This window comes from Amphiprion ocellaris, chromosome 8 (genome assembly GCF_022539595.1).
Source record: "Amphiprion ocellaris isolate individual 3 ecotype Okinawa chromosome 8, ASM2253959v1, whole genome shotgun sequence".
Lineage (NCBI taxonomy): Eukaryota > Metazoa > Chordata > Actinopteri > Pomacentridae > Amphiprion > Amphiprion ocellaris.
Window position 1 is genome coordinate 21164280 of NC_072773.1, and position 71204 is coordinate 21235483.

Consider the following 71204-nt stretch of genomic DNA (forward strand, 5'->3'; position numbering starts at 1 on the left):
AGCCCTTCATAAAGAACAATATTAGTTTGTAGGTAAATATTTTTCTTGTACGGCAGTGTTTCAACGACTGTTTAACTAAAATTCTCATTAAAAAGGACATTTTTTTCTCCTCCTCTTCAATCGTCACACTTGTGTCGATTTAGTCGCATAATAAATTTTAAAGTGCTGCTGATAGATTTTTAACAGCCATTGGCAACAACATATTGCTTATGTCCTTGAATATAACTCTAGCAGGTATTTTAGCTGTTTAGGAAGTGGCCAGCCAGTAAGTTGCATCTCTTATCAAAACAAGACGGAACCAACAACCAGGTAATAATAACTACTCAAATTCCCCTGACTGGGGCAAATTTAAATTCATAGAACTCCACTATACCTGAGTTTTCAGTCCATTATTTTAGATGTATTTGTGCTGGATTTGATTGAATCCCATTTCATTTTAATTAATGTGATTCTACTTTTTATGTTTTTTTAATCTAAATTGTGTCTGGGTTTGAACTTGCCTACCTACTATACAATATTAAAAAGCAATAATTGCAAACATTATTCATGCAGTTTGTGGCTATAAAGCAACTTCATTAACTGTCATCATTAAATGTGACATATTCTTTATAATATGTATTCTGATTACGACACACTTTACTCACTGTTGTTGTTTTTAAAGCACCCACTCAGTGCAAAATGTTCAGATGTTATGATCCTCTCATTCAGGTCACAGACAAGTGAACTCAGACATATGGAAATACTGAGCCAATTTCATGTTTGGCAAAATTATGAGAACTATGTCTGTGACACATCAAAGAAAGACACATCAGCCCTTTCTACACAAATTACTCATCAAAGGATACGATAAAAAATATGATATTTGACCTTTTTTATCCTAATTCAGAACTGAAAGCGAGTATAGGCGTAACTCTATTGAAAAAAACAGAACAGACCCACAGTAGATGTTTTTTTCTTTATTTAAAAAGTAAAACAACAAATGTAAATAAAAAAATACATGTTTTTGAGCTCAGCATAAGTATAGAAAAACAGGAAAACCTGGTGCAATGGCTGCACAGGTGCTGAGATTGAATCCCTCGCTAAAGCAGAACAAAATAATAATAACTCAGCACACTGAAACCTGATTTGAAATATATATATGTCTAATAAGGTTGTGTCCTTGGAGAGGACATTAATACATTCTAAAGAAAAGTACAGCTGTCAAACAAAGTACTGAACTTTGTCGAGTCCCAAAGGTAAACGAATGCTAGCAGCTTAACTAATCTCTTCTCAGGACAAACCTGTTGATTCACAAATGCAGCATGCTAAAAAAAAACATAATCATATAAAACAATATTGCCAGCTCAGGGCCACACCATGATACAATGGATAATTACTACAGTGTATTGTTTTCATCCCTGTGCTGGTGTTTGATTTTTGGTTTGTTCAAAATCCCTGGTTCCCTGTTCAAACTCAGAGTTTGATGAAGTAAAGGGTGACACATTATTGAGTATTTGTATTGCTGGCGAAAAAAAGTTGGGTGTTCGCTACTTCGTGTCTCCATTCATGTGCGAGACGTCACTAACCGAACACACATTCGCTTGCGCATTTTTATCCACTCTGACTGAAAACAGTAACTACAACCTTATAAGAGACCTCGAGATCTTCAACTTGATTTATATTTCCTGCACTGATTCTACACCGTAGCCTGATGTGTACCTCCAGAAATGTAACTACACTTTGCAGTGACACAGACGGATTTATGGTAGACTGGAGCTGGGAGTTTAAAAAGATAATGCTTCTGTGAAACAAAACATAATATGTAATATGCTATATGTAATACTCAGGGTTGTGCCAGTGTTTCATAGCTCTACCAGTCTGTGTATGCTTCCAACAGCAGTAATTTTGGTAAAGGTAACTGTTCTTAAACATTTATTAGCTCCAACTCTAACATATTCTGATTTAGCCACTACTGTTGGACATACACAGAAACACCACAACTTGTCCGACTCAACAGATGTAAATTTGCCTGCCATTTCTGCACACAGTACACACAGCTTTCTCATTCCCTTTAACTGAGTTTTCAAAATCCCTTCCGACTGCACGCTGCAAATGGCACGTTTTGCTGAGGATCTGGATGCTTGGTTCTTTCATGACGGTGCTCACCACCCCGTCACTACTGTACTGGAGCACGGTCGCTTCATCCTGGGCTTAGCAAAACTCAAGACGATTGTGATTGGTTCATACAAACACAAACAATCCAAAGTTTTTTGTTTTTTTTTTAACCTTTCTCCACAGCCTTGTGTCAGCACTACCCCAATGCTAAATAGTTTTGGCGGTGTAATGGCAGAGAAGTACAAACACAAGAGCGCAGCATAAAGTCAACACAGGAGTATTAATCAAGCCTTACAATTTTCTCAGTGTTAATTTGAGTGTGCCAGGTGAATGGAGAGTGTGACATGTCAGTCTTTCCCCACCCTATTTATTTATTTATTTTTTTATTTTTTTCCTGTGTCACTGTTGAGCTACCAGGGAGAGAAAACGCAGAGAGAATCAAATACCAGGAGACAACCCAGTCTACGTCTCACATTTGACGTTACAATAATATATCTCACTGAGCAGATTTAACTCACACATGAGTAGAAAGCTCTGATAACTACCACGCGCGCAAATGTACATACACAGACACACAAAAAACACACATACCTTATGTATTCAACCAGCACACCTCCTGCAGCCCAACACAAGCCACTAGTGAGGTCAGATAACAATTCAATGCCCACTCCAGCATGCATCTCTTATCAGCGGGCACAGGGTTGCTTCCCCATTACTTTCACCTTACTGTTGGGTCTAATGTTGACCCATAACAAAAAATAAAGTTTCTCCCTTACTGGCATGTTTTTCAGACAGGCTGGTCAGAAATCTGGCTCTATTATATCTGATCCGTTTGTAGAAGAAGAAGAAAATGTGAAATCCTAATGGACACATGAGTTAAGGATGAAATGGAAGAACACATTCAAGTGTCATTTGGTAAATAAGAAAACAAACGTGTAAAATGGGCTGACAGGCCATTCATCCTGGCTCACAGAACAGTGGTGCTAAAATTATTTTCCTCTGCAGACCACAATACGTGTTTTATGTTGAGTCTGTTTAAATCAATACACGTATTTTGTTGTGACACCTGAAAAACTGAAGCCCTGAGCACCCAAGATGACATACGGAAAGAACGTTTGGGTGGATAATAAGAAGCGGCAGCCAGCCGAGCCCTCGCACTGCATTCGTAAAAATTAGAACAAGTGAACCTCAATTTGCTGAAGACCAAACAATCCACTCACTCGCACAGTCAAAGCAGGCTGGTTGGCCAGATGCATCCACTCTGAAACATCAGTGGAGACGGGGAGGAACAAAAGAAGGAGGAGGCGCAGTGGACATCAGTGGAAATAGGCTCGGTAACAGGCGTAAGCACTGAGAGCCAGCACTGTGCACAGGCACACGTTGGTTAGTAGAGGGGACCAAACCCCCGGCACAGGAGAGCTTTCCTTTGGCTGCTCCGCTGCCTCAGGCAACTCCGGCTCCTCCACTTCATGCTGCTGCTGGGATTTGTTCGGAGCTTTGGAGGTAATATCTCCAACTCCCATGTGGTCGTCGAGCTGATCAGCACTGTGGGGAGGAAGCTGGGAGGCAGCGATGTTCCTCTTTCGCAGCTCTGACTCTTGTGTGGACCTGAATGAGAAAAACAATGTAAGAAAAAGAGCAGAGTAAAGCTTTAACGTCTCCTCAGGGCAGTTTGCTTTTACTTGATGGATACAGCAGTTAGAAGATAAAAGGATTTTTTTTCTTGGCATGTAGTGAGTAGCTGGATGGATCAGCTCTTCGAAGGTCTAACTTAGATTGTTGGGAATACGTTAGTAAAGATTTATTTATATATCATTTTTCAGGGTAAAACTTACAAAGTGCTTCACATTAAAATGATTTTTAAAAAAGCAACAGAAATAAACATGAGCAACAAAATCAATTTCACTGAAACACATCAGTTTAAAAAAGTGAGGGAAAATCTGCATATTTTCAGAAGCTATACTGTGTTTATTCAATTAAAATAAGTTGCACCACACAAACGTATTCTTCAACATAAATTAGGGCTGCACCTATGGAACCATCTGACTGTTATTTTCTCTTTTCATTTGGTTGGTGATTGTTTAAACCAGGCTGTTAAACAACCATTTACATTTATAAGATTATACAACTCTAGTTAGGTTGCTGTATTTAGATATTTCCCACTCACTCAAACCTGCATGAATATTATTACACTAAAACACATAGTTCTCTGTGCAGATATATACAAGTTAAATAAAATAATAACTACTTGACAAAAGTCACTTTTTGTCAGTAAGTTGAAGTTACCCGCCAAAATGATTGTTTTTGAGTGAGCAGCACTACAAATGTTCAATTTACACACAAAAACTAAAGTTTACACTAAAGTATTTTCTAGCAGAGACCTTTGAGTTTAAAAGGTCAAACCTCATTTGTCAAATCACTTGTTTGGTGGCAGTTTCCACTCCACCTCAATTCAGCACACTTTTGCCAGCTGGAGTCGAAAGCTCTGCATAGCGTGCAAACAAAACACCAGCAGGGCTCCAGACAAACGTTTTCACTGGTAGCACTGGTGCACCTCCCACCTCATTTGCTGAACATCTGCTTATCAATAGACGCTACATTTACAGATGTTCCCTTTATTGCCTCGCAGGGCAGGCTGCAGTAGATGCTATGTGGCCGCAGTGCTCTCAGACAGGTGTGTGACCAAAAATTACTTTGAAAAGAGGGAAATAGGGCATTCTAATGTCAGATCTGTCCAAGATGAACCGCATGATTTTTTTCTACAAGCACTGTTTTTTTATGAGCAGGAATAAACAGTGGATGTAGGTGCGCTCCACTTTTTACAAGCAGAGCACATTTTTTAAGTGTAAGCACCACATTCAATTATGTTCATATAATGGTGGGAAGCTAAAATCATTATTATGATAACTGTTCATTTAGTTTTGCAGCCCGACTCCTGTGTTTGCCATTGTAATTGAATGTATTGCATTTTTTCCGTCACCGGTTCAGTCAGTGTCTCCCTGCCTTCACCTGCACTCTGATCATCAGGTGTCTGAGTCGGACCTCCCACTCACTGCCTCCTCTTGCCTCGTTTTGTTTTTTACGGAATCACCTACAGCTTTATAGAAAAACTATGGTCTGTCCATTAAAATCCATTTGCTATACACACATATGCATAATGGTCACAGAAGGCCGAAGCCGATCCCAGCTGAGACTGAGGAAGAGGCAGTGTATGTTCTGGACCGGTCACTAGTCAGTCACAGGAATCATATATAGACATATGCAAACATCCACACCCCATTTAAAGTCTAGTCGAGAGGAAACCAAAGTAGCTAAAAAAAAACCTTTGTGGAAAACTTCCTAACTGGTTCTGAATCTAGACCCTTTTTACTAACGCCTGCACCACCATGTCCCCAGACAAAAACATTTTTACATGGCCAAATCCTCACAGAGACGGTTCTGTAGTGTCTTTGCTAAGAACTTGATTTTCCCCAGAGATAGTGTTTTTTAGATGCTGAAAGACACATCATGACACAGCATGGCTGAGGATTTCCACCTTGACCCTGCAGTGTCCTTTTCAAAAACCAGCATTTAAACTTCACGGGTTTCAGAACTAATAAACCTAGGGAACCAATTCTGTTAACTTGCAGGGTGGAGCTTCCTGTATCATTACTCTTCTCAGAATTGTGTTCTGATTCCAGCACCGCTGAAGGTGACCTCATATGTCTCCTGCACTCTATTTAATTGTGTGTTTCTGCCCTTTCTGCTACATAACAAGATGCTCACCACAAACACCCCCACAAGAACTTAGCTAGGCATGCTAGAACAAAAAGCTAACAAAGGCTTTACAAATAACTGGCGCAACTTACTCCTGTTCTTTTTACAGTTTGAACTTAGATGAACTTAAAAATAAATATGACTTGGACGATTACCCAAGAATGCACGTTTCAATCTCTTGGATAAGTTCGTCATTTTCAGGGAAAAAGGACAGCTCAAGTTTGCCGTTCTGAGGGTCTCTGGGAGGAGGAAGAGGAGGAGGAGGGGTGAACTCTGGAGGATCATCTTCCTCGTTTGAGAGCTCTTTCCATGACTCCTTGAGAAAAAAAAACAAAATCCCTTTGAGTTTAGGCAAAAATACTTGATATTAGCTTTGCAGCACATTTCCTTTTATTTCTGATTGCACATATAGCTCACTTGTGCTCGTGTAGTTTTTTTTATCTGAAAAGACAAATCATGAAGTGAGATTTTTACTTTAAGAACAAAGAGCCAAAAAGAAAGGAGTTACCTGCAGAGATGTATCTCCCTTGATGTACTTGGCACCTTCAATGACAGCAAGGTAGGAGAAGCGAAGCTGATCTGCAGTCTGAATCAAGCCCATACGATAGCGTCGCATCTCCAGCAGCACATTTCGAATACGCACTGAAGATGGGTCCTTGCGGAGGGACATCTACATAAAACATTAAAAATATTCAGTACAGAAATCTTAAGTTTTAAGATTTTGCTTCAGCGAGATGTGCAAGACAAATGTCAACCAGTCAGACCACTTACACTCCTCACTACTGGCTACACTGATGGAGAATTGTGTTTTTCTACTCTTGCACTTTGTTGTGAAAAGTGTGCACAGTGTGAATGTTATAAGAGATGAACTAATGGTTCCTTAATGCAGAGATCAGTACAAACCAACAAGAGGCAGGTGTCCACAAGACAAAATGTCCCAGAGCGTCCAATTCCAGCGCTGCAGTGCACCACCACTGGTCCCTGATCAGAATTCAGACAACCCGACTCTCGCACCTTGAACAGAAAGTTAAGGAAGGAGGCAGGAGACTCTGGTACCCCAAAGTCAGGCCAGGTGGTGTAGTGAAAATGTAAAATCTCTCGAGTCTCTTGAGTCTGCAGAGGGAGATCGGAGAGAGCACAAATGCCAACATGCAACAGGAAATTAAAGACCAGAACTCAAAAGCGCTCAGTATTCTGTGGTGTTTGAAACCATGCCTCTTTTTATAAACAAACTCAAGAGGGACACAACTTACAGACAGATTTTCCAACTCCAGCTGACGGACTGTGTAGTAAGATTTGATGTCCTCTGAGACAAAGGTAAGCTTGAAATTGGTATCTTCAAAGGTGGCATCTTTCTCCTCTCTGTGTGGCCAATATTGGGCACATTTAACCTAAAACAAAATATAGGTGCACATTGCACGCAGTGTAAACAAAGAGAACAGTAGTGTTATTCCCTGACATAATCACACAATAACGAACGACTGCTTACGGATCCTTTCTCAATGACTCTGTTCAGCATCACGACGCCGCGGGTCCTCTGCTCCCACACCATCTCCCAGAAATGGCCACATGTATTTGGAAGGGGTCCCTGAAACAGAATGACAGTGAAGTTGTTTTAGAAGCAGTGGATTTCATTCTTAGTATTACAGAACATAAGTGCATTTATTTTAATATGAAAAAAGGTGCTTCAGAAGACACAGGCGTATTGAATCTCAAGTTTGCCATTGTAATATTCAAGCCCAGATGCTGCCCTGAAAGGAAAACTGAAGCAGTTTTATTTTTTTTGTGTGTTTTTGTGATTAGAAATAAATGGAATCTATATTTTAACTTATACTATAGTGTATTTGTATAGTACTCTCTCTGTATATATACATTACCAGTTAAAAGTTTGGACACACCTTCTCATTCCATGGTTTTTATTTAATTATTTTGTACATTGTAGATTAATACTGTAGACATCACAACTATAAAAAAATACAAAAGGAATTATGTTGTAAACAAAAAAGTGGTAATCTTCAGTATTAATCTACAATATAGAAAATAATACAAATAAATAAAAAGCACTGAATGAGAAGATGTGTCCAAACTTTTGACTGGTAGTGTGTATATTTACCATATTTCTCCTGAAAAGAGGCTGAAAAAGCACATCAGCCCCAGAGGAGACATAGCATGGTGCTGTTTGTTGTAAATATGTAAATACAACGTTATTTATAAGCAGTAAACAGTAACACATTGTCAATTAGTTGTACACAGACCAGGCAAAACACCATGACCACTTGCTAAGGAATGAACTCTACAAGACCTATGGAGGTGCCCTGTGGTGCTGGCTGCAGAATCTTTAAGTCCCATGGCTCAAGACTTGTTTGACAGCTCAAACCCCCTCCACCCTGTTACCACTTCATTAGTCTGAGCCACCAGATGTATACTGCAGGTGTACGTCTGCCGTCTCCACTGCATACTTTACATGGCTTTCTCTGCCCCTTTTGTTGTTGTTATCAAAATTCCCATCACTCTGAGAAATAACAACAGCCTTCGAGCAGCAACCTACATGCTGAAAATGGGAAGTGTTGAAGAAGAATTGGATCGTGTCATAAGGCAGGCCTGCCTGGCTCTTCGGGTGAATTAAACATTTTGATAAAAACAACCTCCACCCAATGTTTTCTCTGCAGGAACACTTGTTGAATCCAATCATGGTTCTGTTTGGTTTAGAGAAATACAAACAAACCTGAGTGTTTTTCCCTTATAGCAAAATAGTGCACTGACACAGCTGTAGAGATCGGTCTGGCAATGCGAGACTAACAGTTTATAGTTTGACTCCCTCCATGTTGTTAGGTGCTCATTCCTGCAGGCCCGGAGCTCTGCACAGGCCTTGTAATCTTGAAGATGCTCAGTCCCAGTCCCTCCGACAATGACAGGTTTTCCCATTTCACCCACATCAAGCATTTGGACTACAAGAACCGGCTATTTCTTACCACGTACTTAAGCTATTATATGCGCCGATTTAACAAGGTAATCACTGTTATTCGCTCCAAGTAGTCATAATATTTTGGCTCATCAGTGCAAGCAAATATTTTAGGTGCTTATTAACGCACTCCATCTGTTAACACCTTTAGCTTCTCCTGGGAAAACAGATTTTACATTTTTACAACTACGTTTTAAAATACTGCCATTCTTTATCCATTTATACACCAGCCTACACTTATTGGTGCACACAGGAAGAGTTACTGTTATTGGCAGATACTTCATAAAACACCTGGCTGTAAGTGCATTATTTATACCAAATTTATGAGGGTGGGACAGGGAAAAGAAACGCCTCTCAAAATGATGAAATCAGTTCAACAGCATCACAAACTACATCATCCACAGAATCATCAAGTCCAAACAACACTTCTGTTAACAGTCTAATTCAGAAATGAGCATTATACATAACTGCAAATATAATCCATGATACAAATTAGTTTTTGTGTGACAGTATTCTTTCTGTCCATGTCCAGAGGATTGTACTAAATCTTCTCCAAGCTTACCTGAGTAAGGATATAGTTCCTCTGTGCCTCTTCTACTGTTATTAGGCTGGCATTAATGTAGTCATTCGTACCCAGCTGTAGACATATTCTGCTGTGGTCAACTGAGGAGATTGGAAAAAAGAATCAAGAAAAGTTTTGTTGTTATTTAAATATCCCACAACCCCAAAGGACCAACATAGCTGCTGAGAAGATATGACAAGTGTCTTCTGACAAAATAAAGCTTCTAGTGTTTGACTTTATACTTGATATCCAGCGAAATAACCTTTTAGCTACAAACTAAACAGTATGAACAAGTTTCAGGTTCCTGATTTTCACATCTTGTTAAAAGTGAATAAGCAACAGACTTTGTGGTACATATGGTAACTATCTGCAACCCGGTATGCACAATTTGCATTGCTTATTCAGTGTGAAAAAGAGGAAACCACGTAGTTCAGCTGTTCGACTGTGACATTTTGTCAAAAACATTCTATTAAATAATAGCTCATCACATACATCTAGATGTACACTATAGATAACATAAAGTAGGCATTTAATGTGGGATGACTATGAGAAAATAAGATTAGATGTCTTTAGAAACCAACACTAACTTGTTTATAGTCCTTAATACCCATCTGATTTTAATTTTCAGTGAAGACTTTTTTAAAAAATTCGTTTCTCTCTATTATTATTACAATGTTACTAAACTTGTTATTTTTGGATGGTGTCCAGTTGCGTCAGGACTACAGGTAACATTCAGCTGTCCAGGTAACCCCATTGATGGTTGATGTCCCCTTTCAATAAAATACATCTTCACCAAAAAACTCTAAATTAATTTTGATAATATAAAATATACAAATATGCACAAAATTGTTCTAAATTATGATTATTACAGGATAATGCCTGCCTGATCTTCTGCACGCCTTATGCAGCTTTACCTACATTAACATGGCTAACACGGCATTACATTTTTGTGTTAGTCCATTCACAGTGGTCCAATGTTATGCTTATTCTGCAATACTACATTTGTTATTTCAAATGATGACTACAGTGCTTGTACCTGAAGTCAAACAAGCAGTCAACTGACTTGTTTCTACAATATTCAGCTGTCAAAGACTTGACTGAGGTGATGCTGTTGTTACTTTACAGAACTCAGCTGATGTTTGAACATAAATAAGAGATTACACACCCAACAGCACTGTGGGTGGACGAGTATGCAAAGAGTCCCATGCTGTCATGACATTTAAGAAGTATTCTCAGTGGTAAAGACTGTTGTTGGGTCCAGTGCACTGAGGCGGGCAAAAAGCAACTTACATGGGCTGACATCTCTGTATCGATTCCGGGTCTTGTTTTCGGGTAATTTGGCAAGCCTGCATGGGAGTTCACATGACTGCTGACGAATCTCCTGTGACAGAATAAAGAAAGAAGCATTAGTATAGTAGTATTGCATTCACATCGCATTTCTGTGGCTAATGTATTTACAACTTTAAAAAGGAATTTCAGCAATATAATCCTGAAAAGGAGGGCTGTTCCTCCCTATGACTACAACTGTTAAACCATTAAAAAACTACATTTATAGATAGATAGATATATAGATAAATCTCTATAAATAGATAGATACTTTATTCATCATCTTGGGTAAATTTGGGCATCCAATAGGTCACAGAAATTACAGGATACAGAGTAAATAAAGTATAAAGAGATGGTCCTTGGTTCCTGGTGGCCCCAAGTCTTCTACAGTTCACTGGGGGCCCTCGAGGGACTATTGCACATAAACAACCAAAGATAATCAGCTGATTAACAGTGAAAGGAGGTAAATGGGCCTTTGGTGCAATAAGCTGAGGAAAAAACGTTAAAAAGACAAGTTATACGAGATATACTTGTGCAAAAAAAACAGGGACATAAATGAGGAATTACTGTCAGACACATAACATGTAGCTACACTGTTATAGGCCGAGCTGCTGGCTTGAGACTGAGGCAGGAAGAACACGGACTGGACTAAACACGCACCAGCCTGATAGCTACGACTCGTTGTGCTGTAGCTCCAATTTGGCCTACAGCTTCACCCACAGTCCACTTCCACCTTGATCTGCCGAGAGGTCCTACCTGATAAATGGCGCTCCAACTCCCGTTTTCATCGATTTCCCGAAATTCGGCTTCCATTGCTGACAGTCCAGCTGCCACTCCTTCTTCTTCTTCCCCCAGACGTGGACGACCGTAGCTTTCCGGTGATTAAACTAATTCTGGTGAAACAGTTCCCGGTAATAGCTGCCAACTGCTCCGCCGCTGTTCTGTAATTCTCAGTACGGCTGCATAGATTACGGTCTCGGCCTGCTCTTAGCGGAAACACGCCGCTAGCTCCTCCTACACGGTGTAGCTGCCGTCCTTGGCCGCCTAAAAAAAGAGCAGAATGTGTTTTTTTAAAGAGACAACATTCCTCTGCGAGTTTTCTAAGAGAAAACCTGGGTTTTTCCAAGTCCTCGGCAGCTCCGGATAACTTTGTTGGTGTCCAGCAGTCACTTTACCATTCCAACAGCGGCAGTGGAGAGCGACCAGCGAGGACGCGCGGAAGGCATCTTGTTTCTAGAACGTAACGGCTTGGCGGGAGCGCGCACGCACAATCACGTAATGGTCTGTTTACGTCCAATCTATGGAGTCGCTGGTGTGACCTGCTGCAGTTTAGTCAACGAAATATTGTAGCTGGATAAAAACCGAATCGGGGATAATATGACGCTAGTTTGACATTTCGGACTCATACGTCCTCAAGGTGGCCGCGCATAGTGTGACCTAGCAGAGGTCATCATGGATTAGCGCTAGTTGAATGGCTTTCTTCAGACAGTGTGACTGACAGCAAGAACTGGGACAAGGGACTTTGGTGCTACTAACGTTAGCTAGCAAGGCAACTTAGCTAGACGTTTTGAATCAGCTTTACCGCTGCGACAGGTATTATGCAAATTCTTGACAAGTTCTTCTGTTTGTGTCGCTTCATGTGTTGTCTTCCTCTGGCCATCAGCTCACTTTATATAGCTGTGTTTTCCTAGTTGTTGTCTGGCGTTGGCGTTAGCCGTCAGCTGTCGTTGGCTGCTGCTGCTGCTAGCTAATGTGTAGCTATAGTTATTGCCTCCCAGTGGTGGAAAAAGTATTCAGATCTTTTAACGGTAAGTTGCATTAGCAATACCACAGTGCAAAAATACTCCATGAGAAGTACAAACTATTTTGCACATTTCTACACAGTTTTTCATTTGAATCTACCTGCAAGAAGTATCTCTCCTCACCACAGTTGTATAAATGAAATGAGCGAATATAATGTATATCACTTTCTTTCTAAAATGCAGTCAAATATTACAAATTGGACATACTCTAGTTAAGAATCAACACCTCTAAGCTGAACTGAAGCGCAGTGTTTGCATGTACTTTCTATGTTTGTTTCTCTAATGTATTTGTAGGTATTGTCAAGTATGCATTGTATCATATTTCTCACTATGCAACACAATACTGCTATTGGAACCGCACACACGTCACTAACACTGCAAAAAAAGTGATTTTCATTGTCAGTTAATCGATTAGCGATTTACTCAATTAACCACTTAGCTGTTTGGTTTATTAACAATGTAAGAAAACGGGGAAATGTACGTCAGTATTTCCCAGAGCGTGAGGATGTCCTCAGATGTCTTATTTTTGTCCGCAATTCAAACATATTCCTTGTAAGGTCGTAGAGGACTAATGAAACTAAGGAGTATTTCAGTTTACGAACCTGGAACGAATTACTCAAACCTATTAATGGATTTTTTTTTGTTGCAGTGCTATACGTTACACACCAATGCTATACACCTACATAGTATTATTAGTTCTTGTTTTTTCACTATGAAAACAATTCACTGGGCTGTCATAATTTCCCACAGACCAGTGTGACATCAGATGTCTTCTTTTTATTGAACAACGGTCCAGAAGCCACAGTTTATTATCATATGTTATAAATAAATGGTAAAATCTGACATTTGACACCCTAGAAATAACTAGTATTTGTAATTTTGTGTTAAAATAACAGTGTGCTCACTAAATCATCAAAATTTTTGCTGATGAATTTTCAGTTGACTTACTAATCAATCAGTTGACTAATTGTTGCTGCTGTAATACAGTGTTTGCACACACATTACTGCTTCATATTTCTGTATGACTTGTTTGCCTGGTGTGTATTAATAACAATGGTGTGATGAGTTAGGATTTTCTTAACAGAGGTTGTCTGTTTATTCTAGATTCCTTGAGTAGTTTGAGGTCCTTGAGCGACTCTCAAGGCAGCATGGCTCCCAAAGACATCATGACCAATTCCCATGCCAAATCCATCCTCAATGCAATGAACTCGCTTCGCAAGAGCAACACACTCTGCGACATCACTCTGAGGGTGGAGAACACAGACTTCCCAGCTCACCGGATTGTCTTGGCTGCATGCAGTGACTACTTCTGTGCCATGTTCACCAGTGAGGTACACATTTTTATTTAAAGTTTGCACAAAATCTATTGAATGTGTTACCATAACAAAACATGTTGCATGCAGTACATATGGCTTGGAAGATTTAGTAGAATAAGGATGTTTATTGTCCAGAGAAACAGATGCCTCAGTTAAATAATACATGTATTGTCTGTTTTTTCATTCTTGTGCTTTCTGTGAGTCTTCAATCAGTGTTAGACTTCACTAAACTACAGAATAACAATTCATGCTCACAAGTAATCCCTCAATTATATGTTTCTCTTGTGGTCCTGCAGCTTGCAGAAAAGGGGAAATCTTTTGTTGACATTCAGGGGCTCACTGCATCAACTATGGAGATCTTGTTGGACTTTGTCTATACAGAGACTGTGCTTGTCACAGTGGAGAATGTACAAGAGCTGCTTCCTGCAGCCTGTTTGCTGCAGCTCAAAGGTAAGCTTATGGATGTCTGCTGTACCTTCACTTGCTAAGTGTGCACTTAGTGTAGGCACAGGGGGTCTGCAGGTCTTGAAAAGTCTTGAAAAGCAATTTAGGTACCTCAAAGAAAGTGTTTAGGGAGTATTAAAAGCCTTTAAATGTAATTTAAAAAACACTTAATGGTTTTCCTTGCCTGTTGCAGACGGTAACAGTATTATGAAATATTTTTTGTGTCCAGTTACAGACAATTGGGAGATCTTATACACGTTTCAAACACGTTTCAGTCACTACTAGTAGTTTCAGTAGCTAGAAAGCTCATCCTTCTATAGTGGCAAATACTAATTTCAGCAACAACTAAAATGTATTCTTATTTTATTCTGTGCTTTTTATGCAAGCCTAGGTCATGCTAATTCTGCTAACTGTACAGTCAGGAAAGTAATGTGAGAATAGTTTTAAGAGCTACCTTTGTGTTTCTTTTGCAGTGTGCTTTACATTTGCTCTGATGCAAATGAACAGATAGCGTGTTGGTCTGGTCCACTTACAATACGCTTCTAGTTTAGGGAAACACTCTGCAGATAAGAAAGGAGAAATGATGTGACACTTGATGCATTAATTGCTGATCATTTATTTGAAAAGGATCTGAGCACAGCTGCAGATGTTCTACCTTACTGTGACTGTGAAGCTGTGGCTGGACGTGGTTAATGTTTGGACTTGTTCCTGCTGTGGTTCAATCTATGGTGTAATGGATATATCTAACTGTTATTACTGCAGTGCTTCTAAGACAGATGTGTTACCAACACATAGCAGAAGTTCAGGACTACAGTAACTTCTAGACAACGCTGAGCCAGCACAACTATCTCTACACCCACACTGCAGCTGCATTTATAGTCCTTAAAGACAAACATGTCACAGGCATAAATGTTAGAAGCAGAGCCACAGTGACTGTCACAGTGACAGCTGTGTCATCTGAAGGCTGCAGTGATACTCACACATACAGTCTGTCTTGGCAGTGGTCAGCAATAGAGCTGATGAACAAGCTTCTGCAATTTTTCTTGGAAATGCAGTGATGCATACTTGTATCTGAGCAGCACAGCTGATGGTGTGTTGACTCGCTCTACAGTCACTACCAGCAGGTCTACTGCATTATACATGATGCTGTATCATTCTACAGTTCAGTCTGTCTTTGTGGGTCAGAGGAGATACAGACATTATTGGGAGGTAACGAAATGTAGTTCTTAAAAGTTCTTAACGTGAAAATGCAGGAGTTCTGTATTTTTAGGGATGGCTTTTGAAATTTCCAAATTAAGCATTCATTAATGACTTTGATTTTGTGTTGATCAGGATTTGTCTGAATTCAAATTGTAGATGTGTGTACATACAAATGTATGTTTTTTTTTTCCCTCAGGGGTGAAAAGGGCATGTTGTGATTTTTTGGAGAGTCAGCTTGATCCCTCCAACTGTCTGGGTATTCGCGACTTTGCCGAAACTCACAATTGCCTTGACCTGATGCAGGCCGCTGAGCTCTTTTCCCAGAAGCATTTCTCTGAGGTGGTTCAGCATGAGGAGTTCATGCTGCTGAGCCAGACAGAAGTTGAAAAACTTATAAAATGTGATGAAATCCAGGTAGGAAAAGTATTTCTAGAGGTTTTCTACATATGTACTGTACACTCAGCAAAAAAATGTCAAGCAGCATGATGTTTTGTTGCTGAATCTTATGGATACATAATTTAGCTGTTTGAAGCACCTGAAAGTTGTGTGTTATAATGAGAATGTTGGCTCTATAATACACCTATGAATGAACACCTGCACTAACCAAAACAAGTAAAAATGTATGTTTAGATGATTGAAAACTGGTTTTGATTAAAAAGTGTGAACTGAGCTTGACTTTCACAGCTCACATGTTGTCAAACATCTGAGCGCGAAAAGAGAAATGCAAGTACCGACCTGTTGTTTTCTCAGTTGGTGCCCCCCACCCCTCAGTTTTGCGGATTGGCCTGACAATGAAATTGCAGAGAAGTAAAACTGATTTAAGTTGGTCTTTGTTCTCAGGAAATTCCTGTTTCCCAACCACATGCCTTGCTTTGTGAAAACACAGTTATTATCACTTGATGATTTATAGATGAGCAATTCTGTCAAATTCTTCTTCCTGTCACTTTTGTTGTTTTTAAAATATAACTAGACCGTGCACGAACGTCGCAGTCATGCTTAATTTCCCTTCAGTTAAAGTATTCTCTGTCATCTCTGTGGATTTTTGGGTGAGAGTTTGTGACTTGTTTTACCTTGAGGAGACTTCACTGTTTTATTGTTGCACATTGTGTCTGTACAAATACAGAAACAGCAGAAATTGTTGTGCTTTTAACAATAATATCTACAGGGCAGCTATTAGCTAAATTTTTAATTAATATGTTTAGATTTACTGTGAATGCTGGAATTCTTCTTCTTACTAAATATGTTGCCTGCATGTAGGTGGACTCGGAGGAGCCTGTATTTGAAGCTGTGTTAAACTGGGTCAAACACAACCGAAAAGAGCGAGAGCCGTATCTGCCAGACATGCTCGAGTTTGTTCGGATGCCACTTCTTACTCCTCGCTACATTACAGATGTCATTGATGCCGAGGTGAGCCAGACGACACACAACAGTTTGTTGTGTAATCATATGCCAAGCATGCAGTGAAGGATTGTCTGTTGAAGTTTTTATCACACTATAATTAAGCAAGTTTTCACATGTTTTAGCCTCTCATTCGGTGTAGCCTGCCATGTCGAGACCTCGTTGATGAGGCCAAGAAATTCCACTTAAGACCTGAGCTGAGAAGTGAGATGCAGGGCCCACGCACACAAGCCAGATTAGGTAGGAATCCGGTTTTCATATGCAATTTAGCTAAATGCATGTCTTTTAAAGCAGCTTTGTAATCCACTTGATTTTCTTCTCAGGTGCCAAAGAAGTCCTGCTGGTTATTGGTGGGTTTGGCAGCCAGCAGTCACCAATAGACATCGTTGAGAAATACGATCCCAAAACACAAGAATGGAGCTTTCTACCTGTGAGTATTGAATGTCTTAAAGAGAGCCTTGTGGTGTTTTTTATCTCAGTGGTTTGGCTGATACAGACGTGTGTGTCTGCAACAGAATATTGCACGGAAAAGGCGCTATGTGGCCACCGTTTCTCTCCACGATCGAGTTTACGTGATCGGAGGCTACGACGGCCGTTCAAGGCTCAGCTCTGTGGAGTGCCTCGATTACACCGCAGACGAGGACGGCGTTTGGTACACCGTCGCCACCATGAATGTGCGTCGTGGCCTTGCTGGAGCCACAACACTTGGAGGTGAGTGAGCATTTGTGCCAAATGACTCACACTTTCACCGCTGTTTCCTTTCTGTGAAATCCTCTATGACGACTTTTCTTTCTCATAAGAGCAGATAATAATTTGTGGTGTTATTTGGCTCTCGACAGACATGATCTATGTTGCCGGCGGCTTTGATGGCAGCAGACGTCATACCAGCATGGAGCGATATGATCCCAACATCGACCAGTGGAGCATGCTGGGAGATATGCAGACAGCAAGAGAAGGAGCTGGTCTGGTAGTGGCCAGTGGGCTTATATACTGTCTAGGTATGTAGAACAATATTTGATGACACAAGCGAACGTATTATGGCTACAACTGATCTGCATTTAATTGCCAATCAATTTTCCAACTCATTAATTTCAGTTTTGGCCCAAATATACCCTGATTTTTTAAAAAAAGACCCATCCCCCTTTATGTTCACATATTTGTCTATCTCTTTAAATGTTTTTCTGCTTCACTGAGCATGCTTTAGAGTTTGTCTTTCAAAGCTTTTCCTCACCTGTGTCAGTGGTAATTCTTGGCTGCCTGACACATGAGACAGTCCACAGTCCATTTTTGCAGTAAAAACGTCTGCACACTTTGGACACTTTTTCAGTCGTCATAAATTTGCACACGTTGCCCTCAAATACTCCTGCAGTTTGAACTGGACCAACGAAATACTTTGACAGTTGACTGATTCTGAAAGATGCATATTCTCCAAGACAAGGCAGCCACAATGCTACACACATTTTATATGAAGAATTTTTTCTATATTTTTGACAATGAGGAACAGTTTCAGCTCTGCTTAATACTGGGGAAATATAGAACCATGAAGACTCCTCACCATTTGTTCAACTCTGATACACACTCTGCTACATGTGCTTCACTGTGCTTATGTGCTTTAATGATACTAAAACATAGGGAGTTGTAGCTGTTCGGGTGAAAAAAACTACATGATGACACCATACGCATCTTTTTTTGTATTATGTTCGCTAAAAGAAAGTTTTTATATCAGCGTATAAGACAAAATATACACTGATACTGATATATTTGTCTTAGGTGACCAGTGTCCAGCAACATGTCCTACGTTTGCTAAGTTCAGATGAGATTGTTTATTTTTCACCAAACTGTCCAGATCATATTCAACTCACTCACACATGAGACAAACCAAAGCAAAAAATCCCAAGAAATGAGAAGTTAGAAGTAGGAAAAGTTTGAAATCTTTGTTTATAAAATTGCCTGAAATCATAATTTTCTGCCTGTAGACAAGTTGATAAGGCATTGAGCTCCTCCGGCTCTAAACTTTCCCTGATCTTCCCTCATAGGTGGCTATGATGGACTGAATATCTTGAATTCAGTGGAGCGGTATGACCCACACACAGGTCACTGGACCAGTGTCACGCCCATGGCCACCAAGCGGTCAGGTAGGTAAGAGCACAGATGCAGGAAAGCATTACCATCAACTGTGTGAGTGTTTGTGTGAAGCTTTCATACTGTTGTCAGGGGCTGGCGTGGCTCTACTCAACGACCACATTTACGTCGTGGGAGGTTTTGATGGTGTTTCGCACCTCGACTCTGTTGAGGTCTACAACATCAGAACAGACTATTGGACCACTGTAGCCAGTATGACGACTCCTCGATGTTACGTAGGAGCAACGGTTCTCCGAGGACGACTCTACGCCATCGCTGGGTGAGAAAGCGTGTTCCTTTGTGTGGTAGTGGGCTTAAACAGTCTTATGCTGCATGTATGTTGAACGTGCTGCAGTGGGTTCAACCTAGGGATGGGTGATGAAGCTTAAAAATTCATCCTAATAAAATGTTTTATTTCAGTAAACATCAGCAGTTACTGATGATTTTTAGTGATCTACTTTTAATAAAGGCCAGGAAATAAAAGGCTTAGTTTGAATTTAACCATTCTTACTTTAAACACAACAAATTTTAAAGTAGGCACAATAAAAAACACACATGAATACAAAGGCAATACAAATGACAAAGGGATGACCTGACCTTGATATGCTTTAAATAAATAAAGTAAATAAAACCCAGAGGTGCACACAGTGTGAAACCATCACACTGCACTGAGGTTAATGTTCTAAGTACCTGATCTGAATAAACTGTCACTGGACAGAGACTCTACAGAGCAGGTCACCACGACTGCATCGCTTAGGTGGAGAGTCACAAGGTCACGGATGCTTTTTGACCACAAAGCTCATCTCACAAGAGCAATCACCATTCCCTGCCAGCCTCAGCCACCAGTGGCGGTGTCAGGTGTGGACAGGGTTGATGGGAGGCTCAGCCAGCTGTGGTCTAGCAGGCCTCACATTGGAGGGAGAAGAGGCTTCATTATCAAAGCATGATAGACTGTTATGAGCCAGGGAGCGAACACACTTTGTGTTCTTGCAACCAGACTTTGATTTTGTGCTTTCATGACAAACTGTATCGTGGAGGGGAAACTTTGAAACATTCTATCGAACAATTTTCTTACTGCTGTTGATGAAGTGTCTATCAGTGGTACATACTGCTGTTGTTATATCACCCAGGTCTCCTTCCTCTCTATAGTAACCATGAAGTGACACCTCTATGTAAATACTACCCTCTTAGAAATGGGGGGCAAAAACACAGACTCAAACTCTGATAACATAAGTCTGAGATAGCCATGTTATGTGAAGGGTTACTGCCCATGTTTTGTTCCTATGATAACTAGACACACTCTCTGGGGAAACACAAGTAGAGAAGTTCCAAAGAAACTGTGGCTTTGGTTGCTGAAGCTTGATATGAGCTTTTGGCTGAACTTCCTCAGAATGTGGTGGATTTTAGTCCTGATTTGACAGTGCAGTGAAGTTGGTGGGGGGTCCCCTTACAGCCGATATTTAGAGAATACTCTCACTGAACAAGGAATGTAAGTATAGTATTACAGTAAACATTGAAAAGAGCCAGACCTGCTTTTAAATGAAGGCTAGATTGAATGTAGATTAGAAGTTATTCAGCACACAAACATAAGAACTAGCAATTAAATGTTTTAGTTTAGACATGTACAGTAAGTTACAGTGTAAAACCAGCATATCCCATCTAGTAGCCAGCGTACAGACCGACCTTAGCCCTGCATGAAAACAAGTCCAGTCATTAGTTTGAATGACAGCTGTGGGGGTACAAACCCAGGGGACCCCAGCCAAAACACACACACACATTGTTCAGCATTTGTTCAGCTTTTCATGCAGTGCAATGTGGAATCGTATTACAAAGTATTTTAAAATGCGGTGCAGTAGGATGATATCTGATCAGCCTTTAAACTCACAGATCTGTTACTTAAACAAGACTTCTTAGATTGTGTTTCTCACCAGTACATGAAGCAACACGCCTCCACCAACGCAGACCCAGGGTTTTTCCTGCATAGAGAATTTTTTGGCGTTCTCCCTAAAGAGACTTTCGCCAGCACCGAGGGAAAATCGCCAGCGCCAAAGTGATAGGAATGTAGAATAAAAATAGCAATTCCATTTTTAACCAATTTTGTCTACTGGGGTTTCATTTACTCAAGCAAAATAGTTAATTTTGTTTAGCGAATGTTCAAAAATAACAGAAAAATATATAGACTGTTGTCAAATGATGAATAGTCATCGCAGCATATGGACCGATCATGCATTGTGCCCATTTGAGTCAGAAAAACTCCTGAGACCTTTGCACTGGGGTAACACTGGGCTTTTTTGTCATATTGGCCCTTTCCTTTTTGTTTAGTCTCCCATTTTTCAGTCTAATCACAAATTTCTCCTTAAATCACGATTTAAAGAACAGTATTCATCAAAGTGCGATTCAGTTTTACCCACAGGATAATTGACAAAGATTATCCTGATTATCAGCACTAACGTAACATCCAGTTTCCAGACACAGGCCTTGTGTCTTTAAATAGTATAAATTCAGTGGTCAATGAGCTACAGAGAAAACTCAGAGCTATTTCAAATACTCTAATTCAAACACTCTGAATCAGGTAATGCATCAGTTTAATTATGTTAAATGAGCAAATTATATCTCTTTTTTTCATTTTGTTATAAGACAAGTTATTGTGGTCATTGCCAACCGAACGGGAGTCGCTAGTGTTTCTGCTAATGATTCTTTTCACACTCTACTTGTTAAGATGTAGCTTATGTCTTTCTAGTAGAAATACACAAAGACAGCTGTAGTGTGAGACACAACTAGTTTCATCATAATATTTGAATTCAGTTCAATTATTAGACCCTTTGAAAGAAACTCTAGTTTGCTACCTTGTTAACAAGTGTCTTTTAAATGCTGGAAGACAACACATCATTAACGAAGACATCATTCAACACTTGTTCTGTGGCTCTTGTCCAGGTTGTTTTCTCCTGACTAGATCCTTGCTTGTGTTGTATCGACTCTCAGATGTGCGTTGCTTTGGATAGAAGCGTCTTCTAAATGAAATTGTAGAATTATAGAACACCATGGCCAAACAGTTCCACCTAAAAACTGCAGCATAATGATGGCAAACACACTCACGTATGGTTAACTTGCAGGCTGGACTTTCTGTGTCATCTTGTAGCACAGAGCAGCCTCAGAGTGTTTCAGTAGAGTTGTAGGTGAGCTGTTTTCCTGATGCAGCGAGCGATGCGGAGGTGGGTGGAGAGAGGTAGGGACTGTTAGATCTGCATATTCTAGACGAGGCAACAGCGTAGAGCTAAATCTCTTCAAAGGTGCATGCAATGTAAATATAGTCTACCAGCAGAGTCTGTGACGGTCTGTGTAGACTCATGTGGATGTCTGTGTGTAACCTAAAATGAACGCACACTGACTGGACAGGTGTCAGTAAATAAAACGGTGCTCTACACAAATGCTTTTTGCTTGTGCGAGGGTGTTCTCCATCATCCACACTTTCATTAAATTCATCATTAAAATAGTTGTATTGAGGTGGTCGCAGGGGCTGCATAGTGGCTTGGTGGTGAGCACTTTTGCCTTGCAGCTAGACGATCCCCAGTTCATGTCCCGGCCTTCCTGGGATCTTTCTGCATGGAGTTTGCATGTTCTCCTTGTGCAGCTTGGGTTTTCTCTGGGTACTCCAGGGTCCTTCCACAGTCCAAAAACATGCTGAGGTTAATTGATGAGTCCAAATTTTCCATAGATGTGCATGTGAGTGGGATTGTTTGTTTGTCTGGATGGATGGATGGATGGATGGATGGATGGATGGATGGATGGATGGATGGAGTAGTCGCTGCAAGATTTTAAAGATGCTTTGATTTATACTTGCTTCCCATCTAGAGTGCCGTAACGCAATTAGAAGTTCTAAACTCTCCAGAAATCCTGTGCTCTGTCTGCCACTGTGTTCAGCACTCCTAAAGAGCAGTCACTAACATGGTGCTACAGTCCAATCATAACCAGCTGTACAAAGTGCAAAATCAGTCAACATTTCAGAAATGTCCACAAGAGCCCCATCCATTTTTCTATGTTCTGTATAAATGATAATGTGACTATTTGCATAGCAGTTGGACCCGATCCCGATAGTGTGTATGTTGTAGTACAAATAGAACCGAGTGTGTGTCCGCAATCCACATTCAAGTCAGCAGTGGTATGTGAATGGTAATGCAAAAACTAGGAATTTGGTCTGGCTGTCAAGACCAATTTCCCCCTAGTCCTTAATTCTCTCATGCAGTTTATTTTCTCTGCTGACTATTTATCTTTGTGCTGTATAACATGAGATTTAGGGTGGTCTGGACCTGTCGCCGTGTAGCAGTTTTAAATGTTCAAGATTGCTGTCCAAGGACTGTTATAGTAGTAGTAGGAGGAGTAATATTGGGTGTAGAGTTGCAGTAGTAACCAGTCTGGCTACCAGTAGGGTAGTAAAATGGTGTAAAAAAAGGGCAAAACTGCCATAAATTCCAGGAAAATATTTAGTATGTTCTTATTTCCTAGGTACATACCATTGACAACAATAAATTTTATAAAAAAGGTGAATGAGACATTACTCATTTTCATCATCGTTCTTGAAACAATCCTAAGCAGGTAAGGTTTGCACTATTGCAACCACACTTTTATGTATTATAAAGGATCTCTACTGCATCTGACGTGTAACAATGTTCTACTTGAATTTTTAAAATTGCTCAAGTGTGACAGTTTTCATTATATACACCCCAAAGACAAGTAATCAGCAGATAAAAACACTGTATCAGAGCATCAGGGGTCATACACTTTTAAAGCTTGCCAGGGCCTTGCCCCTGGCTATATTTTAGACATGCTAATCCCGTACATCCCCTCGCGTAGCCGTAGATCCTCGGGTGGGTCCCTCCTAGTTGTTCCAAAGTCGAGGCTTGAATGCAAGGGTGACCGGGCCTTCTCCATCAGGGCTCCTCGGCTTTGGAACGACCTGTCTGAGGAGATAAGGCTCGCCCAATCAGTAGATTCTTTTAAATCACTTCTTAAAACCCACTTTTATAGACTCGCCTTCCTGTAAAGTTCTCTTTTATTTCTCTTTTATCACTATGTTCTACCTGTCATATCACTTTGTGAATGTTCTTCTGAAAGGTGCTATACAAATAAAGTTATTATTAGCATTATTATTATACCCCTTGGCTACTTTCTAAATATTTAATTCTGATACAAGAAATAAGGTTTTAGAGGTTTAATCAATGGCCAGAGTGGAACTTTAACCTTAGTTTAACCGGTACAACGTGTTGCAGCTACCAAATCTCAGTTTGGTCGTGTAACCTTTTAAAATCATGCCTTTATTCAGCTCTGTGTTGCTTTGCAGAGTTTATTGCTGTGATTCAAACTCTTGGTTCCTCTCTCACTCTAGATATGATGGGAACTCTCTCCTCAGCAGTATCGAATGTTATGACCCGGTTATCGACTCCTGGGAAGTCGTCACTTCCATGGCGACTCAGCGGTGCGATGCAGGCGTCTGTGTTCTACGAGAAAAGTGATATTTGCCAAGAACAAGAACCACAAGAGGAAAAGCAGGCGGGAGGACGGGCAGCTAGACTTTGCTAAAATGCCACTAAAACAGAGCCACAGAGGGAGATGTTTGATCGCCGGTATGCAAACAGGTACTCTTAAAAGAAAAATGAAGTGCAGCCCTTTGAGCTGCCTCCTCTGAAGGACGGTTAAACCTTCACCAATCAGACTGTGCAACAGAGATTCAGCTTTGCCGTGGTAGACTTCACCTCAAAAGAGGCCTCCAAGGAGCCCATCACCACTTGCATGACTCTCTTCGGTGGTACTTGTGTCTGTCGTTACCTGTGAGATTATTTTTTCAGTTTGTCTTCAAAGTGCAATATATTTCTACTCATCATAAGAAGACGATGGAGCAGATTTAGACTCCAGCTGCTGCTATATGCCTTATGACTTTGGCCAGTGAACATCCATGTTGCCTCCCATTTGACTTTGATGATAGTTGCGCTACATAAGCTTATTATCACGTGAACTCATTTGGCATTTGCAACATCATTAATGGGTCAATAATTTAGCCCTTTTTTGTAATTCTTCCTGTAAACAGTGCTTTTAGATTGAAATCACTTTATTAAAAAATAGATTTATTACTTACTGTTTCTCTCAGAAGTTATATTTAGAAATCTTGTTATAGAACATGACTGAATTGTACTGGTTATTCTTCAGTATTTTGTCCCTTAATTTGCCAAAATTGAATCATCAGAATTATGAGGTGCATGCGTGTAGATCTGGACATTTACATGTAGGATGCAAAGTCCAAACATCACTGTTGCCTGGGAAGTAAATAAACACACTGAGAACTGACACATTATATCTGTGTTGCATCTGAACACCTGTTTAGTGATGCAGAGAGACAAAATGCTGCATTTTTGCTTCAGACGTTGTCAGCTGATTCAGTGGCATCTCTGGTGAGATCGCTCGCATCCGCTCATCCCAAAACTTAAAGCAGTTTGATGTCACATTCAACAAAACTCTGGATTCATCAGTGCTATGACTTTACTTAATTTGTCCGTTTATCATGAAGAAATGATAGAACGTCAACGTGTGCATGCTGCCAATTCAGTGCTTTCACCTCCGACCTGCACATGTTTCTGCTTTTTCACTGTAGACTGGATGTGAAAGATGGACGCAGCTCTTGGGTCTGGAAAGTGGAAGAAGTGCCTTAAACCTGCATTCTTTGTAACAGCCAGCAGGGGGCGACTCTTCTGATTGCAAAGAGAAAGGTTATTCAGAATGGCCCTAATTCTTTCTTGATTTGTTACCTCAATAAACATTTTCCTAATAAGTTTATGCTCTTAATTGCTAGTTTCAAGTCTTCTTCAATATAACATGTTGTTCGTTTTGTAAAGAACAGCTGATAAATCAGTGTTTAGGCTAATGCTTCCTGTAACTGGTAAGTCATGACTTTTAGAGCATTTTCAGTCAGATCCATCCTTTATGAATTGAATTGAATTGAATTGAATTGAACTGAACTGAAAAGTTTGTGTTGTCTTCCCATCCACATAGTTGAAGCTAGGATGGTGACACAACATGTACCGTTGGTACCAACCGATATCATGAGATGGAGGACACTTGTGAGATGCCGCCAGTGTGTTTGACAGCAAGTGGCAACTGAGATTCACCACTTACAAGGCTAAAGAGGAACATGAAGAGAGGATCAAATTTATCCACCGAAGTGGGCAAGCTGCATTGTTGAAGTGGCCTCCATCTGATGATATCTGTGGCATCTTTTTTAAAAGATTTGTGGAAATTTAAAAGAAATCACAAATATTGCTAAAGATAGAGCTACAACTAAAATTATGAGGAGTTCCACCAAAAAGATCTGTCCTCTAAATGTCTTACAGGATTTAAGTAACTGTTTGAGAGTCAAAGGAGGTAAAATGACTCAATACTTTATGAAAAATGTGTTTGGTCGAACTGTTTCTCTTCACACCAAGACCCCTCATGTTGATATTGTTAGCTTTTGGAGGGACCAAAGCCTTAAGATGGGGACCGCTGGACTAAACTCCCAAAGTGAAGCAGTAAAAACAGCTCCAGAGAACAATCTCATAATGTAAGATAATCATATGTCAGGTCATTTACAGGCATGCAAGCATATATATTTTTCATATTTTTACAGCTGAAATAAAGGATCTGAGTACTTCATCCACATCCCATTGCAAGTTAAAAGACAGAGAAGCAAAGCTGATGCCAGAAAAACATGAATATGTAGCCAGAAAGAGGATAAATCGGTTTGAAGTTCTGTGCAAAGGCTTTTTCTTCATGCAAGTAACAGCAAGTCAAAAAAGCAACTAAAACAACATTTTGAGGGAGAACGTGCAGAATGTGGGAGTAGAGTTATTATCCCTCCCTCCCTCCATCTATCTGCCGCCTCCTCCTAAAGCCCTGAATCAGCACCTTTACTCAGACAGACAGACAGACAGACAGACAGACAGACAGACAGACACAGACAGACAGACAGACACCTGGGAGACGTCTGCACATATAAAGAGCAGCAGGAAGCGAACAGGACAGAGTAGCACTGTGGTGACGGAGACTCGTTACTCGTCCCGGGACGCTGCAGAGGAAATACTGCTGACTGAACAACCAACAACACAACTTGTCACTACTGTCACCTGGAGCAACATGGTAGGAGAATGAGAAACAGAGACATTTGCTCATTTGTTTTCATAAATTGTGCATAACATATATATTATTTTAGATATTCAAAGTACTATAAATATTACTTTTTTCTGAATCACCTGAATGTTTTGTAATGTTTCATCCAGTCTCCAACCTCCCCAACACTCTGCACTGAATGTATTTGTACTGTATTTCATATTACTTTTGGCTCCATTTGTGTTGATTATTGCATGGATTTTAAGTTTCCTTTGTGTTTTCTTTTGACACCCTCCTGCATCACTTCATCTTCAGCTTGTAGCCTTTTGTACCGTGAATGTTTTACTCTCTGGATGTTTTTATTAATGTTCCTGTTCTCTTTAGTCAACCCGTGTCTTACAAATGTCACTCAACAACCAAAAAATCATCTAAGGGGATGCTGTCCCTTCGGGGGATGCAAGCCAAAATTCTCAACATGTTCAAACGTGATGGCTAGAAGCGCCTGGAAACCACAGCGGTGAAGGGTTGGAATGAACTCGTCGAGTTTTTGATGTGTTTACACTTGACATAATTAGAAGAGCTGATGCAAATATGAGAAATAAGTTACCTTCAGATGTTTTTACGTTGCACTGTGAGCTGCATGCGTAAGTTTGAATTTTATTAATTGTGAAATTGAACCACTGTTGGAATTTAAATATTAATGTATTTTTACTCAATATCTGTATTTTGTAGGATGTCTAAAATTTTAAACTGTATTTCAAAATCGAACTTATAGACATGTAGATATGGGAATTCAAAGTTGATCCAGATGCATCATATGCAGCTGTGAAATTTTAAAAATCCTTAATGCTTTCTGCTGGAATTGAAATATCACTTTGTTAGATTTTTTTAAACTTTAATAAACATCTAATTGTATTTATGTGGATTCCCATCCTTGGAATTTTAAGTATTTTCTCATTGTTCAATTGAGTCAAAATCTGATTAGAATAAATTCTAATGAGACCAAAAAATCTAGTTGCTCAAGTTGAAGATGTGAAAGTCAGACAATAAAAATTTTGATTAAAAATTCTAATTTGAACCGAAGAGTCCTGTCAAGGTACATAAGTCAAAGTAGAAGGTGCGATCAAAAAGTTCAAATTCTGTTTCTGCTGGATTCTGGGTCACATGGTGCAATCAGCATCAGGGCCTGAGTTACATGAACATTTGTAGCGACTTTTTAAATGCACATTTGTGAATTCACCATGTCAAAGTCTGTGGCTCTGTGATTTTGATCCCTGAGAGTGGGGTCTACGAACCAGAGACCAAACAGCAGTTTTCACTGGAAGAACCTGCAAGACCAAAGAAGGTGCATCGGGTCAGGAGCACAACCAAGAGCATGCTCATTGTTTTCTTGAACATTCATGTGGTTTAGCGCTGTGAATTCATCACCCAGTGTCAGACTGTCAACGCTGGCCTCTGATGTAATGAGAACATTTGGTGCAAATGACCTGAACAGCTCTATGGCTTCCATTTTTGCGTCTTCACCTCTCATCCAAGAGGCTTCTTCACTCCATGTTCTGTAGATGTTAGAAATACTTTAACTGGATGACTGAAAATCTACACAGACTCCCTACAACGTCTTCCTCCTCCCCAAAATGAAACTCAAGTTGAAAAGCTGACACAGTTTAGGAGATCTGGAACACGTTACAGGCGGTGCATGACATTCTTCCAGAACAGGGATTCAGGATTTAGGGGGCATTGCAAGTGTGGCAGGAGCACTGGGAGCGGTACTTCGCTGCACAAGGAAAATACATACATAGTCTAATACAGGGATAGCAGCCTTTGTTTTTTGTTTTTTTTAAATCTTTGAAGTCTCAGGACTTCTTGATCACACCAAAAATAAGCTGACCATTCATTTATAGTTAAACAGGTTTATAAAGGCTACCACAGAGGCTGATTTTACTCCAGTACTTTATGCCTCTAGTATTATGACCTTCCATCTATATTATTTATTCTGCACAGAGAGAGTGCATCTCCATCCATGTGGGCCAGGCGGGTGTCCAGACAGGAAATGCATGCTGGGAGCTCTTCTGCCTCGAGCATGGCGTCGGTCCTGATGGCGTCTTCCTGGATGTTCCTGCAGAAGCAAACTCTCGAGAAGATCCATTCAACACTTTCTTCAATACTGGGAGCTTTGGACGTCATGTTCCAAGAGCGATATATGTCGACCTGGAGCCCACAGTGGTTGGTGAGTCTGAGTCCATCAAATGGGTTTATTTTTAACTTCCTTATCTGTCTTTTATTACTGCTCCCAGTGTCCAATTATGTGTGGCTTATATATGATGTGACGCATCTCCATCGACATGGGTCATGTAGGTGACACTGGTATCCTAGCAACAAGTGCAGTGGTGACTCCTTCACCACTTGTTCAGTGTGCATTGTGTAAATATCAGGATGTACAGTGCCATGTTCAATACATTTTTTCCTTTCAATATGTTCTGTGAATTTATGCTGAAGCAGCTTTACACCTAGAAGATAAAGTTTTATTCCGCACTCTGCACGGTTCATATAGCTCCTTATGCCAGCACTTCACTGAAGCTACAAATGGTCATGAATAATATTGTTTTTATTCTCTCCCAGGTCAGAAAACATTAAATTCTCCAAAAGGATCAAAAATATTTCAGATATTTTCCAAATTCTGTCTGAATTGACCCAGACTAATTCTCCTCTGTCATGTCCTGTCAAGCAGCACAGTTTGCCATATTAATGTGTCAATGAAGCTGTAAAGACTAAATATAATGTTGCGGTTAAGATGATACACTATAGATCCGCATTTGTTGTTACCTGCTCTGAATTAAATCCTTCTTTCCAGATGAAGTGAGGGTCGGGAAGTACAGAGAGCTGTTCCACCCAGAGCAGCTGATCTCTGGAAAGGAGGACGCTGCCAACAACTACGCTCGTGGCCATTACACCGTTGGGAAAGAAATCATTGATGGAGTCATGGAGCGTGTTCGTAAAATGGTCAGTAATAATGAGAGAGAATCACTGGGAAACTTCACATGAATAAATATAAATGTCACATTTACAGAGAGCTATGAGGATGTTATTATTCCAATTCCTGTTTTTTTTTCCTTCCTTATTATACGAGCTCTGAACTAATTTATCAGCAGGCCACAGGAACCTTCTGTTCTATATTTATAGTTTGAGCTCTCTCTCAGTGCTGAGTCGGCTTCATTTTAAACAGGCAGATTTTTGTTGCATCAAACATTGTATGCTTTTACCTCTGAGAATACCAACATGTCACCGTTGGCCTGCTGTTGGTCAGATGTCAGTCGTCTAACCAACAGTCATGCAAATAAGAATGATTGACAAATAATTCCCTTCATCACCAAGCAAGTAAAATTACAGATAAAGAAATTAGCACAACAAATGAACACATGAATATACATTGTTCTTCAGAACATTTAAATTGGTAGGCAATACCATATGTTGACTGTTAATCACCTTTGCAGTAGCCTTGATGAAGTAAAAGCCAATTAATTTTTGGTTACCTTTGATCAGAAAATCTCAGTGGTGGCAGGACAAGAGCGACTTGTCCAGAGTCAAGATAAATTTCTAAAATTCACTGCCAATAGCATGGATTTGTGGTGGGTGCTCACCATTTCAATTTAATTCAGTTAATTCAATTTGATTTATATAGCACCAAGTCACAACATATGTCATCTCAAGGCACTTCATGCTGTAAAATGAAGACCTTACAAATTTTAAACAGTCCTATTTCCTGTGGGTATGTGAGCTCCAGAGCACCAACACATTTGCCGCCCATGTTTTGGGGAATAAGTACATTTCTTCTAAAGAGTCAGATGAGAAAACTGATCCCACTTGCATGAGTCTACAATACATATAAAGCTGTTTGGGCTATTATAACACTTGAGGTTCACCATATCAGCATCCAATTCCAAGATTTGGTTTGACATTCCATAAAACTTTTTACTCATGTATTTTTGTACAGATTACACAAATGAGATCTATTAATTTATAGACTTTAGAGATATTGATACTCTTGGACAAAGCCAGACTAGCTGTCTCCGACTGTTTTGAGTTTTCATGCTAAGCTAAGTTAGCAAGCTGCAGGCTGTAGTTTCGTTTTGAACGGGCAGGTAAGAGATAGCATCAATTTTGTCATTAAAATCTACAACCATTTTCCTCAACATGATTTATCATTTAGTTAACTGGAGTCGTGCTTGCTCCACCTGATTAATATTCTCTCTATTTTAACTCCATTTTTGGTCTCCACCAACTGCTGGGGTAAACATCTGGTCCTTTAGCTGCTAAATGCTACAGTTTGTTTATGAGTTAGTTAACTTTTTCTGTCTGCTGTTTGGTGCTGAGCAGGAACATTGGACTGTATGTTTTAGAGCCTTTTTTGCTGACAACAGCTGCCTACTGAGATCAAAACTGAACTAGGAGAGAATGAATCTTAGTATGAATCTTCAGAAAGCTTAGGGGAGCTGCGGATTTAGAAGTTACTGTAGGAATATTTATTCAGGCTGCTTTGAATCAGTAAAGACTGTCGTGTACCTCTCATCAGACGGACCAGTGTACAGGCCTGCAGGGGTTCCTGGTCTTCCACAGCTTTGGAGGGGGGACTGGCTCTGGCTTCACCTCTCTGCTGATGGAACGTCTGTCTGTAGACTACGGCAAGAAGTCCAAGTTGGAGTTCGCGGTGTACCCAGCTCCCCAGGTGTCCACTGCTGTGGTGGAGCCCTACAACGCCATCCTGACCACCCACACCACCCTGGAGCACTCCGACTGTGCCTTCATGGTTGACAACGAGGCCATCTACGACATATGCCGACGCAACATGAACATCGAGAGTCCTGGGTACATCAACCTCAACAGATTGATTGGTCAGATAGTTTCCTCAATCACTGCTTCCCTTCGTTTCGATGGCGCCCTCAACGTCGATCTCACGGAATTCCAGACCAACTTGGTGCCGTACCCTCGTATCCACTTCCCTCTGGTGACCTACTCGCCCATCATTTCTGCTGAGAAGGCCTACCATGAGCAGTTGACCGTGTCTGAGATCACCAGCGCTTGTTTTGAACCGACCAATCAGATGGTGAAGTGTGATCCTCGTCATGGCAAGTACATGGCCTGCTGCCTGCTGTACCGAGGCGACGTCGTCCCGAAGGATGTGAACGCTGCCATTGCGAACATAAAGACCCGACGTTCCATTCAGTTTGTCGACTGGTGCCCCACTGGCTTCAAGGTGAGTCGCAGTGTGAAGGCAAGGAGTACAGCTGGAGATACTTTCTTACTTAACATCCTCTTTGTCTCGACAGGTCGGCATTAATTACCAACCACCAACTGCTGTTCCTGGTGGAGACCTGGCGAAGGTCCAGAGGGCTGTGTGCATGCTGAGCAACACCACTGCTATCGCTGAGGCCTGGTCTCGTCTTGACCACAAGTTTGACCTCATGTATGCTAAGCGTGCCTTTGTCCACTGGTACGTGGGTGAAGGCATGGAGGAGGGAGAGTTTGCAGAGGCCAGAGAGGACCTGGCCTGTCTGGAAAAAGATTACGAGGAGATGGGCCAAATGAACCCTGATTCTGAAAATGATGACGATGAATGCTAATCTTGAGGCCTTAGGCTGAGCTAGCAAAGCAGTCATTGTCTCCTGATTTTATATTTTATCTTCTAAGCTAGAGTTAACTGAACTCTTGACATATCTGTGTAGATTCTCAGTTATTCAGGTCATAATAGTCCTAAGAGCTTGGTAAAAAAAGTGACTGGATTTTAGTTTCAGAACTGAAAAAGCCTCTCCAATAACAGATGAGTGTCTTCAACAACCAAAAAAAGAAGTCCAGATGCTTTTTACTGCAGCTCTTAGGACAAAGCAATGACCTTTCTCACGGCCTCGTTTTTTATAGTGCCAGCTTCAGATTCAAAGATCAAAGCTGAATTTGAATTGTGGTCTGAAATAAAGCTCGTCTTGATATATTGTGTGTGAAACTTTTTACAGACGCGGTCCTCTAAGACCGCAACACGTATTTACCACAACCCCATTAAAGATGCTGCAGGGGATCTTTGTTACACACTCCTCCTCCCCCCCAGTCTGCTTACATTTCCTGTCTGCTTCTGTCCTACATACTACAGAATAAACCCAAATGCCTTAAGACAAATTTGCAAGCAAACTAAGTACAATCAGTTATTAATGAAATCATACAGTTGCTTTTATCAGATCTTTTTACGCCCTTTACCCAAAATTCACTTTCACAGGTTTTCTTCCAGTAAATTATCAGAAAATTAATACTACCAAGTGCAAAATTTAACCCACCACTGTGTACTTCAATGATCCACCAGTTGGTTAAGAAATAATCAACTAAAATACTATTGATTCTGAGGGGGGCAGGTTGGAACTTTTTCCAGATTTAGTTGATGTTATATAGACTGACCTATATCTAAATAAATAAAGAAATACAACATTAAAACAACACCTAACACAAATATCGCTAAAATGAAAAATACACTGGATTTAATGTTTTATAGCTGCAGTTTTGATTCCAAACTGAGCTAATGCAGCATTTTACTATGTGTAGCAAACTTCTGAAACAAGCCATGAGTTTAACGTCATGATATTCACACAAATTTAGGAAACACCATGAGAGGGATGAAGCAAATAAAACTTGTTTTTTAAACTGCTAAATATAATTATGAGGTTAAATCGTTAGTATCTTTTTCTCTTTAGTAAATCAGGTACAGACACTGAAAAAAGAGAACTGTTGGACCAATGTAAATGAATTACTTTTATTGAATTTACTTAACCGAACACTATATGCTGATTAAGTTAAAAAAAATAATGTTAATGTCTCTTTTTTGATCTTCTTGAGTTAAAGTTAGATGTATCATTTAATTTCTCTTAAATCAAACTTTTTAAGGACTTTAAGGAAAGTCAGCTTGAAGTTTCCAGGTTTTCCAACAAATGTATTTTCTTTACTTTTAAGGTAAAACCTAAAATAAAAGACTCACCATTCTTTCTTCGTCTTTACTCTGTAGCCCTACTCAAAGAAAATGCTGGTTGAGCTGCAGCAGAATAATTTGAGGAAATGTACACATCAGATGTATAATTGTTGGACCAGGGAACCTAATTTTCACACATTAACTGCTTCAGAACATACACTGCATAATAAAGATTTATTAGAAATATAAATATATGAATTTATTGTACAGTCTATGCTACAGGTACAGGTTTCAAGGGACTAAATGCAATTTAAATTTGATAGAGTCCACACAAGAAAACCACCTTCACAAGATAGGTGAGATTTATCCAAAACTATACTTTACTTCAGCTAAGACACACTCTTTACCTCAATTTCCCTCTCATGCTGACATAATTGTGGAGGATCATTCACCAGTTTATAACATCAGATCTGCACATAGAACTGTGTGATTAGATGTTTACATTCAACGGCACTTTATCAGAATTGTATAAATCACATACTTCGGTTATGCTTATGGATATTTCATGAATGAATTAATGCAGAATGCATCGGGGATTCTGGTTGCTCATCATTTACAAATGATTAAATCACAGACACATCATGTAATTACTTCACATTTAGTAGAGAATCAGAAGCAGAACAGCATCTGTCCTCATATGAAGCAGTTTTGTAATCCAGCTATCTGCCAGATGAAAACATTAACATCCATCCATCCATTATTTATACAACACTTAATCCTCATTAGGGTCGCAGGAGGGCTGGAGTCTATCCCAGCTGACTTAGGGTGACGGCAGGGGACACATAGAGACAAACAAGCACACTCAAACGTTAACATCCATCCATTATTTATACAACACTTAATCCTCACTAGGGTTGCGGGGGGGGCTGGAGTCTATCCCAGCTGACTCAGGCGAAGGCAGGGGACACCCTGGACAGGTCGCCAGTCTGTCGCAGGGCTACATACAAAGACAAACAAGCACTCACACATTCACACCTACGGGCAATTTAGAGTAATCAATTAACCTCAGCATATTTTTGGACTGTGGGAGGAAGCCGGAGTACCCGGAGAAAACCCACGCATGCACAGGGAGAACATGCAAACTCCATGCAGAAAGATCCCAGGAAAGCCGGGACGCGAACCAGGGATCTTCTTGTTGCAAGGCGAAAGTGCTAACCACTACGCCACTGTGCAGCCCTCCAAACGTTAACATAATAAACATAAATACAATTTCATGAATACATTTTCATGCAGCTGAAATCCAGCTAACTATAGGCATCCTGCATTTATTCATGCCTTAAATCATCATAGGCCATGCATTAGTTAAACATTGCTTAAGTACATGTTTGGTAAACTTAACATAAAGTGTTTCCTTACATTCTGATCCATCCCTTCTACCAGGGAGGTTAAAGATAACCCCAAACATACAGCCAGAGTCATGCAGAACAGTGAGCAACATGAAGAACAAGGAGCAGCAGATGGTGTTTCCCCCACAGAGGCCTGATGTCAACATCACACAGTCTGGGATTAAATGAACATACCGGCGTAGAACCAGGGGACTTCTCCAAAATGCTTGTTTAGTCAGAGTAAATACTGATTTAATCTATTTTTTTTCCTGTTTGTTTTTATGACATTAGCTGATCATGGAAACTATTAATGGCATGATTTTTCTCAAGATTATTTTTGTCACTTCCTCCATGCATTTATAAGCACTTTTACATGTTATTAACTTTGTACCTTCTCTCTCTTGTAGTCCGAACCTCTCTACAGCTATCTCTGGAGCTGCAGAAGTCTGTTCAGTGTTTATGTTCTCTTCTTTATTGTCTTTTTGTCTCTGCTATCCTGGTATCGCTCCCCTTTACCCTCACTTTACCCCAACTGGTTGAGGCAGACGTCTGCCCTCCCTGAGTCTGGTTCTGCTGGAGGTTTCTCTGCTGTTACCAATATGCTGCTCAAAGGGAATCTTTGAATATATTGGGTTTTCCATGTGTAATTGTTGGATTTTAACCTTAAAATTTTAATTAGTATGGTAAATTTGCATAATTAATAGCATTGTAGGGTCTTCACCTTAATGTTCAAATCAGTCAGGTATTTTTTTTTATAATTAATATTGTATGGTATTAATCATAGTATTTAAATTAGATAGGTAAAGTTGCAATTTATATAATATTGTAGGGTCTTAAGCTTAAAATTGGAAATAGCAACATTTGCATAATTATTGACACTGGAGCATTTGACTTTAATATTTAAATCAGTCAGGTGAATATATTTTACGGTCCTAACATTAATGTTTCAATCAGTTGTGTAAATTTGAATATTTAATAATATGATAGTCTTAATGATAATATTTAGATTTGTATAATTATTCCAAACATTCGTTTTTAAACGTTAAATAAAAAGTAATTATAATTTGACATATTTTTGGAAGCATTCTCACTAAATCAGCCAAAAGAAGACATAATAAAAAAACAGATAAATTAAGAGGAGCTATGTTTTAGTTGTCCTCTGTGTTTCCTCTCCCTGGTGTGCTACTGCTGGGTCCAGGATCAGAGCAGCAGCTGACAGTCTTTGGTCCTACAGATGTTTTAAAGCCTCCAAACGTCCAATCAGACGGACTATTTAAACAACGAGTCCCGGCAGCCGTCAAGGTGTCACCTGCACATATCCATCCGCGGGAGTGTAAACACAAGACAATCTACAAAGAAGAGGATTGTTTCACTCGCTGTTATTTACATTTCTTCACTGCAGCTACCAGCATGGTCCCTCGTGTTATCTACAGCTACATGCTATAGATCGTGGGCTGATGGTCTAGTGGGGAATAATCCAGATCTGTTAAACGTGATGGGTTTTCTAGGATTTGAGGCCTGTGGAGCAAACATCATGTCGCCTGTAGACTGCAGGATCATAGTATCATGAAGGCTCTTCTGCTCTTCTGTAGCAACACTACAAAAAAAGTCATGCTTTCAAAGTTTTCCATGAGTAAAAGTACAAAAAATCCAAATTAATTTTGAGCATTGAAAGTGATTCAGCAGCTATAATTCCGGATGTGCTGCAAATGTAAGTTAAATTCACTATCATGTAAAATTTCACATTACTTTGCAAGGATTTCACATTTATTCCAGCATAAGTGTGTTAATTTACTGTTGATGACTTTAGATCTTTCTGCCATCAGTTTACAGAGCAATAACTAAATAACCACATTTTATTTTATAAGATTTTATTCATAAAAATATATCAAGAAAATTATTTCACACTCAAATGTACAATAATAAAAAATATAAGTCTTTCTATTACACACATGGTTACTGGTAGTGATTATAGAACATGACTGCACTCTTATCATCTGATACATTTCAACACTGGGCTGCACAGTGGCTTCTGGTTTCCTCCCACAGTCTAAAAACATGCTGAGGTTAATTGGTGATTCTAAATTGTCTGTAGGTGTGAATGTGAGTGTGATTGTCTGTCTCTATGTGTAGCCCTGTGATAAACTGGTGATCTGTCCAGGGTGTCTCCTGCCTTCACCCCGAGTCAGCTGGGATAGACTCCAACCCCCTCATGAACCGAATGAGGATTAAGCAGAGTATAGATGATGGATGGATGGACATTTCAGAACTGATGCATTTTTATGTTTGCCATAATATGGCAGCTGGTAACTGTGGGGTTGATGGCTTCAGTCAATAAAGTTTCGTCTTATATTAATCTATAATTATATATTAAACTGTTGCCAATTTGTTGATTGCATCATGCAATAATAATCTGATTTGTGAAGTAAGAAACAAACCAATCAGGCGATACTTGCCTGTGATTTGTAGTGAATATTAAGTTGAAGGAATACTGAAGTACATGCACATCAAAAATATTAAATAATAATTAGGATAACTTGCTTTAAGCTGCACTTTTTAAAACAAGGGTTTGCCAAATGTTTCGGCAGAAAAAACATAAATGGGATACCCAAAAGGTATTATGTTAGGAAGCATTTAACATTTTTGTGTGTTTTTGCAGTTGTCCATTAAGTCCTGAAGACGACCTCTAAATATTTTTATTATTTGGTAGATTTATTATTAATGTATGATTTGCAGATCTAGATTTGGGCTGCACCGTGATGCATTTTAAACCAAAGGCTGCACATTTAGACACCAGTGGAGCTCCATTATCAGTTTAATGGTAAACTGGGTTACATTCTGCTCTAAAAACAATGTAGTGTGAGTTAGAAAGCATGAATTAAAATAGAACACTATGGTTTCTATATGTGCATAGGGTGTAAAGAAAAAGTGTGGTTTATTGCATTGCAAATCGGAAAGCATGTCTAGCTCTGGCTCCTGATTAACAGCAGTAAACTCTGTGGAGACTCAGAAACCCCAGAGGCATGAACAAGAGCTGAGCGGTGTCTAGTTTTTCGGGCGGACGTGCTCACTGCCTTGGAACATTCTCTCCACTGTGCGTGGATGTGTGTGTGTGGAAGTGTGTGTGTGTGTGTGAGTGTGTAAGCTGCCTCCTCTCGTGTTGATGTCGTCTGACTGCCACCGACCGTGACGGTGAAAAGACGGGATTAAAAAAAAAATAATAATAAAAATAAATCAACACTCCAGGAACACCGAGCCGCACCGAGACGAGCGGTGACCTGCGCTGTCCAGCTTCCACCGGGTCGGACCGAAACGATGAGCCAGCCTCGGCCGGACGAGTTCAAGCCTCCTCCGGAGTGCCCGGTCTTCGAGCCCAGCTGGGAGGAATTTCGAGATCCTTTTGCCTTCATCAACAAGATCCGTCCCATCGCTGAGAAAACGGGCATTTGCAAAGTCCGGCCGCCTCCGGTGAGTGCGAGAAAATATGATAAAAAACGAGCCGCGGATGCTGAATTAGTCCACCGTTGAGACGGAGCGAGTGCTGGGGATTTAAAGGGACTGTTCAACATGGCGGATACACGGCGGTGGTAATTCTTTGTGCTGCCGCCGCTAGCTACCTCTCATTTGGGCTTATTTACGTGGTAGCTGCGCTGTTTTGGTCGACTTTAAGCTCACCAGCAGAAACACAGACGTGTCAGAGCATTTAAAGTGGATTATGGCCGTGGTCCGCCGTGTGTCAACAAAGCTTCGCCGCTCCGGTCATTGAGCCAGTTAGCTGGCAGGCTAACGCTAGCTAGCAGCTCAACCTGTCATAATTTAGCTCAGCTTTGACATAGGTGGCTATGCGGAAGCCATTCGGCGGCGTAGAAGATGATGATAATGATGAGATCCTGTGATAGACGTCGATATTAAAGCTGCTTTTATTCCATTTGCCCCATACACGTCCTGACAGCACTGAAATTGACATTAATTATGGATTATTTGTCGGAGAGCATCATGAAGCAGTCAGTGTGTGGTCCTTCACTTTTCGGTCAATTTCTAAAGAGCAGCAGAAGGAGATGAGAGTATTTATTTCATGGGGCATTACAAATAATCGCAATTATTCCCTTTATGCCCAAATGTTAAATAATTTTCCCCTTGATGGGACAAAAGGTACAGTAGGTTATTTAATCACACAGACTGCTATTGTTAAATAACAAGTCGTGACTTTTGAAGTTGTGGTCCAATCCGCCATGTTGCACAGCATTGCAGCTGTGGTGCACGATATTAAAATTTGAGTTTCTTGAGAATGAACAACTGTTCATGTATGAGCCTATGTTGTAGGGTGTTGTCCTCCATGTTGGCTTTGTGGTAAGCTGGGCTGGTGAGTGAGTCTTCCATCTGGCCATTTTGTGTGCCAGTGGGGGATGTTGGCTACTGACTTAAAACAAAAACTTGGGGCCCTGCTTGCATGATGGAGTGTTTTCATTAAACATGCTTGGCTGTGTGTGGTATTGACACGATTATTGACCACTGTTGTGAGTTGTAACCTGAAAAGGAGCATCGTGTTCTTTCAGTATCAGCAGGCCTTGCTTTTCTGCCCAACTTCAATCCAATATCAGTTTAAAAACCTGCAGCAATGTAGTCATATGTGTCTTTTGTCTGACTAGTTCCACTTTAGTGGAGTCACCATGTGTAAAGCATTTTAAATTCTCCATAATGTGGGTTTGTGAAATAATTGCCACAAGTTAGAGGAAAGACAAATAGCCTTGGTAATAATACAAATCAGTACCAGACTGTAAATCATCCAAACTGCACACTACATAACTACCAGGGCTACCAGATATGATGACCTTCATGTGCCATTGTGTGTATTTTTGTTGCTGTTTAGGGTTGGCAGCCTCCGTTTGCTTGCGATGTCGACAGGCTTCACTTTGTTCCTCGGATCCAGAGGCTCAATGAGCTGGAGGTGAGCTTTGTTTGTCTAATATACCAGCAGCATTTTTTTTGACTGTATTATCTGTCTGTGCAGTAATAAAATTGTGTCCTATTTTACCTGATTAATGCAGTTACTAGGTCTCTGCAGGCTACATTAATAACAACTATGGAACAAAGAACAGCACTGCTATTAAGGCCTTGTGACAATGTCGTACAACAGAGGATACATTTTGAGTTTAGGCAGGAAATTATAAGGCTTAATTGTTACCTAATCGACATTTTACAAAATCAGCAAATGTAGTTATTTATTTTAAAATAATAGAACACAACATTACCTGTTCAGATATATTTTAAAATTTTCCTCAGTTATTGTCTTAGTGTTGCTTGAATGCTTTCCTTGATTTCCTTCATTTATTTGTAGGTGACTGTTTTCTTTGCTTAAATCTTTTCTCAGGCACAGACCAGAGTCAAGCTCAACTTCTTGGACCAGATTGCCAAATTCTGGGATTTGCAGGGATGTGCCCTGAAGATCCCTCATGTGGAGAGGAAGATTTTAGATTTATATAAGCTGAATAAGGTTGACTATTTACTGAACTGTACTTTATATATTTCGATAAAAATGCACAAGAACTCCTCATTAATCTAACTTTCCGTCATTTCAGCTGGTAGCTGATGAGGGTGGATTCGACATTGTCTGTCAGGACAGGCGATGGACCAAGATTGCACTACAAATGGGCTTTGCCCCTGGCAAAGCTGTTGGCTCCCACCTGCGAGGGCATTATGAGAGAATCCTTTATCCCTACAATCTGTTTCAGAATGGAGCAAACCTGCTGGTGAGTTTGACACATGCATCAGTTTGACAGGGTATCCTGTTCGTGATGAGTGTGTGGCTCATCTCGAAGCAAATCGCTAATAATGCTAACCATTATGCTACCATCAAAGTTAGATTAAAAATCCATTATATTAAACATTCATTTTAAACTTTTAGCGAGAAGCATTTAGTTTTACAAAAGATTTGAAAGTGATATCGATAGAAGTTTGATCATAAAGACAAATGAAAACAAATGCATTATTAGGATACGCATGATCTCTGTTTAATTACAACTTATATCTATGTTGTATGTTATTTTGTTTTCAGATCAGTTGGAATTCTGCAGTATTTTTTAAGCTAATTCTGATGCCTGGCTAATATGCAGTATGAATTTATTATCGTGTCATTTAATTGCATTTGCACCCTAATATTGTGTAACGTGCTGCAAGAGAGCTTCTCCAAGGTCATTGAATTGGTAGTGTGTGACCTCTGCAACAGGTCACGCTAAATTGTTTAATTACCAAAGCTCTCTCTTGCCTCAGGCACCAGATCCAGCTTCCAAACTGATGCGTTTGGAGGCTGATCCTGAACTTGAAAAGGTATGTTTGTGTCATGGTTAAGAAGCCACTCGGCCTCGCAATTAACAACATGCATGTCTATCTGTGGCTGGGCAGTTTAATGGGGTCATATTTGCAGACATGACGTTGGGAATTTTACCCATCCCAAATTAGTTTTTTATTTTAATGTTGATGTCAGTTCAGGTTATCTTCACCTCTACATGGTTGTCTGCATTCAACAGGTATCTTGGGGACAAATGTAAAAGTACACTTCTTTGTTGTTTGTAACAGGCAGCGATTGGGTGATAAATTCAGATATTTTAATGGATTTCTCTGTTTCTGTCTTTTGCAGTCTTGCTAAAATTATAGTAAACAAACAAGCAAAAATACTTGGAAAGAAGCCGCAGTTCTTTTGCAGTTCTTTTACTTTGTCCTATTAAGAAGGTAATGTGGTGCCGAAATGTTTGTTTATGGAATAGGATCTGCTCTGCATAACTGTCAGAGGACTAAACACCTCTTTACAAGTATTTTTGCTTGTTTGCTTTCACAATTATTGTGACATCTTGTGCAGTTTAGCTCACCTCCTTGCAGTTTTGAGCATGATATCTACACAACTGTTACTGTAATCTGTTAAACTGCACAGTCAAATGCAACGCCAGTTGTTACCTGTAAACCACAGCACCAGCTCAGATCTGTCCTTCTCGTCGATTCAGTATGTTTCTCTGCTCCTTGTCTGGGGTTTACAAACTAACCACATCCTTTCTATGGCCTTTTGTTTTGTAGCTGTTAAAGTTGAAACAGTGTAACCACCATATGTTGTGTGTGATAGTGTCCAGTCTTTGAAACACATTTGGTAGCTGTTCTATTTACCTTATTACCAGGAAAGCCAGAATCGTATGTGAAGAGTCCTTTTAAAAAGTTAGCAGTGGTATGCTCACTTTTCCTGTGTTAGACGCCTAAGTCTATCCTCTCTGTGTTTGCGACTTGGTATTTTATCCAGCATTCCACTGATAGTTTACTGCATCTGAGTGTACAGGTATATCCAGTTAGGCACCCAGGTGCTTTTTAATAGTCAGCGAGTTTTGGTTTGAAAGGATTCACTGTTTTCTTTACAGTGTGTTCAGAAGCCTGTCCAGGCGGTGGAGAACACAGTAAGCAAGGAGAGTGTAGACACCAAGGAGCACAAGCTGCAGGACCCGGCTCAGAGGCAGCCTGTCCAGACGCCTGACACTTGCCCCAGTGCTCGTAGAGCCAAGCGCATGAAGTATGAGGTGGGAATCACAAACAGCTGTCTGAAGCTACATCCACTTTACTATGAGTTTTGCTTTAATACAGCATTTTCAAAGGAGAATGATCTCGTTCCAAGTAAACATTTTACACAAATATGCTATTGTGCAGGGTTGGTTGCTTAGAAAATACTAAGGAGGAAGAACTAAAATGGGGAAAAGGAAGACCACAGATTTTCTGCGCTGTGCCCCTGCTGCTTGCATAGACAGCAAGTCAACAAGGCTTGTAGCCGAATTCATTATCTGTATCAAATGAATCACTGGCAGTCAAGGCTTATGTCTTTGTTTTTCTTCTTGAAAACAGTCATGTGACAGGCGCATGATGAATCAGGGAACGAACGTAGTGACAGTAAGTCCCAGTAAGAAAGTGGGTGTCCTCGTCATCGTTTCCAAAAGTTGCTGTTTTTGCCCATCGAGACTAAAATGTACCACCAGAGTTTTTAAACTAAAACGCGCTCAGCAGCATCCCCAAACCTTCCTCCTTGTATGCGTCCTAAAACTCTACAGTAGTGTGGAGACTCAGTGTAAATGTAGCAGAAGTTATGCATTTTCAAATGAAAACATATCAGTGTGGATGTACCCTAAACCTGCCCTGAAATAATAGCGGCACAGACTTCACTTTGCACCACGTGTTTCCTCACTGTCATAATTTTAGTAATTTTAAGTCGCCACCAGTTTCACTTCTAACTCTTTCCGTAGGCCATCTGTGTGAAGACCGAACCAGGTGAGCTCGGCGAGAACAAGCCCAACCTGAGGCGGAGGATGGGTTCTTTTGTCGCCAAGCCAGAGCCAGGTGAGACTCCACATCCCAGAGAAAAAGTGTTATTTTAATGACATTTACACAATTAACATTAACACTTATAATCTGTCTACATTATATGAACATTATTGAGTGGTTTATATGCACTATAATGTAGCTGTAAGCAGTGATGAACGTTTAGTAAGTGTGTTTTTCGGTTGTTATAGCTCCTCCTGTGGACACTGACACGTGGATTCTGGTGTATAAAGCAGATAATGGATGATAAAGCATAGCTGTAATTATATAAAATATGTCATCTTATGAGTTAGAGTGAAGCTGTGACTGCTGACAAAAACAGAATATTAATTTAATGTGTAAAAATGTCCATATATCTGCTTACAAATAACCTAAATGTTATTAACCATTATGTTTTTATATACTTGTCAGAAATGGGTTTAAAATGTTAATATTTTCCTGTAGAAGATACAATTAAAGCCTTTGGTAATGGTGTAAGTGATGTTTCTTTTGCCTTTCAGAAAAAGAGATTCCCATTCCAATGAAACCGGAACCAGTTGAATTTAAGGAACCAATAATTGAAGCTGACAAATCCAAGTCACGGTACAAGAAAGTCATCCCTCCAGTTCCTCCAAGTCCAGTAAGCACAAGCTCTGTTTGACTCAGATTTTAGCTATATAAGATAGGAAATCTTTCGATTATAAGTTCATGGGTTAGTTGGTTTTATTCATCATCAGATATCCAAGCTCAGTTTTAACTCCTTAGCATACCTGTGTATCCATTGTATATCTAAAATAACATATTTAGGGTCCTCACATCCTGGGGTTTACAAGTGTGCTTGAATAATACGTAAGAACCGCAAAAAAATCAAGCTTGACATTTCATTGATTTTCTACATTTGCTTGATATAACTGCAAGTAGATATTTTTTTTTAAATGGCAGAAATAAAGGATTTTTTAAAAGCATGTAGAGCCACTACATCAGGCTGTTTTAATGCTATAAATTTATGTGAGAGAATCAGTTTCGCACGTACCTTGAAAATCTTTATGTTTGTAATAATTTGCTAGGTGTTGAAGGCAGGATCTTGTCTGTATAAATCACACTTTACAATCTCTGCCATTTTTCATTTGTGTCTTAAAGGTACTTTTGCCAGTCGTCTCAGCACCATTACAAACAGCTCCTTTTGTTGTTCAGGTGGATCTGGTTGTGTGTCTGGTGTGCGGTAGTGGGGGAGATGAAGACCGTCTGTTGCTGTGTGACGGCTGTGACGACAGCTACCACACCTTCTGTCTGATTCCTCCTCTGCACGATGTTCCCAAAGGAGACTGGAGGTGCCCTAAGTGTCTCGCTCAGGTGAGGGAAAGCTGAAAATCAGAGCAATGACTGCTGATTATTTAAAGGGGGAGGGGGTATAATGCATATTTACAGGTCTATATTCTTTATTCTGGGCCACTAATGGCATATTTTGTGTGATATACAGTTAAGAAACTCGTCTTGTCTCTGAAACACAACATTTAGCGCCTGTCTCTTTAAGGCACCCCTCCCAGTAACCCTGTTCTGTTGATTAGCAGTTGCCTGCTGGCTACAAACACAAACAATAGTTTAGTTTCACTTTTGTCCCTGCCCTTCATTCAAATTGTTAACGTTTTGAATATACCCATATATGTTGGATTCAAAATACGCAGCAGGACCATGTCAGCAATCCACTAAACAATCTCAACAACAGCCCAGATGACTGTTTGTGAGCACCCAATGCCAGGTTGTTTTAGGCAGTAGAGGTAACATTGCAAATGAGGAAGGGCCAGTTTTTGGTATAGGTCACCTAGGCAACACCAGAGGAGCACCAAAGAAGCAGCAGTAATATTTTGTAATAAAGCACTGCTCACAATGCTCTAAATAGCTGATACCAAGAGGAGACTACAGACTCCTGATGGGTGCTGACTCTCATATAACCTGCTGCTTTTACACTTTATCCAGCGATTCAGTTCCTCCTCCCACTGTAAAAGAATCCCGTATGATTAACCGAACATTATGATGTGATCACACTGAGATAATTTTATAACCAGATAATACAGCATGTGCACAGATGTGTCCTTAAATCAAGTCACGTAATCACTGAGAGCAGGAGAATAAAGCCTGTAATGAGGAACAATGATCTATATCATCAAAATGATGTCATGACACAAATGTTGTGAGGCAGCAAATAAGATTTAGCTTTGTTGTAATGGAGTCTTTTTAGATTTCCGATTTTTATTTTTTGCTTTTTTTCCGTCAGGAATCTGAGGTCAAAGCATAGGGTCACCTTCATAAGACAGATAGGGTTAAGGGGCTTGCACTGCCATTCCTTGGTACTGTTCCTCAGTAGTGTGACGGATTGACCCCTTGACCTTCTGATTAGTAACCAGAAGCCTTAACCACTAAGCCACCACTACCAATCCATAGTCATAGATTATCAGCTTTAAATCTACATGTTTGCACCTACAGCCACGACTGTGACACACTAAGCCAAACAATATATACAAATATGATATATATTTCTCTGTGTTTTTCATTTTATTAAAGTAGTGATGTAGTTAAAATTAAATGGACAGTCTGTTCTGTGTAAGGAAACTAGGCCCTTATGGCTACGTTCATATTGTTTCCATGGAAACAGTGAATAAACAAGGTTGCACTTTTTACATTATTCAACTTTTTTGAAATCACTTATGGTTCTTATTTATTAATGAAACAAAAATACGGGGTGAAGAATTATAGAATAGTTTTTATTAAATGAAAAATAATAATACTGGGTCTGTCACTGTTTCAGCATTGCAGCTTGAATAAAATGCAGTGTGTTTGTTTGGCTTCTAGTACCCAGAGTTACATCTTCTGATAATTATTTGGAGGTTAAATAAATAATTATTATTCTGCAGCATCGAAAACCGACACCAGATTAGTTTTACATCCATCCAGGTGTCAAAAACCAAAACGCTAAAAATACAGACAGATTTCAAGACATTATGGATACTTTTTGAGTCATTTTCTGGTATTTTTGGGCAATTTTTATAAATTTTTCAACAATCTGTGAATAATTTAGTTGGTTTTTGTCACTATTGACAATTTCTGAGATATGTGGGTCACATTTCTTTTAATTTTAGATTATTTTCATGACTAATTTTTGATGGAGGAAAAACACATTTGAGTTCTGTGAAAAACCGCGACCAGTTCAGTTTTGCATCCATCCAGGTGTCACAGTTTAAAAGACAAAAAATGAAGACATTTGTGTCACTTTTGTGTCATTTTAAACATTTTTTTTTTGGAGTGAGAGAAGCCATTTATTTACACGATGGACCTCTAGCTATTTGTGCTCTTCAAAATGGTGAAAAAAAATCAACTGAGAAGCCGGATTTTAGTATAGTAGTATTAAGAATGGCATTACATAAGGACCTTGGTTAGCAACATTGAATGGAGCGAGTGAGCGGTTGTTTTGCATCTGTTTCAGTGGTATTTAACCCGTGAATCAAACTCTAAACTGCTGCTGTTAGTTTGGCACTTTGTCAGTGATGAGGTCTAAATCCTGTCCAGACGATTCACACTGACATTCTCTCTCTCTGTCTGTCTCTCAGTGGAGATGCAGAAGTTTGTACTTGAAGTTCTCTAAATAAGGAAACAAAAATAAATCAATTAAATAATGCTTCACTAAACAAAGTCAGGAAGCTATGCAAAAAATGAAGACATTAAAAACGGATTGAAAACGACTATAGAAGTTGCTCCTAAACATATTTTGGATGTTAATAATAAACCTATTTTCGTATTTGCCAACAGGAATGCAACAAACCTCATGAGGCGTTCGGGTTTGAACAAGCCTACAGAGACTATTCCCTCCGTGCATTTGGACAAATGGCAGATGCATTCAAATCTGATTACTTCAACATGCCAGTTCATGTAAGTATTAAAGGTTTCAGCATGCATCTGTGTATAGCTGTGACTATTTTAAATTAAAATGTCTAACATTTTTTATTACAGATGGTACCCACAGAGCTGGTGGAAAAAGAGTTCTGGCGTTTGGTTGGAGCCATTGAGGAGGATGTTACTGTTGAATATGGAGCAGATATCGCCTCGAAGGAGTTTGGGAGCGGGTTCCCCATTCCGAACGGAAAATTTAAGGTTTCTCCAGCAGATGAGGTATGCTACTGAAAAAAGCCTTTTCATCTGTAAACCACTATACCTTTTGATTGTCTCCGATAGCATTTTTCTTTGACAATGTTAAGAGGTATGTGTACTGCACAATAATTCCTGTTTTACTGATCTGATTGTGTCGTTCCTCTTGCAGAAATACCTTAAATGTGGTTGGAACCTCAACAACCTGGCCATGATGAACCCGTCTGTACTGACTCACGTAACGGCTGACATCTGTGGGATGACGCTGCCGTGGCTTTACGTTGGCATGTGCTTCTCCTCCTTCTGCTGGCACATTGAGGATCACTGGAGCTACTCCATCAACTACCTGCACTGGTAAAAAAAAAAAAAAAAAAGTCTTCTGATATTAAAACCCAGCTACTTATACAGACTTAATTTGGCTTGTGTTGCTAAAAATCTAGACTTTGTTAGCTCCTTAGTTTTGGCACAGTAGCAGTAAACTGTCATGTTGGTTTCATTACCTTAAAGGGGGGAACCTAAGACCTGGTACGGAGCTCCTGGTTTTGCTGCAGAACAGCTGGAGGAAGTGATGAGGAAACTGGCCCCCGAGCTGTTTGAGTCTCAGCCTGACCTGCTGCACCAGCTGGTCACCATCATGAACCCCAACACCTTGATGGCCCACGGAGTCCCAGTACGTCTTGACTACTTTAAATTTAAATGAACAATGAGCTGGTGTTTCTAACAAGATGTTCTTTCATCTCCTCTCTGTCTCAGATTTACAGAACAAACCAGTGCGCTGGTGAGTTTGTCATCACGTTTCCGAGAGCTTATCACAGTGGCTTCAATCAGGGCTTCAACTTCGCCGAGGCGGTCAACTTCTGCACTGTGGATTGGGTATGTATCACTTTATTTTTGATGCGCTACACAACAGATGGTTGGGCTTTCATATGGAATAGCACACTGAAAATGAATATATCAAGGACTGTTGGGAAGTTAAAATCCAACAATTCTGTCTGTACGATTCTGACTGATACAAAGTACAATGTTAGCAATATTTTAAACGATGATATGCCTTTCAAACCTGGCGCCAGGTTTTGGGGTTCAAGGGTTTTAGAGACATTTGAAACCATTTGTCACCTTCTTCATTAACCAAATTGTATTTTAAATATCACTGAAATGTGTGGTACTTTGTGAAATGTATGAACATTATTCCACATTACTCTAATAAGCATGAATTAGTCAGTCTTATTTTCATCTTTTAGATCAAAATACAGCCAGATTGCATAGATTTTACATCATATTGCCTGTCCCAACTTTACACCTTGCTGATTTACACCATCTGATCATTAGTGTAGGTAATAGGGGGCTGCTGTCTAGTGTCAGATGGCTGCAGTACACTGATAAAATATTAATAACTAGTTTAACCAAGTAATATTTCTAGTGTCAAACTTCCGAGGATGCGTACATTATGTACATCTTTCATCATCGTACATTTTTATAAATGCTTTGACGTTGAGAGAAGTGATCAAAACACCACTTTCAACATAATTGTATAGAAAATCAGTCCTAATGAAAAACAGAAAACTCCGTTTCAGTTACTCTTTCCTTTTCATTTTCATTATTAATGATTTTACAGCACTATTGAACAAAAAGAATGCACTAGCTTATTTGTTGCTGAGTACTGGTTTAAGATGTTAACATTAGTTAATGTATCGATACTTAGATTACCTTCTGTTTTTTCACAGTGATTTGCAAAGCTGATCACTGTGAAATGAAGAGAATTCAAGAACTGGCACAGTTTGGTTTAATGTTACACAAAGCTGCAGGAACTTAATGAGAAGTTCCCATGGTGACTTCACAAATGTCTTCTCTTGCTCATCAGACTAAACCAAACCCGTTCAGATAACTATGACAGAAGATTGACAAAATTGTAGATATTCACATTTGAGAACCTAAAATCATTTTTTTCTGCTTAAAAAACATAATTCCTCTGAAGTGTCTTTAATTACCAAGATTGTTGTTCTATAGTATTATCTGAATTATGTGCATTGGCATTGTATTTTTGTGGACTTGGCATGACACTCGCAACACATTTTTTCCTTTTCTGTGCCACCAGATGCCTCTCGGCAGGCAGTGTGTTGACCACTACCGTATGCTGCACCGGTACAATGTGTTCTCCCATGATGAGATGGTGTGCAACATGGCCTCAAAAGCAGAAACACTCAACGTGGTGTTGGCTTCAGCTGTCCACAAGGACATGGTTGTCATGATCCAAGAGGAGAAGGAGCTGAGGGAGAAAATGAAGAAAATGGTAAAAAAAAAAAAAACTCCTTGTGATGTTCATGCACCTTCCCGCTTTTTGCCAAACTTTATAGTGTGCAAGATTATTTTTTCCCTTATTAAATCTTTTATTGTGCACATATTTGCCTTTCTACAAACTTAGAACTCTTCTTGGTGTAGAAACATGTACAAATATGTCTCTTTTACATAAGCTTTGTTGTTAGCTAGCAATGTGAGCCTCTAGGCTTTTTATCAATTATATGTTAAACGCAGTGCAGAGAAAAATCATGTTCACTCAAGCAAACACTCACTGTGCTGCACTCTACTTGGATATGCTTTAAACACTTTTTGGCGTTATTTCGCACTTTCAGGGAGTGTTAAACTGCAAGGAGGCAAAGTACGATCACCTCCAGGATGACGAGCGGCAGTGTGCCAAGTGCAGGACCACCTGTTACCTGTCTGCCGTCACCTGCCCCTGTAGCCCAGGAGTCCTGGTCTGTCTGTACCACATCAGCGACCTCTGTTCCTGCCCCGTCAGCAACTACACACTGAAGTAAGTCCCACTGGAACTAATTAATTTTCCCAGTAAAAACTCTGGTTCTCTTGAGCCTGATCTGTTCATTTTAGCATGTGCCCCATAAATGAAGTTTTTTGTTTGCGGCTCCAGTTACCGTTACACACTGGACCACCTGTTCCCCATGATGAACGCTGTGCAGCAGCGAGCTGAACTGTATGATGACTGGGCCTCCCGTGTGACCGAGACTCTCGAGGCTAAACTGGAAAAGAAGAAAGGTAGGTAACAAGAGCCGGTCAGAAAACAAAGCGTTAAAATACCAAGACTTCAGCACCTTTCAGGCAACACATGTAGCTTAAAGTGCTTTAACATTACAAATAAAATGCAAAATTAAAAGAATAAAAAAATTAGAAAATACAAAAATAAAATCCTGAAGTATAAAGAAAATTAAAAAGCAATCATGCAAAAACAAAATCAATTGAGTGAATGAGATGAAAGAGTATGTGGTCCTAGCAGGTCGCGTTAAAAAGAAATGTTTTGGTGCCATTTAAGAGTTTTAACAGAGCCTGCCTTTCTGATTTTTTTGTAACTAAATAGCTAAATAACTCCTGTCTGCATTCAAACAATTTCATAAAATATGTAGCCATATTTCAGCTTGTCTAAATTTTCCAAATGAAATGTTTTAAGGTGACACTCTCATTGTAAGATTTAATGTTTTGCCTGCAAAAACAAATGTCAGTATTTATGATTCCACTCATAAAACAATCTTTTTGTCCAGGGACCATTAATAAAGGCCTTGTAGATATAAGAGATAAACAACTCTGTCAGTTTTACTGTGTACCTGCAAGAGACTGCTAAATTTAGAGTGGCCTGTCACTCCTATAGATTCATCCACTGTGTCACTGCATCACTCTTTCAGCAGCGACTCCATAATGTCTTATTCATAGCAGCAAAAACACTGTTGTGGATTGGATAGTTTGTCATGTGTGGCGTCTCCATCGCCGGCTGCTGTCGGTTGGTTCTAGAGGTTTTGGTGTGCACTAACACAGCAGCTGTGTCCCTCCGTCCTCACTCTGCTTTTCTTAGCACTGTGTCCTGACTCAAACTGATCGTCTTCTTGTTTGAGTCCGTTAGCAACATGTCCAGTCAAAGATGTTGTATGGGAGGGACTCGCCAGGAACTATGGGACAAATCTGTACATATCTGACACATGTCCACCTCTATGCCCAAAAAGCCAGTCATCCTTCTTATAACAGCTGAAACAGGAAACATTTGGCCAGTTGCCTTGTTGTGCGTACTGTTGTCAAATTGCGTACATGCTCAGTAGAACTGTGATCTGTTGGAAGTAATACTTTTTAACCCGTATGTTGGGGCTAAATCATCAAAATTTTGAAGTGATTTTTTTCAGGTATGACTGCAGTTTTCATGTCCAGGTGACTATTAAAATTACAGCTTTCCCCCCATTTGTTTGGACAATAATTGTCCAGAGGCTTAACCAAGATGGTGTTCAATTGGCAAGACTCACCTATAGACATATGAAGTCGATAGTTGCTCAGCAGTGTGTTGGGTTATTAAAACTGTACGTGTTTCATTGTGAATCCGACTGCGATTAACCAGGTGTTTTCTCTTTAGGCCTGCCGGTCTTTCGCTCTCTTCTCGCTGAATCAGAGTCCAAGCTGTTTCCTGACAACGACCTGCTGCGTCGGCTTCGTCTGGTCACACAAGACGCAGAGAAATGCTCCTCGGTGGCGCAGCAGCTGTTGAACGGCAAGAGGCAGACCAGGTAATATCAATATGCCATCAGATAGGCTCATGGATTAGTTCTCCTAACACTTTCTTACATTTTCCTTGTGTTTTAAAATAGCATTAGTGCCTTAATGAGGTTGATTCTTCGTTGTTCGTCCAGGTATCGGTGTGGTAGTGGGAAGTCGCGGAGCCAGCTTACTGTGGAGGAGCTGAGTTCATTTGTGAGGCAGCTGTATAACCTCTCCTGCAGCCTCCCTCAGGCGCCCATGTTGAAGGTGAGCGGAGGAGGGGAGCTGCATCCTGTGTTGTTACAACTGTAAAATTTATTTCAGGCTCATAATCTAACGGTTGACTCAAATCGTCAAACTGTACAGATCACGTGTGCAGTTATGACGTGTTAACATTAACATGGTTGGTTTCGCTCATTGACAGTTTCAGTCATTTAAATGTAATTAAACATGAGACTGCATCCTCAGTGACGTTGACACACAAGGACAAAGGCAGTGCTGCTTGCAACAGAAAGTAAGAATAGAAAGCAGAACTCGTGAAACTCATCTTGTGACAGCAGCCATGACAGAAATTGGACTGTGGATCTAGCTAAACTGCGATTCAACTGACAACATTTCTGAACATTTCAGACATGCCAGAATTGTTGAGTATGTCCGATTGTTGATTGTTTAGGGAGTAATCAGCTGTCCTGACGTCCCTCAAACTTAATAGCAAATTACAACTGATTCTGCAGAAATTCAGCAACCAAAAAGTGTTGGCTACCGATTCAGGGTCTGAATTAGACCTAACTGGTAGTGTCTGCCTTTGTTTTTACAACTACATAGTTTGCTGTGGTGAATAATAGGTGTTGTTTTAATTAACACAGAAATCAGGCATGCAAAAGTATACATTTTGACTTTTGTGTGTGAATGATGATGTCTTTCTTTAGGAACTCCTGAATCGCATCGAAGACTTCCAGCAGCATAGTGAGAAAGTCCTGGCAGATGAAGTCCCCAGTGTGGCTGAAATCCAGAGCCTGTTAGACGTCAGCTTCGACTTCGATGTGGACCTGCCGGAGCTGCCGCGACTGAGAGTGAGGCTGGAACAGGCCCGGTGGCTGGAGGGGGTGCAGCAGGCCAGTGCTCAGCCCGCCACCCTCACTCTGGAGACCATGAGGAGGCTCATCGACCAGGGAGTCGGTTTGGCTCCCCATCCATCCGTGGAGAAAGCCATGGCACGCCTTCAAGAGCAGCTTACTATGTCTGAACACTGGGAGGACAAGGCGAGCAGTCTCCTTAAAGCCAGGTGAGGGCAGCACTGACTGATCCATGATGATGTTTGCATCTTGGCCAGATGGTGGAACAACATCCCAAACATCAACACGAACACGTTACGATAGGTTGTCATGCCCTGATATTGATCCAAGAAGAAATTATTCACAAAATGTTACTTTGCTTCTTAGCTTTAACTTTTTTCCTGGTGTTTGCACTGATTGTAACTGCATAATGTAATATGACGTCAGTGCTCCTGATTTTGCTTCATTTTAATTCCAGCTAGTGCAAAATGCTGCTGCTAGAATATTCAACAAGATCGACAAAAAGTGAGCATCATGTTTAGTTTTGCCCTCATTCCATTGGTACTCAGTGCTGTTCAGTATTAACTGTCACAAGTGCTTTTAAAAAGCTTTTAATGGCATGGCTGTCAGGAATGTGCATCTCGTCTCTCCATTATCAAATTAACTAATTTGAAGACAGAACTTAAATTTCTTTCATGCTTAGTTTACAGCAGAATTTGGATTGCACTGTATTTAAAATAGTGTTTGAATTGATTTAAAATTAGTTTTATAAAATGACTGACAAGTTCCTTACAAAGAGGAGAGGTTATAAAAACAAGTGTAGGCCTAAAAAAAACTATTAAACACTTATACCATCGATGTTTTTACAGTTTTGAAAGTGTTCTAAAATATGCTTCTGAACAAATTTCATGACCGTTGTTGTTGATAGTTTCAGATATTGTGCTCAAGTTTATTGCCTGCAATGTAACATTTATGTTTTTCTGCCCACCAGACCACCACACTCCATAGAGACTCTCAGTGCTGCTGCTGAGAAGGCGTCTGGCATCCCCGCTTATCTCCCAAACTGTCTTCTCCTAAAAGACACCATCAGGAAAGCTCAGGAGTGGCTTCAGGAAGCTGAGGAGCTTCAGGTTAGGACACACATGGTACCTCATTACTGTGTGGAATATCAGTGAATGTAATTCTCTGTGTAAATTGATTTGAGGGGGATTTAACACAAATGTTCTGATTGTTTCAGGCCACTGGTTGCATACCGCTGGTGGACAGGCTCTCAGACATGGTGCTACGAGGACAAGCCATTCAAGTCCACCTAGAGCCTTTAGACAGGCTGGAGTCTTTAATGGTAGAAGTGCAAAAGTGGAAAGAATCTGCAGCAACAACTTTCCTTCCAAAGGACTCAACTCTTACCTTACTAGAGGTAAAATGCAAAAAATTTCAAATAAATGTTAGCTGAAAAGTAATGCAAATATAAAAATCACATTATGGACAAGTGCAATATTCACATCACAAGAGCTGCAATGAAGGATGAAGGTGCATATTGTTCAGTCCCAATCAGAATCGGGGAAATTATCGAGATTGCAACTTCTTCTGGATTTTTATGTGTGGTGAAAGTGTTTGATTTGTTTTTTAGCAACCACGTTTTTAATATTTCTTGATTTTTTTTTCACCAACATTTTATTTTATAAGAATGCTACATTAGTGCGGTAACTGGTGCTTCATGTCAGTATTGTGAAAATAAGATATCGTCCTTTATTTTAAATATCAATATAGTTCAATTACCATAACGTGCTCTAATGGTAATTTTGCCAGGTGATGACAATACAATTTTAACTTGATTTGATTGAAAGTACTGCCTGGTGAGTCATGATTAAATTACTGTTTCTACCTCACTCTGTTGTCTAACAACAGAAGTGGAAAACATGAAAATGAGTGGCAACTATGTAAGGAGTTTGACTACATCAAAACTGCAGCAGGGGCAATATTTTTTTCCTTCTTTCTGTCTGTCATTAGTTACAGATGCTAAAAATATAGTTTTGTGTGTATGTGTTAAGACACAGTCAGTGAAAAAGTAACTGTCATTAAATATTGATTTTAAGTCCAGTATAGAGCTGCAGTGAAAAGTCAGTTGACTGATTTGTTCATTATCAATAAATAAATCAACTATTTTGGCAGCTGATTTAGTCATCTTTAACCACACAAAACCTATGACAACCTTCAAATGCACGCACAGAAACACGCATATGTTGCATCAGGTCTTAATGGTTTAATGGAAAATGTCAAATATTTTCTGTTTCTACTTGTTGTGTGTGTAAATTGAATGCTTTCCTTAGTCACACATGATAGTGACTGTATATCTCTAGATTTTTGCTGTTTTTCAGACAAAAGACATTTGAAGCTGTGAATATTTTCCACTGTTTTCTGATATTTTATGAACAAAACAATTACTTGATTATGCAGAAGTGGCCAAATTAATCAGCATTGAATGTAGTTGGTAGTTATAGCGCTTGTTATTTGCAATATGTGAGCAGAGTGAGACAAAAGTCCTATTTATATTGTTAATTACAGGTCCTGTGTCCAAGATGTGAAGCTGGAAGTGTAGGTTCTCCAAAGAGGAAGGCCAAGAAAGGGAAAGAGTCACCTAAAAGCAACAAAAAGAAAACGCCGAGGCTCAACACTCTCAGTGATGTGGAAAAAGCGCTTTCAGAGACCAAGGATTCTACCTCTGCAGTAAGTACAGTAATTCAAAGAGATCATTTGGTAGGGTATGACAGTAGTTACTGAGGTACTAAGGAAAAAGCAAATAGAACTAGAAAAGCACTCAGAGAGTGCAGTACTCTGCCAAGGCTGTTCATTCCCCCTTGTGGTATAATCAGAAATGCAGCATTTTTTATAGAAGTGCAGCATTTTTTTATTAGTTATTGATGATCAGAAATGGCACCATACAATGTGGCCATTTGATATAGATGAACCCACAAACAAAATGACCTTGCGCTGAGCACAGGTGTGTGTTATGCATGTGTACGTTATATATGAATACCGAATCGCGTGACCTAAATATGTAGTGGGCGGCGGGAATTGATGGGACTCAGAAACACTCCCACAATTTAATCAATTGTTACTTGTATCATTTCGGATGGATGAGTCTGTAGCGGTGGATTTGTAGTAGGATCACAATCATGTGATGGCCAGCAGACAGCTGAAGTAGTGTTCTCTTGTTGTCATAGTTACAGTGACGCTGTGCCGCTATCTCACAATGATACGGAAATCTTTTAAAAATCTGTGGATCCAGACTATAAGCTGCATCACTGCCAAAATTTAATTACTTGTTCTTTGTGTCATTTCTGACCTTCCCTGAAAATTTCATCCAAATCCGTTATTCTATTTTTGAGTAGTGTTGCGAACAGACAAACCAGCACCAATCGTCACATAACTCCGCTGTGTTCCTTGGCAGAGCAACTATATCAACTGATGATTCCAGCACCAGATCCATTGAGTAATATAATGCAGACGCAGTAACTTTGCTGTTTTTAGATCATCTGCCATTTTTCTATTGAGCCTGTATCTGAAAACTGCTGTTTGCAAAGTTTACTTTCAACATTTTGACATCAATTTCAACAAAATGCAGCCACACCGACAAATTTTTTGACAAGGTCAATTAGTTTGGCGCCCCCTCTGAGTAAATATTAAATGAGTCAGACCTAGGAGTCTCTATTAGGTTGGGTTAGGTCAAAGTTGTTCAAATACAGGTGTTTTTACCAATTAGTCCATTTCTCCTGTGATAGATTAATCCCAGAAGAATCCTAAATATTGTTGGAGCGCTCTTCTCCTTATAAAAGTAACACAGCAATTGTTCAGTCAAAGAGAAATTGGTTGACTGAGAGCATATTGACCAACTAATCAACCTGCACACTACATCCCTGGTTAATGAACAGATTTTTAGAGTCTGGAAAAGTGGAAATGACGAAAAACATTGAACAGCACTAGACTCCCGCTAACAAGACAAGCACTTATTTAATTACGCAGGAATAAAGATGGAAAGCTAAGGAAAAGATTTTCCTCACTGAACTTTGTGCTAAGTTTTATAAAGGACTACAATAGTAATATGATTGTTGAATTTTCACTATCAGAAAATGTGCTTATTTTGACTGTATTCGTTTATTAGATGGCAACTCTGGAGGAGCTGCGTGTGAGGGAGATGGAGGCTTTCTCTAATCTCAGGGCAGCAAATGAGTCAAAGCTCCTTCCCACAGCAGACTGCATGGACCTGAGGGTGTGCTTCTGTCAGAAGGCGCCCATGGGTGCGATGCTGCAGTGTGAACTCTGCAGGGACGCCTTCCACAGCGTGTGTGTCAGAGACCCTTCAGACTCCCATGAAACACAGCCATGGCTCTGTCCGCAGTGCCAGCGATCAGAAAAGCCCTCCTTAAGCCAAGTCCTCTCTCTGCTGACATCTCTGCGGCACACAGGGGTGCGCCTGCCGGAGGGCGATGCTCTGCACTATCTGGTTGAGAGGACAGTTAACTGGCAGCAGCGAGCGCAGGAGATGACTCAGGCATGTAACCTACCAGAACTAGAGGAGAGACCAGGGACCCCTCCCACACTAACCCGCTGGGTATCAGGCAGCGACAACACTCACAACAACACTCAGGTCACTCTTTGTATTTGTGGCACTTTCTTGAGAAGTCGGTTATTTGCACATGTTAAGTTTTGGGGTTTGATGTTTTTGATACAGGCTCCTTGTTTGACTCCAGAGTGGAATAGGACAAGCCATGCTCAGACCGTCTTCTACACCGAGCAGAGATGCATACCGCTGCAGGGTCAGTGTCGTCTTGCTCAGAGCTTCCGCCCTGACTAAGTGGAGACTCATGTTTTCTTCACGGTTGGTTACTTTGCTCTTTCAGATGATTATTTTTTAACTTCCATGTGCTTGTGTGTGTGACAGGCCTGAGTCAGGAGCTGGAGGAGCTGATGGTGGAGGGGCTCCTGCTGCAGGTGTCTCTGCCAGAAGTCCAGAGCCTTTACCACGTTTTACTGGACAGAGCCAGCAGCCAGCACTCAGACATATGCATTTCACCATCACAGGAGGAGTCCACAGACAAACACATGCAGTTTAACTCTCAGGGAACAAATCTGCCACTGAACCAGGTACAAACTGTTGCCACAGAAAGAACTGGTTAAAATCCTCAAAGCTCCCTCAGTATCAGTTTTATCATATTGATTTTGTTTTCAGGATGGCGCCACGAGCGTGAGGGAAACAGTGATAGGCGAAAAAAAAGCAAAGAGGCATCTGGAGAGGGAAGGTTTAGATGCTGAGCGCAGGGGGAAAGACAAGAAGCACTGTCACAAACGACAGAAGATGAATAAAAAGAACCCTCAGCGCAGGTCGGCCTCGACCTCGTCTTCCCCACGCTCTGATTTCTCCCAGTCTGATGACTCTGACGAGGAAATGGCTGTTTGTCCAGCAGAGAGGTGTCAGCTGCCAGAGGGGGATGAGGTAAGAAATCACACGAGTGCACAGTTTAGAAGACCATTATGTAAATGTAGAATACATCATACAACAGACTAATTTAAGGTTCGCAGCTGCGAATATTGTCAATATAGTATTTCCTGAAGAATGGACCACATGACTACCAGTTTGTGAAAGATATTGTTCATAAAGCTCTCAGGATTTTACCTCTGTGAGGCGTTTCATTGTCTTTCAGCTCATTGCTTTGGTTTAACTGTAACTTTACTGCTGTCATTCAGTCTCACTGACTCAATTAAGACACTTGCTGATGAACATAGTGAAGTGTTTGCAGCAGGATTTTTGCTTAAAAACAGTGATTGTGTCAGAATCAGAATCAGAATCAGAATGAGTTTTATTGCCATTGTTCATGAGGTTCACAAACGAGGAATTTGACTCGGTGCAATGCTGCTACATTAAACATTTAACAAATAGTAGAGATAAAAATAAAGATAAAAATAAAGATAAAGATAAAGTAAATACTATAATAAAAGCTAACATCTACTATAATAAAAACTAACAACTAAGTACACTGTACAACAAAAAAGTGACTAAGTGTTTGTACATACATGACAGTGACATGACATTAATTATGTTGTTTACATTGAGCACAGAGAAATCTTATTATTAATATCTCCATATTAGTGATTAATACTAGTATTCTGGCAACTGCAATATTTACAACACAGTCCGACAGTTTAGTCTGCCATGTTTTTGACTGTTAGCTTAACTTTCAATTAATTTGACAGGCTACTGAAAATGAGACCACTTTAGCTTATAGCTTTGCAACATTGCGTTGTGGATTTGGGTGATCTTCTCCTCCACGTTGACCTGTGTTAGACTGTCACTGTGTAGGATGAAGATGTGATGGAGGAAGATGCCTGCTCCAGGGTCGCCAGTGACCCTGAATGAAAAGATCATTTCCGTGTGAGCGGAGCCTTTTACTGGCCGTAAAATGCAGTTAAACCGACCATGGGAACCGAGAAAAATAAGAGTTCAAGCACCAGTTCCCTTCCTGATGAGTGACCATAGTGTTGTGCGGTTGTGGAGAATATTTGTGTGAAGCAACGCCTGCACAGGTTGTCAGTGGTCAGAAACTGGGAAAAGAAGTATAGTAGATGATGTAGAATGTAGACACTTTTATCATTGTAGGATATCATGGAGACACTAACTGAGCCAGTGAAGAAGAAAAAGTGCTGCTGTTGCTAGCGCAGTCGCTGCCTATACCAGCTGGAAACGCACTAAATCAACCTAACGATCATCATGCACGACCCCCACAGGACATTTTCATTCACACGCTCAACAAAAGGCTGCACTTACGACCATTTTGGTGTCAATCTGAAGCCCTGTATGCAACTGTTGGCTAATTGTTTTCGCTTGTTATTGCAGGTTTGGTATTAAATTAAATCGTTTGCCTGCAGGTAAACTGGGTCCAGTGTGACGGCAGCTGCAACCAGTGGTTCCACCAAGTGTGTGTTGGCGTCACGGCGGAGATGGCCGAGAAGGAGGACTACATTTGTGTCACGTGTACACTGAACGACGGACACATGAGAAAATGAAGAGAAGGCAGAAGGTTTTCTGACGTCTGTGTGTCCTCAGTCCGTTATTGGAGCCTCCAGTCTGGATGTGTCACTGATCCCGATCCCCTCCTCACCCCCCGTCCCGTCTGTCCGACCCTTTTGTAACAACGGTGCTATCTCCTCTTTGACTTGTTGTCCAGAACTATAATGTTTAGTTATTTTTTTGTATTTTTACATATATATATTATATATATTTCTTTCTTCTTATGAATTGTTTGTGTTTGTCTAAATGGAAAAAAAAAAAAAAAAGAACACAGGACGTGAAGTGTGCTGCATGGGATCCCGTTACATCAGCGCAAAGGAGTCTTACATCATGAGACCCCCGGTAAAGAGAGTTAATCAAGGGTTAATATTATCTACTTTGGAACCTCCTTGCATGTTAAACCAGAGCTAAGGGGACAGAAGTCAAGGTTTTCACCCCCTAAACACCCCCCCAAAAAATGACTATTACAGTTTTTTTTTCTTTGAAATCCAGTGTTTAGTACATGCATCTTAATATAATTATTCCCCTTTTTTGTAGAATAGTTTTATTTATCTGAGCAATAATTTTTGTCTGAATTGACTTAAATGGCTTGATCTCCGCTGAGTTGTGTTTTAGCGATGGTGGTGTGATGTACAGAAAGCTACGCAGGTGGAAAGGTCAGAGTGGTGGAGATGCACCGTGGCAGGCTGAAGGAAAAGACGCTGCTGACATGTAGGTCCGTGACATGTAACCCGGCATAGGATACAGCGGGAAGGACTCGAGGTAGCTGAAGATGTTACAAGTTTATATTGTGGAATAAAGCCCTTTTGTTCTATGGAGAAGCCTCGTCCTTTCACTTGAACATGGTAGAAAGAAACCACTAGATGTCCTCACACACATAATTTAAATACACTCAGAAATTCATCTTTGTATTTATTCTGACCGTTGAAATTCTGTTTTTAAGGTTGGCATCTGAAACCAGATGTTCTGATGAATAAAGACGCCTAGTTGAACGTACATTTACTCAAGTACTGCACGAAAGTACAAATGTGAGGTTCTTGCACTTCAACAATCAGTGAATACAAATAGAGCTCAATTGATCATTCAGCTGTCAGAGAGTAGAAAGCATTGAGGATTGGTTGCTTTTATATTTATTTTACCGTTTTGAATTAATGAATTTGAGAGGGGCGTTGCTCTAAATAAACCGCAAGGACTTTTAAAATACAAGGAATGATTGTCTCTGAAGGGCTTTCCTTCTCTTGCTATGCATGAGATCAATCATATGATCACCTAAGACTTACTCCTGGCAGTAAGTTGGATAAGTCACTTGATAAATGCGATCTATTGTTCATATCTTACACTTCAAAGTTGGTACTTAATAGTATTGTTAAGTGTAGAAACCACAGAAATGCAGGCCCAGATCTCAAAGGATGAACATCGGGACTGTGACACATGAAGAGAGTCAATCCTACCAGAGTCCAAACACATGCCGTAACGTCATTAGAGGTATTTTATCAGACTGTTGAACCACTTACAACAGTTACAGTAGAGGGCACATGTTCCCTGTAGATCTCTGTCTGAAGGGGAACAGCAGGGAGTGAAGCTCAGTGAATGAAACAGAAGAAGAATTCAGTTTTTTCACTGGAAGCTGCTGCCATTTTAAAGCTTCAAAATTCGAACACAGGGGCATCAAACTCACTGTAGTTCACATTCACATTCAGCCCAATTTGTTCTGGAGTGGACCAGACCAGTAAAATCAGAGCATAATAACCTATAAGTCATCTCAACTCCAAATGTTTCCTTTGTTTTAGTGCAAAAAAGTACTCTCTGAAAATATTCACATTTAAGGAACTATCTTTTTACAAAACATTATGAACAAACCGAAATTTGTTAAGGAAAATAAATACAAATTTCAGCAACATTCAGCCTCAGTTCAGTTTATCATTTACACGTTACAACTTACAGATCAGAGTGTATCTGAAAGGCACAAGACATTTATTCATAGGTATGAATGGAACTGAATGGTACAGTACTTTAGAAAAGACAAAATAACAAAAACAAGACAAAATATTACAAAAATGAGACAAAACCACAAAAGCAAGAAACAAAGTAACAAAAAAATAGACAAAACACAAGACACAAAACAAAAAAAAGAAAAAATTGGATGAACGACACAAGACAAAAAATGACAAAAGCGTGAAACAAAATGTCAAAAACGATACAACAATGACTAAAGCAAAACAATAAATGACAAAAATAAGACAAAGAACACAAGCGAGACAAAAAGGAAACAAAACACAAGTCAGACCAAAAAAAAGCCAAAAACTGGATAAAATATTACAAAAATGACAAACAAAATGACAACAGAACAGTGAGCAATCTAGTATTTTACTTTATGATCAAAACAACTTGTCATGGTCTAGAAATTATTTAAAATTTGGAGTTTTACAAATTTAAAATTTGCAGTTAATGTCTTCTCTGTAATTTATACATTTTACAAAGTCATGTTACATGTTAGAACAAGGGTGTCAAACATGTAAAATGAAGAAAAAATAATAAAGATTCAGCCTCATTTCTTGGCCTTCCAGCGTTTAGACGATTCATTAGAGGATTGTTTAACCCTCTTGTTGTCTTCATTTATGGGCACCAAAAAATATTATTTCCTTGTCTGAAAAAAATCCAAAAATTCAGCAACAAAATTCCCCAAATTTCTGAACATTTGCAAAACCTTTAGGAAGAAAATTCCAATAATTCCTTAAAAGTTTTATTTTAAAAAAAAAAAAAAATGCCCGAGGTTTGGCAAGAAAATTCTTGTAAATCTTTTCAAAAAATGAGTAAAAATCTTCCAAAAAATCCTAAAAATATCTAAAGTTATTTATTTTTTATATATATATATATATATATATATATATATATATATATATATATATATATATATATATATATATATATATATATCAGTAAAACTTCTAATATTTTCTTGAAGAACATTCACATAAAAATCAACCAAAATCCAGCGAAATTCACTGGATTTTGGTGAATATTCTTAAAGAAACATTTTTAACATTTCTTTTTTTTTTCCACCAAAAAATGTTCAAAAATTTCCCAAAAATGTTGAAAATGTGGACATCAGAAGTTTCACTGTGAAAACATATTTTTTCCCCACATTTTTAAATTTTAAAATGGGTTAATTCTGACCCACAGGACAACACGAGGGTTAAATTAGTCAACCTGCAGCCCTTTTCACCAGCTGTAAATATATCTGTGCATCACGCTTCCAGCAGAATATTGCTTGTTCAGCAGCAATTGTGATAGTAGGAAACATTTCAGCAGAGCTACATAAAGTATCAGAAGTCAGAATATTATTCTTTGCCAAGAGGAGCTTTCTCAGCATCAAATCCTGGCGGGACTGAAGGTCTGTAAAGGAACGGTGCAAAAGGCTCGAGAACACTTCGTGGACACTGGATCAACTTCATTACAGAGACAGAAGTCAAGACTCCAATCAGCAGACGTCCTGTCAAAGAAGCTGTCTAGTGGCTTCTGGTGTTGAATCTCTAAAATACTTCTCAGGAGGAGGAATAAGACCAAACACTTGAGGTGCAGCTGCTAGCATTTTACAGTGGATGAAGGGGGAAAAAAGCCTTTTTACTGATGAATCCAGGTCAGAGGTTTGTGAAGCTTGAATGTGAGGAGTTGAACAGGAGAGAGAAGGAGTCAGAAGAAGTGAGAAGCTTAATAATGTGAGATGGGGAAAGGTGAAGGATTTAAAAACTAGCAATAAAAATATACAGCCTGGTCCTGATACAGGGGCTAACAGGGTCGAAGTCTTACTAACTTTCTTAATAGCCTCCTCTCATTTGAAAAGAAACTACTTTTGAATAGTTTCAGGGAGTAATTTGTTTTCATCTAGAAAACGCTTCCTTCAAACAAGCAGCAAAATTTACTTCACATGGAAATAAAATGTCAGATTTCTAAAGTGTTTGCTCTGAGCTGACAAACAGTTAACCCTCGTGTCATCCTGCGGGTCAAAATTGACCCGTTTTAAAGTTTGAAAATGTGGAGAAAAAAAATAATTCTCAGTGAAACTTCTGATGTCCACATTTTCAACATTTCTGAGTAATCTTTGAACATTTTTTGATGGAAAAAAAGAAATGTTAAAAATGTTTCTTAAGAACATTCACAAAAAAAATATCAACCAAAATCCAGCGAATTTCGCTGGATTTTGGTTGATTTTTTTGTGAATGTTCTTAAAGAAAATACTAAAAGTTTTACCTATATATACATAATCACTTTAGATATTTTTAGGATTTTTTTGGAAGATTTTTACTAATTTTTAAAAAATATTTTCTTGCCAAATTTGGGTGATTTAAAAAAAAAAAAAAAAAACTTTTAATGGAAACTTTTAAGGAATTATTGGAATTTTCTTCCTGAAGGTTTTGCAAATGTCCAGAAATTTGGGGGATTGTTTTGCTGACTTTTTGGATTTTTTTCAGACAAGGAAACATTTTTTGGTGCCCGTAAATGAGGACAACAGGACGGTTAAATCCCACTTATTCCAGCTTTTCTGCAGCTACAAAAGGTTACAGAAACGTGCAGGATGTGGAGAAGGAAAACAGAACAGCTGCACTTGGTCTCAGAAAGCTGAAGGTGGACACTCCTGTCACATTTCTGCTCCTCTTTCTCTTTTTTCCATCCTTGTTCCTATTACTGGTCAAACAGATGAAGCACATATTATGTTATTATGTTATATAGTAATCAAATATATAAACAGACTTTCTAAAGGGGAAATATTTCCAAATCCATTGAGGATGTTAAAGCAGCATATATACTCCACATTACATCTGTTGCTTCTGCCCAACAGGCCAAACAGGTACAACAGACACATTTAAGTGTGTTTTTCTAAAGTGAGCTACTGTTTGTCTGCCAAGTAGGGCTCATTTTAATTACATAGCCCAAAATCATGATCACAAATTTACCTCAAGGGCTTTTGCAGTCTGTAAAACATGCAGCAACACTGAGTAAAATCTTGTCTTCATCGTTTTTCACATCATAAATCACAAAACACTGAAGGGCCTTAACCTTAATATTTAAACTTGTCTGGTAAATTTGTAACAGCAGTCTTATTTCTCTAGTGGAGAGCACTTTGGCTCAGTGACTGTTGTTTAAAATGTGTTATATAAATAACAGCAATGCATATTTGGACTGATGTATAATTTAAACAAATAGTTAAGATTGATCATTTAGACTGCCCCCCTCAGAACCAGCTGGTTTTAAGTATATTTAACAAAGCCATGCCAAGTTTTAGCTCCAGAAAATGGATATTTTTATAGTAACAGGTCCTTTTAGTAAATAGGAGTGGGTCCTTCATAACTTCAGTACATTAAATAGCCACATAACACTTTCATTCAGGGATGAAAAGCAGATCTCTGGAAGAAAACTGCAACCAAATCTGCTTCAGAAATCAAAGGCGTTAAACTATGATATATCCCATGATACTGAATAAAAACAACATTTTGGCTTTAGACGGTGACAGCTGGAGTTAGGGGGGGCCCAGAAATGCTTTTAAAACATACAAAATCTTGACCTCCCGCTATGTATTTCAAGGGCCTGTAACTCTAAAAAACATGCATCATGTGAAGGTAAAATTTTGCGTGGAGTCATCAAATATATGAAAGTTCTTGTACGAAAAAAATTATCTGATTCTGAGGGGGCCAGGTGGGAAGCACTGATTGATTTTTAAGGGAGAGACCCCACATTGAAAATAATACCCTGAAAATAAGAATACTATCCAGTTAAGGCTGTGTATGATGAGTTTAAACAACAATATGTCAGCGTTCACTGGAGACTATTCAAATAAACGCTGCCTCTAATTCTATTCACCGTTTAATTTCAGCCCTGCCTCTCATAACTTTCATATCTCTAGTTTATGACTGTGGTAATAACTTTTTAATTTGTTTGCACGAATAAAGGGAGGAACCTTTAGTTTGGCAACACTGTCCTCAGTGTTCAGCTCATGAAATGATATTTGTAGTTGTAAGTCATTAGAGGATCATGAAGTCAGCGTCCATATTTAGCTGCTGTAATGAGGAAGATATGCAGTAAGAGACACTCATCTGATCCATTCAGTCAGTGAACATGACCAGCTGGGCGTCTTCTGGCTCTTTCATGTGGGCCTTTGTCACGTCGCAGTCACAGGCAATCAGCAGACACACAATGACAGAGGAAATACCTAAAGTGGATGACCAGCTGCAGGGAATATCTAGATACCACCAATAATGTGCCACGCCTACATAAATTACATGTAGGGACAAAAGCAATGTTTGCTAACCAGCCAAGTGAAGAGCAAAGTGTTCGGCTGAAGAAGGCAGACAGTCTGCAGTAAGGTCAATATATAATTGCGGGACTTTTTGTACCATAGTTGACATTTTTGCTGGTTTCAGGCCTAAAATCAACATGGCCACCTATAACCAAACACCACATGGCATTTTTAGACAAAGATTCTTCTAAATAATATATATACAATTGAGTAAAATTGAAATTGAAAGTTACTTAAAAAGATATCGTATTAAGCCTCTTGACATGAGATAAATCCACACTTGATTCACACACACTACTTTATATTGTTTTATGGTCCTTGTGTCCCACCCCCCCACCTCTCTATCTCTACCCCTCTATCTGTATCCCTCTATCTCTACCCCTCTATCTCTACCTCTCCACCTCTTCTGTCCCTCTCAACCCGCCCGGCCAGCAGGCAGATGGGTCCCCCCACATTAGAGCCGGGTTCTGCTCGAGGTTTTTTTCCCTGTTAAAAGGGTGTTTTCCTTGCCACTGTCGCCTTTTGGCTTGCTCTGGGGGTCAGGCATATGGGTTCTGTAAAGCGTCTCGAGACAATTTGACTGTAATTGGCGCTATATAAATAAAATTGAATTGAATTGAATTGAATTGAATAACTCAAAAAGCCTTGGAGTCTTGCCAACTTTTCTTCAGGAGGAAATGACATCATGTGGAGCAGGTCATGTGATCTGGAATCAACACACTTCCCTGAGAGGTGTTTTTATAATGGATAACTTAGTTGAAAGTCATTTCTCGGACAAAGATACAATTTGTTATTTTCCATATACAATTTGATATATTGCCAAAAAGAATAATCTATCATGATTATCTCAACTTAATAAAAAGAACACAATCAAAATCATTTTTGAATAAACTCATTTTATTATTGTTTAGCTATTTAGAAGGTGGTTGTTACTAAATTGGGATGGATTTTTAGTTGACATTTTAGTGATATCCAGTCATTTTTTATTAATAAGTGATTGTTTCTATAATAAATAATTATGGAAATATAAAGACATGATCATAATGAACATTAAAACATTAGTTTTTTTTACTTTAAAAAAATGTATGCAAGATACATCCCATGGACTTCAAAAGTCCCTCGACTATATATTGACCCAGTCATGCTGCTCTGAGCTAAGTGCTAGTATTCCTTTGTGAAGCTGATGTAATTTACATACATTTTTAACATGTTAACATTTGCTAATGATCATAAAATAAAGATGAGACTAATGGGGTTTAGTTTTTTTGGTCAAAAGCCAGAGCTTTGAAGAATTTAGACCTGATGGCGGTGCTAGATGAAAACTAAGGAAAAATACAGCGATTCAGGCCGACAGGGACGCGTCTGTACAAAATCAGAATCAGGTTTTCACAAATTAGGAATCTGACCTTGAAAAGTCTGAAATAGGGGTGGAAGATTATGAAAAAAAAACAAATGTGAAAGTCAAATCAGTAAGTGTTCCAAATCAAATAAGAGGCAAGTGTAACAAATCCAAGATATTATAAAACATGAATAAATAATTAGTAATATAAACATTTACAATGTGCAGGATCTGTGCAAATTGTTCAGTTGTTGTCAAGGCATCTCCATCAAAAACAACAATTCAGGGAATCAACAGGAGCCATTAGAATGTCTAAAATCATTAAACAACCCTTCAATATTCATTCAAGTTAGGATGCTGGAAATATTTCACCAGACAAATGAAAACAAGTTTGACCTTCTTGTCATCATAAAGGAAGGAGGTTTAAAAAAAAAAAAATCAGCACAATATCTAAAAAAACTTCATAATAATCCATTCAATAGCTGTTTCAATCTGGACCTACAGACCCAGTCATAGAGAAAAACCGTAGATAGATTAACTAACTATTCCAGCTCCAACTTAGGTGTATCTGAGGTTTTTCTAATGCAAACATCAAAACTATGACTCATATTCCTGCATGAGTCCCTGAAACAACGGCATTGTTTACACATGAACCTCGACACAAAGACTCAACTCTCCTGCAGCACAAAGTGATTGATTATCAGACATTATGATCACTAAAACCCTTTCAAGATAAATCTAGACATCAAATATATGCTGCTTTATCAGATTACTGGTTCAGAGGGAAACAGTTCATATTGCAAGTGAATGTATTTCAGTTTAGGAGTGAGTCACTCGTCCTTTAAAGCCCGATCAATCCAGCAGTGAGGGAATAACATCATGTGATCAGCATCCAAAAATACAAAAACCAGGAACTTGATGCTTTGAAACACATTTATCGGATCAAAAACTGTCAGAAAAACACCTTTCAATCCCCTGTTACTGCAAATCTAAACTCTTAAAACACAACATGAACGTCTCATTATGAATTATATACATCAAAGCACATATTGTTGGACTGGACTTCAAACGCCGCCTCAACAATCATCTGCCAAACATCCGTTCTCAATGCAGCTGTGCTACTTTTCATTATCAAGATGATTTCTCTCCGATGTGCATTTTATTCCTGGAGGATTTGACAACCAGATGTCTTTTCTGAGGAGTTAGGAGATTCTTGAGCTCTATGAAAAAGAATATAAACAAACTTCATTGTCTGCGTTGTAAGTGATCTTTAAAGCAGAAACTGAGCTCTCTAAAACTCAACAATAAAATACAGAACATTTCCATTTATTGTTATGTCATACTTTACATTTCTGAAGGAAAATTTGTACTTTTTACTACACATCTCTGACAGCTTTATGTTCAACTGTAACTTTCAGATTTGATTGTTTTCATCCTGTATTACGCACAACCTGTGTTTTTAAAATAACATTTTAACTTCTGTTTTGCCTTCAATGTCTATCTGTTCTCTCATTTTTCTTTAAATATTTGAACTTGTATGTTATGTGTACGTTTGTCAAAATTAAACCAAATCAATTGAATTTATCACAAAATGTAATCAATAAATGCAGTCCCCTCCAAAAATATTGACACAGTGAGGTCAATTCCTTTATTTTTGCTGTAGACTGAAAACATTTGGGTTTGACATCAAACGATGCATATGAGATGAGAGATCAACATTTCAGCTTTTATGTCCAGGTGCTTACATCTGGATCTGATACACAACTTAGAAGACAGCACCTTTTGTTTGAACCCACCCATTTTTCATGTGAGCAAAAGCATTGGAACATGTGACTGACGTGTTTTGTTGCCCTCGTGTGTCCTATTATACTGATTATTCAAACAATAAATAGCGCTTAATGTCTACATTCAGTTCCAGATCTGGGTTTTGCCTGTGCAGACTGCATCTATAGTTAGAGGTGTAACCAACATGAAAACCAGAGAGTTGTCTATGGGTGAAAAACAAGCCATTGTGAAGCTGAGAGAAGATGGAAAATCAATCAGAGCCATTGCACAAACATTGGCCATAACCAGTACAACCATTTGGAATGTCCTGAAGTAGAAAGAAACCACTGGTGGACTAGACCAAGGAAGACAGCAGCAGTTGATGACAGAAACATTGTGAGAGCTGTAAAGAAAGACCCTAAAACTACTGTTAGTGACATTAGCAACAACCTCCAGAGGGCAGGAGTGAAGGAATCACAATTTACTGTTCACAGAAGACTTCATGAACAGAAGCACAGAAGCTACACTACCCATTAGCAAGAAGAATAGGAAGGACCTTCTGGAATTTGCCAAAAAGTTCAGAGATGAGCCTTAAAAATTCTGGGACAAACTCTTATGGAGGGATAAGTCAAAGATGAACCGTTACTAAAGTGATGGAAAGGCTAAAATTTGGAGAAAGAAAGGATCTGCTCATGATTCCAGACATACCAGCTCATCTGTGAAACACAGTGGAAGTAATGTCATGGCTTGGGCTTGCATGACTTCTTCTGCTCATTAATCTTCACTGATGATGTAACACATGATGGCAGCAGCAAAGTGAACTCTGAAGTCAATTGAAAGAAAGATGCAGCCAAACTGATTGGGAGATTCTTCATCATGCAGCAAGATAATGACCCAAAATACACTGCCAAAACAACATCAGGGGCTATCTGTCATTACGATCAAAAATAAAATGATGTAGTAGATCAAAAATGCTCGAATGTTATTTGGCTGTTCATAAAAGTGGATTTGTTTACTTTAAGTCAAACTATTTTTCTGTCACAGTGTTTTAGAGATTATTTTTTACCAGTTAACAGTGTCACAGCAAGATATCTGCTGCCGTGACATTATTGTGTGTGTTGGTGTTTCCCCATAATTTCTTTCAGTTATTAAGGTAATAAACATATCATGGCAACAGCTGAGTAGTGATCAAAACACATTTTATTGTTTTATTGTAAGCTGTTGGCTTTAGACAAGTTCTCATCAGGTTAT

The 71204-nt window shown here is 39.5% G+C and overlaps 4 protein-coding genes across 8 annotated transcripts; 3 read left to right on the forward strand and 1 right to left on the reverse strand.

Annotated features, from left to right (window-relative positions):
* Positions 1-941: 941 nt before the first annotated feature.
* Positions 942-12007, reverse strand: ptpn1 (protein tyrosine phosphatase non-receptor type 1). The gene is made up of 10 exons (XM_035950656.2): positions 11876-12007; positions 11457-11744; positions 10665-10755; positions 9375-9475; positions 7340-7438; positions 7104-7241; positions 6754-6963; positions 6359-6520; positions 6006-6166; positions 942-3702 (listed from the first exon to the last, which is right to left on the reverse strand). Exons 2-10 carry the CDS (start codon positions 11511-11513, stop codon positions 3411-3413), a joined length of 1311 nt encoding a protein of 436 aa, XP_035806549.2. The 5' UTR covers positions 11514-11744; positions 11876-12007; the 3' UTR covers positions 942-3410.
* On the forward strand, positions 12003-25815 carry LOC111572071 (kelch-like protein 12). 2 transcript variants are annotated; one of them, XM_023275564.3, is made up of 13 exons: positions 12003-12293; positions 12392-12508; positions 13607-13833; positions 14115-14268; positions 15659-15876; positions 16720-16869; positions 16986-17100; positions 17184-17290; positions 17376-17571; positions 17700-17858; positions 18897-18995; positions 19075-19261; positions 24365-25815. In XM_023275564.3, exons 2-13 carry the CDS (start codon positions 12451-12453, stop codon positions 24489-24491), a joined length of 1797 nt encoding a protein of 598 aa, XP_023131332.1. In that variant the 5' UTR covers positions 12003-12293; positions 12392-12450; the 3' UTR covers positions 24492-25815. The 2 variants fall into 2 exon arrangements, with proteins under 2 accessions (XP_023131332.1, XP_023131336.1); XM_023275568.3 differs by lacking the exon at positions 12392-12508 and having other exon boundaries at positions 12004-12293.
* A 237-nt stretch (positions 25816-26052) lies between these two features.
* tuba5 (tubulin alpha 5) lies at positions 26053-33095 on the forward strand. Its single transcript, XM_035950655.2, has 5 exons — positions 26053-27144; positions 29116-29341; positions 29966-30114; positions 31685-32365; positions 32439-33095. The coding sequence occupies exons 1-5, from the start codon at positions 27142-27144 to the stop codon at positions 32730-32732; spliced, it is 1353 nt and encodes a 450-aa protein (XP_035806548.1). The 5' UTR covers positions 26053-27141; the 3' UTR covers positions 32733-33095.
* A 5462-nt stretch (positions 33096-38557) lies between these two features.
* Positions 38558-61369, forward strand: kdm5bb (lysine (K)-specific demethylase 5Bb). Of its 4 annotated transcripts, none has more exons than XM_023275603.3 (28): positions 38558-38910; positions 40313-40390; positions 40814-40936; positions 41022-41192; positions 41713-41769; positions 42843-42998; positions 43713-43806; positions 44289-44407; positions 44908-45120; positions 47572-47691; positions 47773-47931; positions 48080-48261; positions 48415-48577; positions 48661-48780; positions 50003-50197; positions 50538-50719; positions 50834-50958; positions 52313-52463; positions 52587-52701; positions 53364-53719; positions 54481-54619; positions 54727-54906; positions 56055-56216; positions 57652-58137; positions 58222-58306; positions 58432-58634; positions 58720-58983; positions 60414-61369. In XM_023275603.3, exons 1-28 carry the CDS (start codon positions 38758-38760, stop codon positions 60549-60551), a joined length of 4689 nt encoding a protein of 1562 aa, XP_023131371.1. In that variant the 5' UTR covers positions 38558-38757; the 3' UTR covers positions 60552-61369. The 4 variants fall into 4 exon arrangements, with proteins under 4 accessions (XP_023131371.1, XP_023131372.1, XP_023131373.1 ...); XM_023275604.3 differs by having other exon boundaries at positions 44962-45120; XM_023275605.3 differs by lacking the exon at positions 41713-41769.
* The last annotated feature ends 9835 nt before the right edge of the window (positions 61370-71204 follow it).

What these genes read in the sequence shown, in the direction of transcription:
- LOC111572071 (XM_023275564.3), top strand. Translation starts at nt 12,451, where the DNA reads ATGTGTAGCTATAGTTATTGCCTCCCAGTGGTGGAAAAAGTATTCAGA. An exon ending in CTGTTTGCTGCAGCTCAAAG is followed by an intron (nt 14,269 to 15,658) that starts GTAAGCTTATGG and finishes TTTTTCCCTCAG; the next exon opens with GGGTGAAAAGGGCATGTTGT. An exon ending in CATGGCCACCAAGCGGTCAG is followed by an intron (nt 18,996 to 19,074) that starts GTAGGTAAGAGC and finishes TACTGTTGTCAG; the next exon opens with GGGCTGGCGTGGCTCTACTC.
- ptpn1 (XM_035950656.2), bottom strand. Translation starts at nt 11,513, where the DNA reads ATGGAAGCCGAATTTCGGGAAATCGATGAAAACGGGAGTTGGAGCGCC. An exon ending in ATACAGAGATGTCAGCCCAT is followed by an intron (nt 9,476 to 10,664) that starts GTAAGTTGCTTT and finishes CAATCTCCTCAG; the next exon opens with TTGACCACAGCAGAATATGT. An exon ending in TGGACACCTGCCTCTTGTTG is followed by an intron (nt 6,521 to 6,753) that starts GTTTGTACTGAT and finishes TGTTTTATGTAG; the next exon opens with ATGTCCCTCCGCAAGGACCC.
- tuba5 (XM_035950655.2), top strand. An exon ending in CCTGGAGCCCACAGTGGTTG is followed by an intron (nt 29,342 to 29,965) that starts GTGAGTCTGAGT and finishes CCTTCTTTCCAG; the next exon opens with ATGAAGTGAGGGTCGGGAAG. An exon ending in TGGAGCGTGTTCGTAAAATG is followed by an intron (nt 30,115 to 31,684) that starts GTCAGTAATAAT and finishes ACCTCTCATCAG; the next exon opens with ACGGACCAGTGTACAGGCCT.
- kdm5bb (XM_023275603.3), top strand. Translation starts at nt 38,758, where the DNA reads ATGAGCCAGCCTCGGCCGGACGAGTTCAAGCCTCCTCCGGAGTGCCCG. An exon ending in CTCAGGCGCCCATGTTGAAG is followed by an intron (nt 52,702 to 53,363) that starts GTGAGCGGAGGA and finishes GTCTTTCTTTAG; the next exon opens with GAACTCCTGAATCGCATCGA. An exon ending in CAAATCTGCCACTGAACCAG is followed by an intron (nt 58,635 to 58,719) that starts GTACAAACTGTT and finishes TTTTGTTTTCAG; the next exon opens with GATGGCGCCACGAGCGTGAG.